The 60,948-nt window shown below is 45.0% G+C and overlaps 4 protein-coding genes across 4 annotated transcripts in view; 2 read left to right on the top strand and 2 right to left on the bottom strand.

Moving 5' to 3' along the window:
• Window positions 1-7,326: 7,326 nt before the first annotated feature.
• On the top strand, window positions 7,327-13,354 carry LOC125355436 (glutathione S-transferase Mu 1-like). Its single transcript, XM_048351809.1, has 8 exons — window positions 7,327-7,460; window positions 7,798-7,873; window positions 8,513-8,577; window positions 8,871-8,952; window positions 9,048-9,148; window positions 10,120-10,215; window positions 10,301-10,411; window positions 12,844-13,354. Exons 1-8 carry the CDS (start codon window positions 7,425-7,427, stop codon window positions 12,931-12,933), a joined length of 657 nt encoding a protein of 218 aa, XP_048207766.1. The 5' UTR covers window positions 7,327-7,424; the 3' UTR covers window positions 12,934-13,354.
• Window positions 13,355-22,929: 9,575 nt separating this feature from the next.
• Window positions 22,930-29,322, top strand: LOC125355437 (glutathione S-transferase Mu 1-like). Its single transcript, XM_048351810.1, has 8 exons — window positions 22,930-23,047; window positions 23,428-23,503; window positions 23,906-23,970; window positions 24,268-24,349; window positions 24,445-24,545; window positions 25,840-25,935; window positions 26,021-26,131; window positions 28,502-29,322. Exons 1-8 carry the CDS (start codon window positions 23,012-23,014, stop codon window positions 28,589-28,591), a joined length of 657 nt encoding a protein of 218 aa, XP_048207767.1. The 5' UTR covers window positions 22,930-23,011; the 3' UTR covers window positions 28,592-29,322.
• Window positions 29,323-42,027: 12,705 nt separating this feature from the next.
• Window positions 42,028-44,898, bottom strand: Gstm3 (glutathione S-transferase mu 3). Its single transcript, XM_048351797.1, has 8 exons — window positions 44,756-44,898; window positions 44,318-44,393; window positions 43,911-43,975; window positions 43,539-43,620; window positions 43,334-43,434; window positions 42,677-42,772; window positions 42,473-42,583; window positions 42,028-42,198 (listed from the first exon to the last, which is right to left on the bottom strand). The coding sequence occupies exons 1-8, from the start codon at window positions 44,801-44,803 to the stop codon at window positions 42,100-42,102; spliced, it is 678 nt and encodes a 225-aa protein (XP_048207754.1). The 5' UTR covers window positions 44,804-44,898; the 3' UTR covers window positions 42,028-42,099.
• A 7,497-nt stretch (window positions 44,899-52,395) lies between these two features.
• The window catches only part of Eps8l3 (EPS8 like 3), an 11,786-nt gene continuing 3,233 nt past the window's right edge, over window positions 52,396-60,948 (bottom strand). Inside the window, exons 8-18 of the mRNA XM_048349968.1 lie at window positions 60,084-60,204; window positions 59,940-60,001; window positions 59,649-59,723; window positions 59,122-59,270; window positions 55,322-55,403; window positions 55,111-55,145; window positions 54,449-54,629; window positions 54,148-54,276; window positions 53,751-53,824; window positions 52,857-52,989; window positions 52,396-52,612 (exon numbers count right to left, since the gene is read on the bottom strand). Of these exons, the coding sequence (XP_048205925.1) occupies window positions 52,601-52,612; window positions 52,857-52,989; window positions 53,751-53,824; window positions 54,148-54,276; window positions 54,449-54,629; window positions 55,111-55,145; window positions 55,322-55,403; window positions 59,122-59,270; window positions 59,649-59,723; window positions 59,940-60,001; window positions 60,084-60,204 (1,053 nt within the window). The 3' untranslated portion in view covers window positions 52,396-52,600. The remainder of the gene's footprint in view (window positions 52,613-52,856; window positions 52,990-53,750; window positions 53,825-54,147; window positions 54,277-54,448; window positions 54,630-55,110; window positions 55,146-55,321; window positions 55,404-59,121; window positions 59,271-59,648; window positions 59,724-59,939; window positions 60,002-60,083; window positions 60,205-60,948) is intronic.

The raw sequence follows: 60,948 nt of genomic DNA, 5'->3' as shown, positions 1-60,948 counted from the left end.
GCTGTGGCTCAAGTGGCAGAGTGCTAGCCTTGAGCGGGAAGAAGCCAGGGACAGTGCTCAGGCCCTGAGTCCAAGGCCCAGGACTGGCCAAAAAAAAAAAAAAAAAAAAAAAAGATGGTCTCTACTAACATAGATTCCTTCTCAAAATTATCTCCCAGAAGTTGTACAAAGAGGTTCTCATTTAACATGTCACATGTACAAGGCATCTTCATTAGTCACCTCTCCCATTGTTTCTCCTTCACCTGTGCCATCTGCACCCATCCCCTCAAGTCACCGTGTTCCATTGTCACTCCTGTACATCCAGCATTGGGACTTCAGCCATCCAACTTTCCTCTCTCCATTTGCATCCCTGACTCTCCTGAATCTCAGCTTTCTCAGCTAAGGTTTCAGATTCTTGATAATCATCTTGTTAAACTGCCATTAATTGTTCAAAGAAACTACACCATGGAAACTCACCCCTATGTATACTCTATTTTACTCAGTTTGATTGTATGTATTTGCATGTGGCCCTGTAGGTGTTTTCATATATGCTTATATTTTGAATCTAACCTCTACATATGAGAGAATACATGGACCCTTTGTCTTTCTGAATCTTCTTACTTCACTCGTTGTAACACAGCAATCTCAAACTTGATGATGTCTCAAATATTACCTGATAATTTCAAAAAGTTAATATTAAAAACAAAGCAAATATATACATACATGCAAGTATATATAACAAACTGAACACCTCATGGGGGGAAAGGGGAAAGGGGGAGCAGGGAGGGGGGTATGAGGGACAAGGTAACAAACAGTACAAGAAATGTATCCAATGCCTAACGTATGAAACTGTAACCTCTCTGTACATCAGTTTAATAATAAAAATTTGAAAAAAGTATGTATAACATACTGAAATTATATTATACATTATATAGTATGATATAGACACATATGTATATATGTGTATAGATGTACGTAGATGCATATACATATACATAATTTCACATTAAAGGAATTGTTTTGTTTTTCATTATATAATTAATTATATATATAATTATATATATGTATATATAGGCATGGACAACTCACCCCTATAATCCTAGTTACTCAGGAAACTGAGATCTGAGGATTGAGGTTCAAAGCCTGCCTGGGCATACAAATCTGAGACACTTATATTCAATTAACTAGCAAAAAGTGGGATGAAGAGGGGTGGGTCAAGTGGTAGAGCACCAACCTTGAATAAAAAAGCTAAGCAAGTCTCTGGGTTCAAGCCTCAGTACTAGTACACACAGACACACACATACACACACACATAAGAGAAAGAGAGAGAGAGAGAGAAAGAAATGAAGGGAGGAAAGAAGGGAGAGAGAGAGGGAGGAAGGAAGGATGGAAGAAAGGAAGGGAGGAAAGAATGGAGAAAGGAAGGAAGAGAGAAAGGAAAGAAGGAAGACTTCAAATCCACGACTGTTGGCCTCCTTATTTTGAGTGTATGGAGAGGCAGCACATCAGGGAAGGAGAGCATAGTAGAGATTGGAACACATGAGTCATTGTGAGTAAGCCCTAGAAGGGCTCTTGAAGAGGACTATGAGATTGAGGCAGGGTAGATCAGGGGAAATAAAATATGGCAGAGAGTGGGGGGGAGCTCTTAGGTTTCTATTTAGAGCTTGATAGCAGCTTTGTTTTAGTTCATCTCTGGAGCTGATATGGATCTATATACTGAAATAGAAATGGTTTGAGGCCTGGAATTGCACCTCAGTGGTATAGCACATGCCTAGTACATGTGAGTTCCTAGTTTAAATCCCCAGGACTCTTCACAAAGAACCAAGGGAAAAATAGTTTATCAAGGCATGTCAAAGACAAACTACATCTGTGCTAATTTTCCTTTGCTGTAACAGAATACCTGAGACAACTTAATAAGATGAAAATGATTATCGTAGCCCAATTTCAGAAATTTCAGTTCACCATGCACGGTGCCACTGCTTTTGTCTTTACAATGAGGCAATCCATCATGGTGGGAACATGTGGCAGGGAAACCTCTTGGTCTCCTGGTTGGAAACAAGGGGGAGGGAGACTAGGGTTCTGTTATTGCAACCATTGAGACTGTAAGAGAGAGGTGTCCAAAAGGGAGGAGGCATCTGCCTGGCCCTTAGGTTCTTTTTGTTTTGTTTTTTTTTTTTTTTTTGGCCAGTCGTGGGCCTTGGACTCAGGGCCTGAGCACTGTCCCTGGCTTCTTCCTGCTCAAGGCTAGCACTCTGCCACTTGAGCCACAGCGCCGCTTCTGGCCGTTTTCTGTATATGTGGTGCTGGGGAATCGAACCTAGGGCCTCGTGTATTCGAGGCAGGCACTCTTGCCACTAGGCTATATCCCCAGCCCCCTTAGGTTCTTTTTGAAGTCTCAAAAAGTTTTAGACCAGGTGTCTTGAGGGGATGGGTGGAGTTGGGAGAGATAGGGGAGTGGGGAACGACAGAAGGGGTGATAATGATCATGATACATTGCACTTACAAACTGACATGTTGAATTACAGCCCCTTTGTACAACTACCTAAAGATGATCATTTTAAGAAAGAATATTAGAGCACATCAAAGTAGAAATTAAGGAAGTTTATTCCAAAGCAAAGGGACAGTACAAGATGGTGCATACCCAAAGTGGATGTGGGTACATCTGATGAAACTACACTGAATGCTCTAACACTGGGGTGTTCATGCTGAGAAACTAGGTGGACTTGAATCTCCTTTCCTATGGACACTTGGTGTTTTCAGTTGCTCTGGCTGTTGCCTTGCTATACGTGTTGAGCCAGAGACATCAAGGTTGCTAAACACTGTTGGGATCAGAGTTACTTCCAGTTGTTTTTGTTGTTGTTCTTCCTCAGCATAAGTGTATTTGCGTGCCTGTGTGCACAAACTGGTCCTGGGGCTTCAACTCAGGGCCTGGATGCTGTCCCTGAGCTTTTTGATTTTGCTAAAGACTAACACTTGAGTCATATTCTGCTTCCAGCATTTTGTTGTTGTTGTTGTTGGTTAACTAGAGAAAAGAGTCTCACAGACTTTCCTGCCCAAACTGGCTATTGAAATCCTCAGATCTCAGCTTCCTGAGCAGCTAAGTTTATAGGCATGAGCCATTGGTGCCAGGCCCCTTCTCTCTCTCTGTACACACACACACACACTGTGTGTGTGTGTAAACTTTGGGTTGTTCAAAGGGATTTCAGTTCAGTTGTCAGCTTATGAGTACAATGCATCTTGATCAGTTTCAGCCCTTACATTCTTCTTCCTCATCTCTCCTAACCCCACCCATCCTCTCTAGTTACCTAGTTCTATTTTTACACATGTACATTGAATATTACGACTGCATTTGATGGGAAGACGCTTTGTTCTCATAACTCCAAATTGCTCCCATAGCCCACTGACCACCGTCCCCTGGGGACCTGGAACCGCTCCTGAAAATCTCCTCCCCAGAATCTTATCCCTGTCCTTGAGTTATTCTTAGCAAAACGTTGCCCCCAACATTGCCATCTGGCAAAGCTGCAAGGGCATTATGTAGCCTGCTACAGCTATAAAGACTTTAAAAAGTAACGCTCATCCTCAAATGTATAAAAAACTATCAATGCCCCCCACCCTCCTTGTTTTCTCCACTCTGTGTTCCATGGAGTCTTTCTTCAGAAACAACTAAAGCCTGTTCTGGTCTGGTAAGGTCTCTGCCTTCTTTCTCTCTTTTCATTTGCTTGATCTTTCTGTACACTCATGGCTCGTTTCCTAACAGTATTCATTCATTCACTATTCTTCTCTCCATTCATCTGCCCCTTCCTCTCGACCTTTCCCCTCACAACACACATTCCCTTTTCAGGACATCCATTCTGTTAAACTGCAAGTTATTTAAAGGAATTAATTCCAATTTGGTAGCACCTTGTAAATTACTGTTTTTATTTTCTTATTTTTAGATTGAAGAAAACATACTTTATATTCCGAATTTCTGAAGGTTACTTGGGCAACATTATAGTAACCTTGCAAAAACTACCATGAAGGAGATACTTCAAGTCTTCTATTGACATTTATATCTAGTAAGGTATAAACATGTATTATTAGTATGATTCTGGCAGTAGTAGGGTTTGAACTCAGGGCCTCCTACATGCCAGACAGGTGCTTTACCACCTGAGCCACACTCACAGACCTTCTTTTTTGCGTTATTTTTCAGATTGGGTCTTAAGTTTTTGTCTAGAGCCTGCCTCAGACTGTGATCCTCTTACCTATCTATTTGTTGTGAATAGCTAAACCCCAGGTGTACTCCATTATTGCTAGCTTATTGGTTGGGATGGCTTTACTAACATTTTGTTTGGACTGGACTTGAACTGTGATCTTCCCAATCTCTGCTTCCTGAATAGCTTGGATTACAAGCTTCATCTTGCCTGGCCTAAATTGTAGTGATATATATATATATATATATATATATATATTATACATATATATCAATTCTCCTTCTCTCTCTCTCTCTCTCTCCTCTCTCTCTCTGTGTGTGTGTGTGTGTTAGTAATGAGGCTTGGACTCAGGGCCAGGGCACTTTCACTTGGCTTTCTTTGCTCAAGACTGACATTCTACGACTTGAGCCACAGCTCCATTTCTGGTTTTTTGTGGGTTAACTGGACATAACAGTCTAATGGACTTTTCTGCTTGGGCTGTCTTGAACTTTGAGCCTCAGATCTCAATCTCTTGAGAGTAGCTAGGCTTAAACTACCAGTGCCTAACATCATTCTATTTAATTGCTATGGATATGCCTCAAGGATGTTGTTAGCATGTTAACTGTAGAGTCCAGAAGTCAATTTGTATTCAATACATTTTATCTTGCATTGTGTTCCTTTGTTTATTCTGTGCAGTTGCCGCAGAGCACACTGTGGCCAGAGAATCCAGCAACCCTGTAGTGAATTTCTGTGACTTTCACTAACTGACTACAATTTTCTGCTTCAGACCACTTTGAAGGATCCCTAATCCTGACTGCTCCCTGTTGCCTTTTTGAGACTCAGGTCACCACTGGGTGTCCCTCCTGGCTTGTGGGGACCCTGTCTTTGAGAGCCTGCTGGTCCATCCTTCCCCTCCTTCTGCAGAGCTGTTCTCCTGAAGGGCCCTGTGCCTGGGTTCCACCTTCCCATCTCTTGAGAGTCCTTGTCCTGACCAGCATGGCCTCCCTTTCCTTCACCCACCCTCCCTCCCTGTCCACTCCTCTCAGGCTGTAGAAACATGAAGATGTGCCCCATATTTCCAAAGCCTATCCCTGTAGCTTCCACCTCACTTGTGATGGTTAACAGCCAAATGACACTTGATATGGAGGACTATGAAAAATCTACTGTGTAGTAGGATCTTCAGGAAAATGAAGGACTAGATAGGTGAACACTAATATACTACGATGTTACCTAGCTTTCTAAATTAAAATTCAAATTAATGTTATAATTTTCAAAACTCATTTCTTCAATTAAATCTATAAATATCTTTTCCTTCATGGTCAAAATACATAAAGAAGAAGAGGACAAATAACTAACATATAATGAAAGCTATAATAATTCAAAGGCTCATATATTAGTGTGTGTACATGTCCACACAGGCCTGGTGGCATGGCCTTGCAAGATTATAGGACTTCCCTTGGAGGCCTGAGGCTGCCTCATGAACCCACATTCAATAGGAGCCTGAGGGCTGACCATGTCTGGAGACAGAGACAATATTTGCCATAGGCACTCTGCCAGCCCCAGTGACCTGATCTCTAAGACCCCATCTTGGCGGAGACAAACACAGCATGTGATAGCCTGACTCTACAGGCAGGAGAGGACCTCTGCATATCCTCCACCCTAGCTCAATAATGGTTTGAAGAGTTAAAACCATCATTGACACACTGGGTTCAGACGCTGCGGTCTTAACAAAGCATTAGCTTAACTAATTCCCCGGATTTATTGCCTGCAGCCATGACCTTGTAAAACTCATTTCCTTTTCAGGTTGCATTATCTGTTCTCCTAGCCATTATGTCCCTTAAGTTCTTTGAGACAAGGCAAAGTCAACTCCACGCCATTTGAGCTCACAGTTCTTGGTTTAAAAACAAGCTTCTGTTTGGAAGGAAGGAGGCTGGCAGGTGGAGCCATGTTCTTGTTAAGATAATGTGCTTGTGGAGGTTTTATCCCAGGTCTCAGGTCTCAGAGACTTGGAAAGCCATTCACACCATTCACACCCTCCCCCCATGCCCCCTGAGAGCAAGAGCTCAGAAGGGGTCAGGGGCCTGGGCCAGAGCTGGAACCCAGGGACCTAGACAGCTGAGAGTCTGGCCCTGGTCTTCCTGTGGGTCTGTGTGATACCTGCAGGGTCTTTTCTGGTTAGAGAGACATCCTGGAAGGAGAAGAGGCATCTGGCCCCTGGAGCTCTTAAAATCTTGCAGAGTAGCTCTCAGCAGGACTTGAGCTCTGCACCTAGGCCACTGTGCTGGCAGGGGAGGGGCTAGCTGACTGCAGTCCCTGGTGCTGGTGGCACCTCCCACTCCTGGCAGAACCTCAGTCTGTTTCTTTGATTTAGATCTACCAACAGGGTCCAAATACTAAGCATCTAGTTTGCATCATCCTTAGCCAGATGACCAATGGCTGGGTGCCCAAATTCTCTGCAGGAAAACAAGGAGACCCCATGTTCTTGGGTGGCCCTTGTCCAGGGTCATTAACTATTCCATGAGGTTTTCATGGATTGTAAAAAAAACATCGAGGAACTTTTGAGTTTGTAAGTCTCTTGTTCTTTCAGTAACAGATGCCAAGTTAAATTCTTGGGTTAGTGATATTCCCCTTAAAAAAAGTTATCTTCAAGTGGTTGTACGAGAGAGTTTCAGTACAACACAGCAGTTTATGATAAGTACAATATATCTTAAGTCCATATCTTCCATTCGACCTCATCCTTCCAAGCTACCCACCTCCTCAGGTTGCCTGGCATCCCCTTTTTGGCTAAACCTCAGCATCTCTGTCCAGGGAACCTCTCCAGTTTGGAGTGAAGAGTAAGCAACTCCAGAGGGTAAAGGTGAGAATGCCTTGCTTTTGTGCACCTTGCCAAGTCTGAAAGGGCTGCCAGTTCCCTGTGTGGCCAGGAGAGGCGGGGGACTTGGGTGAGTCTCTGGTAGGGTTTTGGGGAGCAGGATGGGTGACCATTACCTTTGGCTTTGGGGCACCCACATTTTTGGCTCCCTGAACCTTGGAGGGGGAGGCAGCAGTAATTCTTCCTCTTTCCAGCCTCCCCCAAACTGGCTGCTACTCCTGGCTTCCTGGCCAAAAGTCTCAGAGGCCACAAGAGGAGGGCAGGTGCATGTGGAGGGTGGGCCAGGAAGCAGAGGGGCGGGACTGACACCAGGCCCAGGCTCTGCCTTCCACTGCTCTGAGATAAAAGTCCCAGCCCTGTCCTGGGAGACCACTAGGCTCAGTCACAGTATCTGTGGGAGCACCATGGCCATGACTCTGGGTTACTGGGACATCCGTGGGGTAAGGGGGCAGGGTGGTATCTTATCTCTGTGTGGGTAGAGGACTCAGCAGGGGGCCAAGACAGTTGTGAGAAGCTGGAAGGATTCTAGACCAAGAATTTTCTGAAGTCTTTCTGGATTTTTGTGCTGTATGCCCTAGCATAGAGGTTCTTTCTCTCCCTCTCTCTCTCTCTCCCTCCCTCCCTCTCTCCCCCCCCCCTCTCTCTCTCACACACACACATACACACACACTTGAACTACAGGTGTGTAGTGTGTGCAGATGAAGGCTATGCTCACTTGAAGAAGCTGAAGTCCCACAATCTCCCTGTCTGACCTCTCTCGCCTGCCATCTCTCCCAGCTGGTTCACCCCATTCGCCTGCTCCTGGAATACACAGACTCAAGCTATAAGGAGAAGATATACTCGATGGGGGATGGTAAGGACACCTCTTGGCCAGACCTTTGTCAAATTCCTGCCCATTGGTGACCAATCATCCATTCTTCTTCTTTTTCTTTTTTTTTTTTTTTTGGCCAGTCATGGAGCTTGACTCAGGGCCTGAGCACTCCCCCTGCCTCCTTTTTGCTCAAGGCTAGCACTCTGCCACGTGAGCCACAATGCCACTTCTAGCCCTTTCTATATATGTGGTGCTGAGGAATTGAACCCATGGCTTCATGTATAGGAGGCAAGCACTCTTGCCACTAGGCCATATTCCCAGTCCCGACCAAACATCCATTATGTGGCCACTTATTGCTCATCTCTGCAGGCCTCTTCCTCCTGCACCCAGGACCTGCTCCTTCCCAACCCCATGTAGGATGCAGTTTTGTATTCCATTGCTTGGAGCTGGGAGTGGAGGGCTGGGGCCTCCTCTGTCTGAAGTGGGGTGGGGTTGCCTAGCACTGGCCTAAACCCTTTGTGAACCTGGTCCTGTAGATCCCTCAGCCCTCACAGCATGCTTCGCCCCTGTGGCTTTGGAGTATGGGACAGAGCTTCTCAGGTTGCAGATCCACTGCCTCAGTGGGGCTGGGGAAGGAGGGCTGGACTCAGGTTTGTTTACACTTGATCTTGTCCACCACAGCTCCTGACTATGACAGAAGCCAGTGGCTGAGTGAGAAGTTCAAGCTGGGCCTGGACTTCCCCAATGTAGGTTCATAGGAGGGGTGGTCTAGGGAAATATGGTCTACCTTTCTTCCTCCCTCCTCTCCTTGCCTAGCTGAGTTTTAGGGTAATGCTTCTGCTCTACTCCTCTCCTTCCTGGCTATCTGTGGTTTTCTATGATGTTCTTTGTCTCAGCTCTTGCATCCATTCTGCAGTGTGTTTATGTAAGGCTCACCATGGCCAGGCACACTGAGTGCCAGGTCCTGTGTCTGTCCTACCCCATGGAAGGGCTGCTGGGACTTGGGGCCCCTTATGACCTCCTCTGTTTCTCCATCCAGCTGCCCTACTTGATTGATGGCACTCACAAGATCACCCAGAGCAATGCCATCCTGCGCTACATCGCCCGCAAGCACAACCTGTGTGAGTGGGGTTGGCTGCTGGGTGTGTGTGGCACAATGGCCAGCCTCTGGGCTCGGCTGAGGCAGGACAGTGAGGATGTATCTGTGTGGCTGCAGGTGGGGAGACAGAGGAGGAGAAGATCCGTGTGGATGTTTTGGAGAACCAGGTTTGGGACATTCGCATGCAGCTCGTCAAGCTCTGCTACAGCCCTGACTATGTGAGTTTCCCATTTGTGTTTCACCTGGCAGAGTTTGGAGCAGGAGTTAAACTCAGTTCACATGTATGCTGATTCTGTTTGTCATTTGAACTCTTTTATCATTTGGATTCTCCATAAAACTACTTATTCCAGCCATGGCTTGGCCGTCATGATACCAAAACCGGGTCAAATAAACAGTGAATCAATTGCCCAATCTTAGAGATGGTTTAGACTCAGTAATTTTGAAATTCAGGTCTTCGACTTTAGAGTTTGTATTTAGAATCCCTTTCATCTCTGACCTTTAACCATGCAATTGGCTCTCCCATGATGTGGGTTTCCCCTCTTGCTTTTTATCTTCCGACTTCTGGAATAAGAAGACTCAAACCATTAGAAAGAGAACAAGATAGTGGAAAGTAATGTACCTTGGTCTTTCCCAGTGCCCTTAACACTACCAGTAAGAATAAAGACCATTTCTTAATGGTCATCCCAGCGCCAGCCAGAGAATCACAATCCCTTTTCTTCCTTTCCAGATCAAACCTTCTGATGGGCACTGGTGGCTCATGCCTGTAATCCTAGCTATTCAGGAGGCTGAGATCTCATGATGGTGGTTTGAAGTTAGCCTCAGCAGGAAAGTCTGTGAAGACACTTATCTCCAATTAACCCCCCAAATCCCAGATGAGCTGTGGCTCTAGTGGTAGAGCGCTAGTCCTTAGCAAAAAATTAAGAGGCAGTAGCTCAGCTCTGAGTTCCAGCCCCAGTACTGGCACACGTGTCTGGGCACACACACATACACACACAGAGTTCTAAAATTTTTTAACTTTCCTGAAATTATGTCAATGTTCACCTATTCTTCTGCCATCTACTAGGTAGAATTTCCCTCTTGGGATCTTTTAGTATTTGCTTGTTTAATTCCCCAATACTGGCATACACACAAAAGATTCCCTGCTGAGGGGCTTTTGTCTGAGGGTCCTGACAGCTGTTATCTGTCTCAGGAGAAACTGAAGCCTGAGTTCTTGGGAGGCCTCCCTGACAAGATCAAGCTCTTCTCACAGTTCCTGGGGAAAAGGCCTTGGTTTGCAGGGGACAAGGTAAGGAGGAGGGTCACAGGGAGGAGAACTTGTTTCTACTGTAGGTTATGAAATTTCAGCCCCATTCGTTTTTGGCTTTCTGCAGATCACTTTTGTGGATTTCCTGGCTTATGATATCCTTGATATACACCGAATGTTTGAACCCAAGTGCCTGGATGCATTCCCCAACCTGAAGGACTTCATTTCCCGCTTTGAGGTGACACCTCCCAGTCTTTTTTCCTCATGGATGAACTTCTTCCCTTCCCCCTTCCCATGATGCCTCCCTAGTCCTGGAGCTGAGTGAAGAATAACTAGGGTTTACTGATTGCTGGCTTTCTGGCAGTTCCTGTGCTTAGAACCTTGCATCTATTGAGCTAAGATTATCATTATAGTGTTTCTGCAGGGTGGACAGAGCAATCCATCCCATTGGATAGATTAGGAACTTTGAGAGTACAGAGGGTGAATCACACAAAGTTCCCATGCCAGGGGAGGCTGTGCTGGGGGCTTCCTGTGCGTCTCTGGACTAGCTTATAGGCTGCAGTCAGTAGCTGTCCATGCTTTGTAGTAAAAGGAAAATCCCCAGAGTTTATACAGCCTGAGTTTCCTGTGCAGGTCCCTGTGGAGAGAGGAGGAAGAGTCAGTAGAGCATAAGCAGGTGGCATTAGGAGAGTGAGATGAGATGTGATTGATGGGAAATACCAAGGCACAGACAATATTCACACCTGCTCTGCAGCAGGCTTTGCTGGGTGAAATACGACAAGGTTGGTGTTGGGTTGACTAGAATTTTGGCTGCCTTCTTGGAGGAATTTATTTTGAATTGCTTAAATTGCTTCATATCTGGTTTCCTCCTTCTCATTCTTTACCTTCTCTTTCCTACCTCATGTGTTCTGTCTTGAAATGGGCTCATGCTTCTTTCCCCTCTCTTTCCTCTCTATACTTTAGCAACTTCACCAATATGAAATGCAAATATGTCCCCATCCTGGGACTGAGTATAGTCGAAGGGGGCACAAATAGTCTGTATTGTGCATGTGAGTGTCTGTGTGCCAGTACTGGAGCTTGAACTCAGGGCCTTGAGTTGTTGCTTGGCTTTATCCCTCAAGGCTGGTACAGAGACACACCTCCATTTCTATTTTTTTTTGCTGGTTAATTGAAGAGTTTTTTTTTAGACTTATTTACTTATCTATGAGCTTTGAACTGTGATTCTTAGATAGAAGCCACTAGCGCTTAGTTTTTGCTTTGGTTCTGGGAGTGACACCTTAGGAATGGTGGAGCACATGACAGATTAGCTTGGGCCTAGCCTGTTGGCAGCGCTGGTGTCTAGGAATCCTTTAGAAATAATCCTTGTAAGGTAGACCATCATGTGTCTCATTATTATTCAGCTTGTTCTCTCTGGACTGCAGTGGGGGTAGATTAAGCCCTGGGAGGTTATACTGAGGTGTTAGGTGAGGAAGTTTCAGCTTTCTGACTCAGATTATTTGTAGCAGTGCCAGCTTTCTTTATGCCTCTGCTTCCTCCTCTGCACTGGCAATTGGACTTTGCCGAGCCACTGGGTGAGATCTGGCATCACTCAGGAGCTGCACTGGTAATTTCTCTGTCCTGCTGTTCTGCTAGATCCTTATTCCTTTTCATTATACATAAGACAAGAGCTTCAACATGAGAAAGGGATGCGCGTGTGCAGACAGGGCCTCATGTAGGAGGGAAGAAGGGAATGCACAGAGAAAACACAGAAGGGACCAATCTTGGCTGGCCTGCGTCCTAGCCATTGGAGAAGGAGGATGTTATGTAACTTCTGTCTCCCTCAGGCTCCCTTATTTTTCTTCTTCTTCTTATTAAATCATCTTTAAGTAATTGTACCAAGGGGTTTCAGTTCAGCAGATGCATCTTGATTAGTGTCACCCCTTCCATCATTATGCCCCATCTCTTCTTCTTCTTCTTTTTTTTTTTTTTGCCAGTCCTGGGCCTTGGACTCAGGGCCTGAGCACTGTCCCTGGCTTCCTTTTGCTCAAGGCTAGCACTCTGCCACTTGAGCAACAGCACCACTTCTGGCCGTTTTCCATATATGTGGTACTGGGGAATTGAACCCAGGGCTTCATGTATATGAGGCAGGCTCTCTTGCCACTAGGCCATATTCCCAGCCCATGCCCTATCTCTTCTAACCCTACCCATCTCCTTAAGTTACCTGGTTCCATTTTCACATGTGTACATTGAATGAAATGACTCTGTTCACCCTTTCTTTTGCCATTCACCAGCGCATGACCCCCCTTTGTCCTCCTCTTGATCCTGGAGAGCATGCCTCAGCTTCCTGATATTCATTTTGGGAAACTGTCATTTTGTTGTTCAGAGGAGTTACACCATTGGAATTCCTCCCCTGAGTATTTTATGTTTAGCCAATTTGTTTGTGTATGCATGCCTATGTCTCTGTATGTGTTTTTGTATATGTTTGTAATTTAGATCTCAGCTCCATATTATGAGAGAACACATGTATGGCTTTTCTCAATGAGCCTTCAGGCTCCCTTTTGATAAGTTGTGGTGGCACCAAGTTGGGTGGACTTCCTGTTTCTGGATTTTATCCTCTATGTCCTTGCATTGGGATGTTCCTGTCCAATGGGCAACAGATCTAAACTCCTGTTTTTTCTTTCCCACTTGCAGGGACTGAAGAAGATCTCTGCATACAAAAAGACCAGCTGCTTCCGCCCCAAACCCCTATTTTTAAAACTAGCCATATGGGGTAACAAATAGGACTGTGTAATAGCAACATTCAAAGGGAGGATCTGTCTACACTGTGGCCCTCTTACCTGGCTCCCCACACAGCTGCCTCCATGTTCTCAATCATTTCTTCCTCCTTCTATTCCCTTCTCTGAAAGGGCTATAATCTCCTTTTTCTACTCAGGCCCTCCTGCAACTGAGCCTCTGTAAGCTTCAGTTCTCCATTTCTTCCACAAAGTTATCCCATCCCCAATTCCTAGTCCTGGCCCTGAATCCATCCAGATAGCCTCTGGCCTGCTTGGAGGAGCTTGACTGACCCCAGTCCCCAGAATTACCTGAAAGATCATTTCTACCTGGTGTGTGTAGGCCCCAGTCTCCAGTGTGGGGGCTGTCCAGTCCTGTGTGACTCCCTTCCCCCAATACAGCCTGAGCCCCACTAGCTCTGTCTTACCTTCTTGCCTTCTGGGCTGATTGTGTTGATGAAATTTGGGGTCTTTGTTTTCATGTCCATAGCTGGGCTGGATGATGGGGAAGGGAGAGGATGCTTAGTGGCCAAGCAGGCTTACACGGTGTGCAGGTCATTGCAGTACCCAACCATATTTCTGTCTATACCCTGGGGTTCCTGCTGAAGGTGCTCCTTCTGCACCAGGGCTCCTCATTCCGAGGGAAGCATGCAGCTCCCCAGCAGCCATGAATAGAGAAGTGCCGGTGGTGGAGAAGGCCTGAGTAGTTCATGAGCTCACCGCCCCCGTCCCCCTCCTTAGATGCTCTCACTGATCTGCATCCGCTCTTCTGTATTCTCAAGATGTTTCCACATAAATGTTCCCTGCTACATTGCAATCAGTGCTATGCATGTTTTCAACCAACTCAATCAGAAATTCGTTTAGGAGAACGTGGGCATTTTATTTCTGATACATTTGACAACACCTGACATACAACTGATGTTTAGGAAACTTGGAAATTGGAAAGAATTAGTTAAAAATGAACTTAAGGCTGGGCGCTGGTGGCTCATGCCTGTAATCCTAACTATTCAAGATCTGAGGATTACGAATCAAAGCCAGCCCAGGCAGGAAAGTTTATGAGACTCATCTCTAATAAACTACTCAGAAAAGACCAGAAGTGGTGCTATGGTTCAAGTGGTAGAGCCCTAGCCTTGAGCAGAAGAAAGTTAGGGACAGCACCCAGGCTCTGAGTTCAAGCCCCAGGATCTACAAAAAAAGAAAGAAAGAAAGACACTTAAGGAAAATGAAATTATAAAAGGAGACAATGGAATTAATGTGAAAGTATGATGAAGTTATATAGATGCATAAAAATATTAAGCTAGACTAAAATACATACCAGTCTAGAAGTCAGCAAATATTTTCCATGACATGCCAATATTTCATGGTGTTGGTGCTAGTCATAGTTCCTCTTTGTACCATTGTGTAGAAACAACGATAACTCATACATACTACCTGTACGCACCTTTGTCTCATGAGGTATTATTTACAAACATCAGTGGCTATAGCAAAGAGGTCACAAATAACAGATTCAAACATTGACTAAAAATGTAGACATTTATCTGTAGAAGATATGCAAATGCCATAAGCACAGATAAAATTCCTCAAGACCACTAATCATTACAGAAATGTAAACCAAATCTCTAATGAGGATCACACATTATGGAATAGTTACTATCAAACAGCAGTGATTGTGGTTCGGTGATTGTGTGGAGTAACTGGAACTCTTTTGTCCTGCTGGTGAGGATAGAAAATGGTATAGCTACTGTGGAGATTAGGCAGCTTATCAAAAATGAAAAGCAGAGTACACTATTTCCATTTTTGGGGTATGTACTCAAAATAACTCCAAGCAAGTTCTCAAATGTAAATTTCTACCTTCAGATTCATAGTATAATTACTCACAAGAGCAGGATACAACCCACAGATCCATGTAGAAATGACTATGGTGTATAAATGCAAAAGAATAGTATTCAGTGTTAAGAAAAAAATTTCAACACACAAAAATCAGGTGCCTTATGCCAGCTGAAATAAATTGGTCACAAAAAGCAAGGCACTTGCCAGGCACTGGTGGGTCACATCTATGATCCTAGCTACTTAAGAAACTGAGGAGATCTGAGGATCATGGTTCCAAGCCAGCCTAGGAAGGAAAGACTGTGAGATTCTTAGCTTCACTAAAGTACCTTTAAAAAAAAAATCTGGAAGTGGAGATGTGGCTCAAGTGTTAGAGTGCTAGTCTTGAGCTCAAGAAGCTCAGTGACAGCACCCAGGCCCTGAGTTCAAGCTCCAGGACTGGCACGACAATAATAACACCAGACACTTTATGATTCCACTTCTATGAAGAGTCACAGACATAGAGAAAGGAAGTGTTGGCTTCAGGGACAGAAGGTAACAAGGTGGGTAGTTACTGCTTACTGTCTAGACCCTTCAGTTTTTCAGAATAAAAAGTATTACCAAACTGGATAGTGATCCTGCTGCCAACATTATGAATTCACATAAACACTGCTCGACTGCTAAAATGGTTAAGATGGTAAAATTTTACATTATGGTGGATTTTCCATAATAAACAATAAATAGTAGCAAAACAAAAAAGAACAATAGGTAGCCATACTTTCCTAACTACTGATTTATAGGCTCAAATTAAAGCAAACGATATTAAAACAAAGATGTGTTAGACTTAAAATTCAAAATGTAATTATGAAAGGAAAACTCTCACAACAAGTCCATTTTAATCTAAGAGATGAAGGCAACTGCAAAAGAGAAAAAATATTAAACTGGGTGCTGGAGGCTTATGCCAATGATCCTAGCTACTCAGGAGGCTGAGATCTGAGGATCTCTATTCAAAGCCAACCTGGTCAGTAAAGTCCATGTGACTCATATGTCCAAACAATCACCAAAAAGCACAAGTGGAGTTGTGGTGGAGTGGAGTGTTAGTGTTGACCAGAAAAAGCTAAGGGACAGTGCTCAGGCCCTGAGTTCAAGTCCCATCACTGGCACAAATTTCTGATCAAAATTAGAAGAGATAAAAATATATACTTTAGCTGGGTGCTGGTGGCTCATGCCTGTAATCCTAGCTAGTCAGGAGGCTGAGATCTGAGGATCTCATGAGACTCTTATTTCCAATTAACCACTCAAAAACCAGAAGTGGTACTGTGGCTCCAGAAGTACAGTGCTAGCCTTGAGCACAAAAAAACTCAGGGACAGCACCCAGGCCCTGAATTCAAGCCCCATAATGGACAAAAAACAATAACCAAAAGCCAAAACAACAAACGTTAAAGTACAGATAGGAATAGTATAAAGCATATGTCCTTCAAGTACAGACCACCAAAACAAATGATTGGTGTGGCCAAACCCAGCGCCCATTCTCTGTTCAGTGCATCTCTTCTTTTCTACATGGGAAGAGAATTCAAACTCTCTGGAAATGGATGTCTACATAGGAATCTGCTGTGTTCTTCTGTGACTGACGGTGTTCCTTGCACTCCTGTTCCTTTTTTTTTTTTTTTTGCCAGTCCTGGGCCTTGGACTCAGGGCCTGAGCACTGTCCCTGGCTTCTTTTTTGCTCAAGGCTAGCACTCTGCCACTTGAGCCACAGCGCCACTTCTGGCCATTTTCTGTATATGTGGTGCTGGGGAATCGAACCCAGGGCCTCATGTATATGAGGCAGGCACTCTTGCCACTAGGCCATATCCCCAGCCCTCCTGTTCCTTTTTGTACGAAAACATTGTGACAAAATCAGGTAAGATGGTCACAAAATCACCTAGAGAAGTGCCCTCTTGTGCTAAATTGCTCACAGCATCACCTGAGTGAATGGGGCCTAGCAGCAGTGGTAGGGGCCTGGGGAAGACAGTGGCCAACCTTGTGGATTAGGTGGAGTGAAGCATTGAGCCTCAGCCTCTGTTGAGTGGGCTGTGTTGGGAGATAGAGCATAAGTCTGCCATGGATGTTTTGGAGAAGAGGCTGTAGAGGTTTCCTATCAGAGTCTGCTATAGCTCAGACTTTTGGATTCATCTCATGCCCCCTGCTGGATGGGCTAGGAAGGTTTTGGGTAAAGGAATCACATCTCTTGATCTATCCCCACTGGTCCTATTTCTCATTTGAACTCATTAGAGCTACTTATACTCTAGAATTCTACCTATGCTGCCACCATTACCCACGTAACACCAAACTGTATAAGTAGAACATCATTTGTGTGTGTGTGTGTGTGTGTGCACGCGTGTGTGTGCACGAGTACTGGGGCTTCAACGCAGTGCCAGAGTGCTCCTCCTTAGCTTTTTTATTTTGCTCAAAGGTATTGCTCTATCTCTTGAGGCACAGCACCACTTCCAGTTTTTCACTGGTTAATTGAAGATAAGTGTCTTATGGAAGCCAGGTGCCAGTGGTTCATGTCCATAATCCAACCTACTCAAGAAGCAGGTATCTAAGAATTTTGGTTTGAAACCAGCCCATCCAGTAAAGTCTGTGAAACACTTATCTCCAATTAACCACCCAAAAGCTGGAGTGGAGTTGTGGGTCAAGTAGACTGCTAACTTTGAGTGAAAAAGTTAAGAGACAGTGCCCCGAGCCTGAGTTCAAGACCTAGCACCAACATACACACACACACACACACACACACACACACACACACACACACACACGACGTCTCATGGACTTTTCTGCCTGGGTTAGCTTCAAACCACAGTCCTCAGATCTCAGTCTCATGAGTAACTAGGATCACATTTAGCATATTTAGCTAACGTATTCCATTTTTGCACATGTATTCCATTTCTACCAAGCTAAGGGAGTTACTGTGCAGACTCCCCAGGGGGCACATTCAGTTCCAAAAGAAGAAATTATGTGTTCAGACTTCTCTACCTCCATCTCACTCAGACATTAGAAAGTGTGGGGCACACTGACTGGCCCCGCCTGTCCGGGCCCGGAGGTGTGTGGTTGTTGCGCCTCGGGAGTGAGGCCCTGAAGCGCCCTGCCTGCCTCAGTCCCTGGGGGTGCTTGCTTGCACCGACTCCCAGAAGAGGGATCCCGGTTAGCCCCGCCTGCCTTCTGGGTCCGGAACTGGAAAGGCGGCTCTAATTGGCCACACCTCCCAGCCTTAAGACCATGTGCAGCAAGATGGCTGCCGGCAGTAACCTGGGGGCGGTCCTGCTAGTACTTAGGCCGCCCCTTAGGGAGGTCCCATGGCCTTCTGCCCTTGACTGACAGCTTGGACCGCCAATCATCACCCCTGGCTAGGTATGTTACACCCTCCTCTTCCTGCTGCCATTGCCCATACTTAAGATCAGGTCCGCCCCACTAAAATTGAGAGCAGTCTTGAACCTCTCTCGAGTCGTCTGATTGTCCAACTGCCGACGAAAGGTTGGGTTGGGCGGGATGCGGGCGACTTGCGGCTCGTTACCTATTCTGGGTTCACACTCAGCAGGGTGCTCTTCCTTGCCTCTCCCGCTGGTTGGGAGAGCACCCGGGGTGCAGGGACCCCTGCAGAAAGAATACTACTATGTCTTCTGAAGGAAAATGGATGGACCTCGAAGAAATCATGTTAAGTGAGGTAAGCCAAACTCAGAGAGGAAAACCAGCACACGTTTTCTCTCATATGCAGAAGACAGATCTAAAATACACCGGGACATAATAAATCACACGAATCTCTAGGCTTTCACACACAGTGAGACCACAGGAGGACACTCTGAGGAGAGGAACGGAAAGGCACGATGCCTATGTGCATCTGATCATACGAAATAATATTCCTTGTATTCCTTGAAATGAACTCCAGAAAATGAAAACAAAAGATTTTTTTTCCTTTTTGCTGTTTTTCTTTTTTTTTTTTTTTGTTCTGTTTGTTCATTTATAGATCTTTGGTTGGTAAGGGTAGTCATAGAAGTGGAGGGACAAAGGGTGAACAAATGTAGAAGTGGTATTCACTAGAGACTATGTTGAAAGTGAGCTATTCAACTTGTGGGTGGGGATGGAAGGGAAGGCCTGGGAGAAAGCAAGGGAAGGGGTGACATTCTCTAAAATGAAATGTACTCTTTACCTGACTTATGTAACTGTAACTCCCCTGTATGGTACCTTTATAATAACCATAAAAATTTAAGAGAATTCTCTACCTCCAACCTTGCTCTCTGATCAGCTGATTCATTCCATCTGAGTGCGCGTTATGAACAGACTCAATCTATGAGGAAAAAGAAGTCCAAGATACAGCACTGTCATGAAAGCCTTGAGTTCTGATATGTCCCCTTCAGTTCAGGGTGAACTGAAGGCAGTTCATAGCCAGAAAACTTCTGCTCTTCTCACACTTTCCTTTCAGCACCAAGCACTCCTCAGATTCCATGAAAATGACCAAATAAGGGCCTCATTCTTCTGCTTCCCTGTTAGGCAAAACTTTCTTTTTTTGTTTGTTGGTTCTGAGGCTTGAACTCAGGGTCTGGGCATTGTCCTCAAGCTTTGTGCTCAAGACTTGTACTCTACCACTTGAGCCACAGCTCCATTTCTGGCTTTTTTGGTTGTTATTTGGAGATAAGAGTCTCACAGACTTAGCTGCCTGGGCTGGCTTCGAACCATGATCCTCATATCTCAGCCTCCTAGGTAGCTAAGATTACAAGTGTGAGCCACCAGTGTCCTGCTAGGCAAACTTGTCCAGTGTTGGAGTCCACATCTACGCATCCACATTTGATTTCCTTCCTTCTTTTTTCTTTCTGTCAGTACTGGGTTTGAACTCTGGGCCTTGTATTCTGGCTCACTTTTTTTGTTGTGCTGGGGCACAGCCCTGTCTGCTTGGCTCTCCAGCTCTGGGAAGGAAGTTCTTCTGTCCTCTAAAATTAGGGGGAGACTGCACATTGAGCAAAGTGCTTTATGCCCACTAAATAGGACCATAACTTCCACTAAAAATCCACTTGACAAAAATTCAAGGTTTTTTCCTTCATCACTACTGATCAGAAAGGAACCTGAGGTCCAGAGTAGTTATCAGTTTCCTCTTGCTCACATAGCTTGTCTGGCTCTATCATCTGGGTCTATCATTCTGTGTACTCAGTGTATTCTCCTTCAGCCTTTTCTAGGAGGTCCTTACATGCCCTGCCTTTCTTTTTCTTTTCTTTTTTTTTAAGTCCAAGATTGGGACTCAAACTGGATACCTGGTGCTTTTGCTCAGTGTCTAGTGCTCTACTGACTGAGCCACGTCTCCAATCCCCTTTTCTTTATCATTTTAATCAAAGGTCTGTATTTATTAGCACTCCACATGTGTGCATATTTCTCTTTGTGTGTGCATATGTGTGCAAGTGACAGACTGGAGCTTGAACTCAGGACTGGGGCACTGTCCCTTAGTTGTTTTGCTCAAGGGGAGTGCTCTACTACTGAACCACTGAACCACTGAGCCACAACTCCACTTCTACATCAACATAACTTCTCAGATACCTGTAAACCATTATTTTCTTGGGGAACCCAAGATGATTCCTGAAGAGACTTAGCATTTGAATTAGCTAAGGAGATAGTCATCACTAAGGTGGGTGGGTAGCATCCATTTGGAGCCCTGATAGAACAAATCCAGGAGAAAGGAGAATTTGCTTTTCTCTCTTTGACTGAAGCATCCTTCTTTTCTTCCAATGGGACATCTGCATTCTAAGTTTTCTGGCCGTCGGGTTTAATCTAGAACGTACACCAGCATCCTCTCCCCTCATTCTCAGGCATTCAGACTCAGATGGAAGTAGATCACACTTCTTTTTTTCTTCACCAACTTACTGTTGGCAGAGTATGGGATCAGAGGAGAGTAACATGTCTCCTCATGATGTAAACTAGAAGGCCGGGCTGCCCAGCCTATCCACCTGGTAGTCCCAGATCCCTGCTCTCATCTCCTTGGTTCATGCCTGTAATTCTAGGTACTCAGGAGGCTGAGATCTGTGGATTGTGATTCAAAGCCACTCTGGGCAGGAAAATCTGTGAAACTTATTTCTTACTAACCAGCAAGAAAGCTAGACATGGAGCTATAGCTCAAGTGGTCGAGCTCTAACCATTGTCCAGTGTGACCTCAGATAAAACTGCCTCCTGTTATGGGCCAATGATATAGAGAATAGAGATCATCCTTTTTGATATTTAAAAATTCTGAGTGATGGAGGCTCATGCCTATAATCCTAGCCATTTAGGAGTCTGAAATTTGAGAATCTCAGTCAGAATCATTCAGTAGGAGCTGGAGGGCTGACCATGTCTGAGGACAGAGACAATATTTGCCATAGACACCTGCCAGCCCCAGTGACCTGATCTCTAAGACCCCATCTTGGCAGAGACCAACACAGCATGTGATAGCCTGACTCTACAGGCAGGAGAGGACCTCTGCATGTCCTCCACCCGAGCCCAATAATGGTTTGAAGAGTTAAAACCATCATTGATACACTGGGTTCAGACCCTGTGGTCTTAACAAAGCATTCGCTAAACTAATTCCCCAGATTTATTGCCTGCTGATAACAACCTTGCCCTTGTGAAATCATTTCCTTTCTAAGTTCCATTATCTGTTCTCCTAGCGATCATGTCCCTTAAGTTCTTTGAGACAAGGCAAAGTCAACCCCAGGCCAAATAAGTTCACACCTCTTGGTTTGGAAACAAGCTCCTGTTTGGAAGAAAAGAGGCTGGCAGGTGGAGCCATGTTCTTGTTAAGATAATGTGTGCTCTAGGGAAGGGAAAGAAAAATGAGGGTGTAAGATATCACAAGAAATGCATTCACTGCCTTATTATGTAACTGTACCCCCTTTGCACAACACCTTGTCAATAAAATTTAATTAAAAAAAAACAGGAAAAAACCATTAAAATAAAATTTTAAAGAAAAAAAAGATAATATGCTCATGGAGGTTTTATTCCAGGTCTCACAGAGACTTGAAAGGCCATTCACACCCCCCTCCCCCCGCACCTCCCCCCCCCCCCCAGAGCAAGAGCACAGAGGGGTCAGGGGCCTGGGCTAGGGCTGGAACCCAGGGACCTAGACAGCTGAGAGTCTGGCCCGGTCTTCTTGTGGGTCTGTGTGGTACCTGTATGGTATCTTCTGGTTAGAGAGCCATCCTGGAAGGAGAAGAGGCATCTGGCCCCTGGAGCTCTTAAAATCTTGCAGAGTAGCTCTCAGCAGGACTTGAGCTCTGCACCTAGGCCACTGTGCTGGCAGGGTGAGGGGCTAGCTGACTGCAGTCCCTGGTGCTGGTGGCACCCCCCACTCCTGGCAGAACCTCAGTCTGTTTCTTTGATTTAGATCTACCAACAGGGTCCAAATACTAAGCATCTAGTTTGCATCATCCTTAGCCAGATGACCAATGGCTGGGTGCCCAAATTCTCTGCAGGAAAACAAGGAGACCCCATGTTCTTTGGTGGCCCTTGTCCAGGGTCATTAACTATTCCATGAGGTTTTCATGGATTGTAAAAAAACATCAAGGAACTTTTGAGTTTGTAAGTCTCTTGTTCTTTCAGTAATAGATGCCAAGTTAAATTCTTGGGTTAGTGATATTTCCCCTTAAAAAAAAGTTATCTTCAAGTGGTTGTACGAGAGAGTTTCAGTACAACACAGCAGTTTATGATAAGTACAATATATCTTAAGTCCATATCTTCCATTCGACCTCATCCTCCCAAGCTACCCACCTCCTCAGGTTGCCTGGCATCCCCTTTTTGGCTAAACCTCAGCATCTCTGTCCAGGGAACCTCTCCAGTTTGGAGTGAAGAGTAAGCAACTCCAGAGGGTAAAGGTGAGAATGCCTTGCTTTTGTGCACCTTGCCAATTCTGAAAGGGCTGCCAGTTCCCTGTGTGGCCAGGGGAGGTGGGGGACTTGAGGGAGTCTCTGGCAGGGTTTTGGGGAGCAGGATGGGTGACCATTACCTTTGGCTTTGGGGCACCCACATTTTTGGCTCCCTGAACCTTGGAGGGGGAGGCAGCAGTAATTCTTCCTCTTTCCAGCCTCCCCCAAACTGGCTGCCTCTCCTGGTTTCCTTGCCAAAAGTCTCAGAGGCCACAAGAGGAGGGCAGGTGCATGTGGAGGGTGGGCCAGGAAGCAGAGGGGCGGGACTGACACCAGGCCCTGCCTTCCACTGCTCTGAGATAAAAGTCCCAGCCCTGTCCTGGGGAAGCCACTAGGCTCAGTCACAGTACCTGTGGGAGCATCATGGCCATGACACTGGGTTACTGGGACATCCGTGGGGTAAGGGGGCAGGGTGGTATCTTATCTCTGTGTGGGTGGAGGACTCAGCAAGGGGCCAAGAGAGTTGTGAGCAGCTGGATGGATTCTAGACCAAGAATCCTCTGAAGTCTTTCTGGATTTCTGTGCTGTATGCCTCAGCACACAGGTGCTCTCTGTCTGTTTGTCTCTGTTCTGTTTCTCTCTCTTTCTCTCTCTCTCTATCTCTCTCTCTCTCTCTGTGTGTCTGTGTATCTCTCTCTCTCTGTCTCTCTCTCTCACATACACACTACACACCTGCACTACAGGTGTGTAGTGTGTGCAGATAAAGGCTATGCTCACTTGGAGAAGGTGAAGTCACACAGCCTCCCTGTCTGACCTCCCTCACCTGACATCTCTTCCAGCTGGCTCACGCCATTCGCCTGCTCCTGGAATACACAGGCTCAAGCTATGAAGAGAAGATATACTCGATGGGGGATGGTAAGGACACCTCTTGGCCAGACCTTTGTCCAACCCCTCCATTGGTGACCAACCACCCATTCTGTGGTCACTTGTTGCTCATCTCTGCAGGTCTCTTCCTCCTGCACCCAGGACCTGCTCCTTCCCAACCCCGTGTAGGATGCAGTTTTGTATTTCATTGCATGGAGCTGGGAGTGGAGAGCTGGGGCCTCCTCTGTCTGAAGTGGGGTGGGGTTGCCTAGCACTGGCCTAAACCCTTTGTGAACCTGGTCCTGTAGATCCCTCAGCCCTCACAGCATGCTTCACCCCTGTGGCCTTGGAGTATGGGACAGAGCTGGTCAGGTTGCAGATCCAGTACCTCAGTGGGGCTGGGGAAGGAGGGCTGGACTCAGGTTTGTTTACACTTGATCTTGTCCACCACAGCTCCTGACTATGACAGAAGCCAGTGGCTGAGTGAGAAGTTCAAGCTGGGCCTGGATTTCCCCAATGTAGGAGCATGGGAGGGGTGGTCTAGGGAAATATGGTCTACTTTTCTTCCTCCCTCCTCTCCTTGCCTAGCTGAGTTTTAGGGTAATGCTTCTGCTCTACTCCTCTCCTTCCTGGATATCTGTGGTTTTCTATGATCCTCTATGTCCCAGCTCTTGCATCCATTCTGCAGTGTGTTTGTTTATGTAGGGCTCACCATGGCTGGGCACACTGAGTGCCAGGTCCTGTGTCTGTCCTACCCCAGGGAAGGGCTGCTGGGACTTGGGGCCCCTTATGACCTTCCCTGTTTGTCTATCCAGCTGCCCTACTTGATTGATGGCACTCACAAGATCACCCAGAGCAATGCCATCCTGCGCTACATCGCCCGCAAGCACAACCTGTGTGAGTGGGGTTGGCTGCCGGGTGTGTGTGGCACAATGGCCAGCCTCTGTGCTCGGCTGAGGCAGGACAGTGAGGATGTATCTGTGTGGCTGCAGGTGGGGAGACAGAGGAGGAGAAGATCCGTGTGGATGTTTTGGAGAACCAGGTTTGGGACATTCGCATGCAGCTCGTCAAGCTCTGCTACAGCCCTGACTATGTGAGTTTCTCATTTGTGTTTCACCTGGCAGAGTTTGGAGCAGGAGTTAAACTCGGTTCACATGTATGCTGATTCTGTTTGTCATTTGAACTCTTTTATCATTTGGATTCTCCACAGGACTACTTATTCCAGCCATGGATTGGCCAAATAAACAATCATTTGCCCAGTCTTCAGGATGGTTTAGATTCAGTGGTTTTGAAATTCAGTTCTTAGACTTTAGAGTTTGTATTTAGAATCCCTTTCATCTCCGATCTTTAACCATGCAATTAGCTCTCCCAAGATGTGGGTTTCTCCCTTTGCTTTTTGTCTTTCTACTTCTTTTTTTTTTTTTTTTTTGGCCAGTCCTGGGCCTTGGACTCAGGGCCTGAGCACTGTCCCTGGCTTCTTCCCGCTCAAGGCTAGCACTCTGCCACTTGAGCCACAGCGTCGCCTCTGGCCGTTTTCTGTATATGTGGTGCTGGGGAATCGAACCTAGGGCCTCGTGTATCCGAGGCAGGCACTCTTGCCACTAGGCTATATCCCCAGCCCCTTGTCTTTCTACTTCTGAAATAAGAAGACTCAAAACATTAGAAAGAGAACAAGATAGCATAAAGTATTGGCCTTCTCCAGAGCTGTGCCCTTAACACCACCAGTAAGAATAAAGACCATTTCTTAATGGTCATCCCAGCGCCAGCCAGAGGATGGCTCCATGTAATGTAATACAAAACTGCATCCTACAGGGGGTTGGGTCAGGGCAGGTCTTGGTGCAGGAGTAAGAGGCCTGCAGAGATGAGCAACAAGCGGCCACAGAATGGATAGGTGATGACCAATGGGCAGGAATTTGCTTCCTTCCTTTCCAGATCAAACATTCGGATGGGCACTGGTGGCTCATGCCTGTAATCCTAGCTACTCAGGAGGCTGAGATCTCATGATGGTGGTTTGAAGTTAGCCCCAGCAGGAAAGTCTGTGAAGACATTTATCTCCAATTAACCCCCCAAATCCCAGATGAGCTGTGGCTCAAGTGGTAGAGTGCTAGTCCTGAGCAAAAAATTAAGAGGCAGTAGCTCAGCTCCAGCCCCAGTACTGGCACACGTGTCTGGGCACACACACATACACACACAGAGTTCTGAAATTTTTTAACTTTCCTGAAATTATGTCAATGTTCACCTATACTTCTGCCATCTACTAGGTAGAATTTCCCTCTTGGGATCTTTTAGTATTTGCTTGTTTAATTCCCCAATACTGGCATACACACAAAAGATTCCCTGCTGAGGGGCTTTTGTCTGAGGGTCCTGACAGCTGTTATCTGTCTCAGGAGAAACTGAAGCCTGAGTTCTTGGGAGGCCTCCCTGACAAGATCAAGCTCTTCTCACAGTTCCTGGGGAAAAGGCCTTGGTTTGCAGGGGACAAGGTAAGGAGGAGGGTCACAGGGAGGAGAACTTGTTTCTCCTATAGGTTATGAAATTTCAGCCCCATTCGTTTTTGGCTTTCTGCAGATCACCTTTGTGGATTTCCTGGCTTATGATATCCTTGATATACACCGAATGTTTGCACCCAAGTGCCTGGATGCATTCCCCAACCTGAAGGATTTCATTTCCCGCTTTGAGGTGACACCCCCCAGTCCTTTTTCCTCATGGATGAACTTCTTCCCTTCCCCCTTCCCATGATGCCTCCCTAGTCCTGGAGCTGAGTGAAGAATAACTAGGGTTTACTGATCGCTGGCTTTCTGGCAGTTCCTGTGCTTAGAACCTTTCATCTATTGAGCTAAGATTAGCATTATAGTGTTCCTGCAGGGTGGATAGAGCAATCCATCCCATTGGGTAGGTTAGGAACTTTAGAGAATAGAGGGTGAGTCACTCATTCCCAGTGCCATGAGAGGCTGTGTGGGCCTCAGGCTTAGTCTAAGGAGAGCAGTCAGTGGCTGTCCCTGATTTTTAGTGGAAGGAAAATCTTCAGACCTTGTGTGGCCTGGATTTCCTTCCCAGGACCCTGTTGGAGAAGGAGAAGAAAAGTGTTCACAGGTATTATTTAGCAGAGTGAGACAAGTTGAGATTAATTGAGAAGTATCAAGAAAGACAGACAATATTCACTGATTCTCTGTAGGAGGTTTTGCACATAGTTATGTCCCATACTAAGGAGAAACTAAGACCCCAGGGCTGTGGTTGGTGCTTAACTGAGTAGATAGATATGTGCGTCCTCTGTTGGAGGAGTTTATCTTCTTCAGTTGTTCTAGGGTGGGGACCTTCTGCCCCTCTTCTGTTTTCTTCTAATATTCCTAAATTACACCTTTGAGAGGCTTACAGTTACTTTTGTTGTTGTTGTTATTCATGGGGCTTGAACTCAGGGCCTGGGTGCTATCCGCTAGTGCTTCACCACTTTGAGCCACAGCTCCACTTCCAATTTTCTGGTAGTTAATTGGAGGTAAGTATCTCATGAACTTTCTTCTCAGACTGGCTTTGATTCTCAGATATCACCCTTCTGACTAGCTAGGATTACAGTCATGAGCCATCAACACTTTCCTTTCTATTTTCTGACCTTCTCCTGTGTAAGGGGCTCTAGGTTAGGCCTAGTACAATATATTAAGAGCTCCCCCATGCCTAATCTGCAAACAAGAATAGCAGAAAGTGCTAGAAACACCACCTGGGTTCTGAGAGCACAGCCTGGACCTCATGCCATAATTAACAGCGATATACCCAGAGTGCACTTGTTTATTAATACCAACAAAGCTTACTTTCATAGAGATTTGGGAGTTGGAGGCATCATTTGCAACAGTTGTTGTTTCAGCCTGTAATCCCCATCAAGTGAAGTCATTTCTCAGCGAGTTCTTAGCAGCTTTGGTTCTGTTCCAGGGTTGGCCTTGGGGTGTTTAAGAGCTAGCTTAAGCACAGAATGTGAGGAAGAGAAATGCTGAGAGCTGCAGCATGGTCTGCTGGGTCTGCCTTGTTGGATCTAGGCAGTCTTGGATCTCTGAATTCTTTTGAATTTCCTGGGAGCCGAACCTTGGTTAAGAAGTCGCACAACACATGGATTATCATTTGGCCTAGTCCCTGTATTAGGGCTGGCCACAAGTTTGGGTGGGGTCACAACGAGATTGGACTCAGGTACCAGGTAGAGAAAGTTGGACATTCTGCTCTCAGAGGATTGGTTAGGACCCTGCCCTACCTTTCCTTGTGGGTCTTCCTCCATCTGGAACACTTTCACTCAAGGTTTGCTGAGTTGCTAGCTTAGACTTTTTGTGTGTGTGTTCCATGCATTGCTGACAATGCATGACAAAAGAGCCCCTCAGCTCCTTTTTTCTTCTAGATCTTTCCTCCTATGTGCAAATTCAGGTGTACAGAAGCTTTCCTGTGAAACAGAGCTGTCCCTGTAGGAAGGGAAGAGGGGTGAGCACAGAAAGCAGAGTGACAGACAGTCTGGGATTCACTAGCTCTGTAAGCTGCAGGAAATTGTTTAATCTCTCTGGACCTCAGGTCCTCTTCTGATCAGTGGTGAAGGCAAGTTGGATCTTGCAGGATTGAGTGGATTTTTTTTTCTTTTTGTCAGTCATAGGCTTAAACTCAGGGCTTGGGTGCTGTTTCGTGAGCTTTTGTGCTCAAGCCAGTATGCTATCACTTTGAGTCACAGCTCCACTTCTGGTTTTCTTGTGGTTAATTGAGATAAGAGCCTCAGGGACTTTCCTGTCTGGGTAGCATCAAACTGTGACCCTCAAATCTCAGCCTCCTGAATAACTAGCATTACAGGTATTGAGTGTCAGGCTTGAGTGGATTTTCTGAGCCTATATGGAATGTTGGGTATAAAGCATCATGCCCAGTGTCCAGTCTCCCTCTTATTATAGGAAACTCAAGGACTCCCTGCCCAGAACTGGGGATCTGAGCAGACTGGGCTTGATTCCCATGGACAGGCTTCTCCTGGAGGGAACTTGCTTAGATCAGTGATTACCAGACTCCTGAGCTCCTGCTTTTCTTTTCCAATTGCAGGGACTGAAGAAGATCTCTGCCTACATGAAGACCAGCCGCTTCCTCCCAAAGCCTCTGTTTTTAAAACAGGCCACGTGGGGTAACAAGTAAGGGCCCTGTAGTGGCAAGACTCACAGGAAGGATCTGTCTGCACCTGTTGCCCTCTTGCCTGGCTCCCAGCACTGCTGCCTCAGTCTTCTCAATCCTTTCTCCTTTCTCCTCCCTTCCCTGCAAGGGCCTTATCTCCTTATATTCAGGCCCTCCTGCAGTTGAGCCTCTGTAAGTTTTAGATCCCTGTTTCTTCAACCAAGTTCCTCACTTTCTTGTCCTCGCCTTGAATCTAACCATGTAGTCCTGCTTGGAGGAACTTGACTGACCTCAGACCCCTGAAGCATCTGAACCACTTTTGTGTGTTCAGGTCCTGGTTCCCGGTGTGGGGGCTGCCCAGACCTATGTTACCCCCAGTAAAGCCTGAGCCACACTTGCTCTGTGTCTTGTCTTATTGCCTCTGATCCTCTGGGCCATGTTCATGAGGTTGAAGTTCTTTGTTCTGTTGTCCACAGCTGGGCTGGGTGAGGAGATATATGGTGTGTAGGTTGTTGCCATCCTGATTCCTGCAGAAGGTGCTCCTTCTGTGCCAGGCAGCCCACTGGCTCAGGAGCACGTGGTTCTTCCGGTAGGCATGCACAGCATGTGTCATGCTTCAGAGAAGCGGTGCTGATACAAAGGATCCACACATCATGGGCCAACCACCTTCTGACCACCTCTCCTGGAGCCTTCTCTGATCTAGAGATTGACCTCTCTACTCAAGATATTTACACATAACCTTTTCCTGGCAAATTATAGTTGGTGTTGTGTGTATTTTCCCGCAATTCAGTTATAAGTTTATTTAGGACGGAATCCAAGCCTTGTTGGACTTTTTATCTTTGATATGTTTGACAGTGCCTGGCATATGGCCAGTGTTCAGGAAATTTAGAAATTCGAAAGTTATCCCTAGAGAAGCCCGAACTGTCATTGTGGAGTTTAGGTCTCTGGAAATATGTATAATCTTAGCCTAAAGGGGATCAAGATTTTTCATGTAAGGGATTAAATCTGAGCCAGGAACTCTTTCTCTTACCAGCACTTAAGAAGCCCTGATCGCCCTAGCACGAGTGTGCTCTGAGATGGACAGGCCCAATGTATGGAGCCCTAGCACAGCGATGTATATGGTCAGAGATGCTGGAGCTTTACAGCAATGGGGTTCATGGCAGAAGCACGTGATGAGCGAGCTCTGAGACAGAAGCTGAGTCTTGGGCTCTGGCATTGTCCAGGTACTACCTGAGACCCTGATGTAACAGGGAGCAGTCCCAGAAGGGGCCTGATGGGTGTTTGTCCATTGTGTCACTGCAGGCTTCTGCTGCCTTGTCTCCTGAAGTGGAAAAGCAAGGAAACCTGAGCAGCGTGCTAGAGGTCACTGTGAAAAAAACAACTAGTTAAAAATACAAAACTGGCGAGAGAAAAAAAACAACTGGTGAGAGGTCATGAAGCCAAAAGTTTATAAAAACTGGTGTAATCAGAATTTATCTGTGTGCCAAGCACTGGTGGCTCAATTCTATAATCTGCGATCATGGTTCAAAGCCAGCAAGAAAGTCTGTGAGACTCTTATCTACAGCTAACCACCAGAAAACTGGAAGTAGTGCTAAGGCTTAAAGTGGTAGAGCACTAGGGTTGAGCAAAAGAGCTCAGGGACAGTGCCCAGGCCCAGAGTTTAAGCCCCATGACTGACAAAATAAAAACAACAACACTGTGTGTGTGTGTGTGTGTGTGTGTGTGTGTGTGTGTGTGTGTGTGTTTGCACACATGTGTGCTGGTTTTGGGGGTTTGAACTCACAGGACATTTCATCATTATTATTATTATTAGTAGTAGTAGTTAGTTCTCTACCAATTTGAGACACACCTCTACTTCTACTTTTTTGTTGTTGTTGTTAGTATTGGGGCTTGAGGTCAGGGCCTGGGCACTGTTCCTGAGCTTTTTCACTCAAGGCTAGTGCCATACCACTTTTAGCCACAGTGCTGTTTCTGGTTTTCTGGTGGTTATTAGAGATGAGAATCTCACTGACTTTGCTGCCCTGGCTGGCTTTGAGAGCCCCAATCCTCAGATCTCAGCCTCCTGAGTAGCTAGCATTACAGATGTGAGCTACTGGTGCCAGTCACTTCTGGATTTTTATTGCCTAACTGGAGAGGAGAGTCTCTCAGATTATTTTGCCTGGGCTGGCTCTGAACTTTCATTTTCAGATCTCCCCCTACTGAATAGCTAGGATTTTGGGCCTGAGACATGCACCCAGCGTTCTAACTTTATTAAACCCAAATAACATATGAGCCTTGATCTGACACCAAAATTATGCTGGTCTCTGAGGGCTGTGGGCTTAGGGTATGATATAGCATTGTGGCATTAGTGGCCACAGGTGCTGCATATGGGCTGTCTCATCATGGTGATTCTACCCAGGTTTAGTCCGTTAGATACTTTGCTATTTCACACTGCACAGCACACAAAATACAGATTTAGGACATATCTAGGCTTTGATCACTCTCTAGTGATCAAACAGTAATAACCTATGAGCAGTGTTCTCATGGCTGACCTGGACCTAGGTCACCATCTAGCACTGAAATGGTGGGAGTGCCCATAGTCTCAAAGTTAAACAAACAAACAAACCCCTTAAAACGAAGTAGCCTGCTTAAGTTTCTGGAAAGGCTAGCACAGACAAAGACATATTACAAAAGCTGGATTAAGTATCTAAGGCCTTTAATATACAGATGATCTCACATTCCAACAAATATTACCAATTTTTAGGAAACCATGACCTCATGTAATGGTCAAAGATAGGCACCAGAAATTGACCATATAGTGGCCAGTATAAGTGAACTTTTTGATGCAGAAATAGCTGTTTAAGGAAAGTAAATGAGCCTTATGAGAATACAGAGAAACAGTTCTCTAACATAGAAATTTAGTGGATTGATGGAAGCAATCAATCAAGCAAGCCAGCAAGCAAACATGAAGTCGTAGCAATTTTCAAGGTGAAAAATAAGCAAGTTGTAAATGCAGGCATCAAAGTAAGAATAACTAAACAGAAGAATCAGGAAACTTGAAAATAAACCATTTGAACATAAAGGAATAGAAGAAAAAATAAGAATGAAGAAACTATAAGGGGATTTAAGCCAGCAGTAAAAGAACAAATATCTGAATCTTTGAGGTTCAAGAAAGGCTTGACAATGCCTAAAGAATAGAAAGCTTCAAGAAATAATAACATGAAAGTTCCCAAACCTCAAGAAGGATACAAATATTCAGGTATGAAGGGGTCAAAGAGCACTAACCAGAGTTAACACAACTAAATCTTCAAACACATAATCAAGTTTTCAAAGCACAGCTTAAGAGATTCTTAAGGCAGTAAGAAAAACAAATCAAATAACACATGAAGGAGGGGCTCTTCATTCATAGCAGACTTCTTGGAGGAAATTTTGCCCTCCAGGAGAGTGCAGAATGATTTTCACAGTACTGAAGGAAGATGAAATCTTTGTTCATAGGTTAAAAACAAACAGGCAGGGTGCTAATGGCTCATGCCTGTAATCCTAACTACTCAGGACACTGAGATCTGAAGATGGTGGTTCAAAGCCAGCCGAGGAAAGTCCCCGTGAGATTCATTTCCAATTAACCACCAGAAAATCAGAAGTGGCTGAAAGTGGTAGAGTACTAGTCTTGAGCAAAAGAGCTCAGGGACAGTGCCTAGGCAGAGTTCAAACCTCATGGCCAACAAAACCAACAAAACCCTAAAAACAATAACAACAGCAGCAACAACAAAAACCCTGAAAGAAAATATCCATAAGACCTGTACTATAAGAAATTCTAAAGGGAGTTCTTGAAAGAAAGATGTTAATGAGAAGAAAGCATCAGGAGAATAAAAAAATAATCCTTGGTAAGAATAACTCCACAGAAAACTCAGAAGCTCTAACACTGTAAACATGGCATGGCAAACCACTCATACTTTCAGAATGAAAAATAAAATCAAAACAACTAAAATTATAACTATATTAATGTTAAGAGATAGGTAGTGAACAAAAAGAGGAGAGATGCAATGGACGTCAAAGATGGCCCATGTCTGTAATCCTAGCTACACAGAAGGCTGAAGCCTGAGGATCCAAGTTCAAAGCAACCCAGGCAGGAGACTCTTGCCTCCAATTAGCCATCAAACTGCCAGAAGGACAGTTGTGACTCAAGAGACAAAACATTAGCCCTGAGCAAAAAAGCTCAGGGACAATGCAGGAAACTTAGCCTAGGCAGAAAAGTCTCTGAGGCTTTCAATGACTTTTATTTAATCTCCACTTAATTGGCAAAAATTCAGAAGTGGGGGTGTGGCTCAAATAGTGGAGCATCGGCCTTGAGTGGGAAAATGCCCCGTTAAAGCACGAGACCCTGAGTTCAAGCCCCAGTACCACGATCTAAAACCTGGTTTCAGCTTTGGTGAGTCAATGAAAAGAATATGTGCCCTGGAAGCAGTGGCCACTGACAGCTACTTGTTGGACAGAAAGGAGAGAAGCATCTGTGTCCCTCAGCTATGGCTCTCTTCTCATCTTCCCCCTTGGGCCATCATCAGCTTTTTTTTTTTTTTTTTTTAACCACCATTTGGTGAAAGGGAGAAACAAATCAATTTGGAGGCTTTTTTGGATCCCTGGTTAAATCCTCTCCAACAGTGAATAATTGGACCTCGCTTTTCTTTTCTATTTGTTTTGGCAAGAAAATTGGATCCTGTGCTTGTAAAATCAGAGAAAAGACAAAGTCTTGAATATTAGGAGTAGGGCCAAGTATTGAAAGCAGAACTTCCTTGTAGGGAGAAACTCCAGGCCAGTCATTAAAGGGAAATTTCTGAGGAAGAGTAAATTAGGAGCTAAACACCAGGTTATTGGAATTCGGTAAATAGCAGTGAAGCTCAGGAAGAGCTGGAGACCTGAAATGTGGACCAGTAGACCCGCCCTGCAAGCCCAGAAACCTGGGATGTGGGGAAAAGGCTTAGAATGTGTTCTGGTAAGTTTCAGAAATCGAACAAAGGAAGAGTTTGGAATGCGAACTTTGCTTGGACAGAAATCATAATTGCTTTCTGTAATTACTAACTGCTAGCTCTGCTTCTGTAAATCTGCCTGTTTTCACGTGTGGTTTTTCCCTTTGAAAACCCTGCTGTAGGAAGGCTTGGCACTGTACTCTACTATCCAACTACTGCAGTATACTCCTGCAGCAACGAAGACTCCTTGCCCTGTTTTCTGAGTCAGTGGTCATACTTACAAGAATAGGAGGATACATTAGTGGTTAATGCCTCATTTCTTTTTTGTATGAGCTCTTTTGAACTATTTGGGCTTAGGCCATTTCTTTCTAGACAGGAAAACTGGAAACAATCCACAACTAATTAGTAAAATTTATTTTTCCTTTGTGACAAGGAAATTTAAACGTATGGGAAGTATGAGGACTTGGGTGTTTAGATCTCTGTTGTAATTTACTTAAGAATTAAAAGCACTAAGTCTGTCTTGCACCTTAGGGAGAAATCTAGCTGACAGGTCTACTAAAAAATGAAAACAGAAAATGGGATGATTTGTCTAAGGGTGCACTTTGAACTTATGAAATTATTATTGTGTAACAGCCACAGGGGACTGGGGGAAAAAGTAAATTAGGATTTAGTTCTGTTTTTCTTTTCTTTCCTTTTTGTTTATGCTGGGACTAGGGCTTGACCCCACGGCCTGGGTGCTGTTCCCTAGCTTTTTTGCTCAAGGCTATCAGTCTACTTGTTAGAAATGGCCCAGGCTGTTGGGACACTTAACTAGAAAGGAACTTGGCAAGGCAAAGGTGAGCCATCAGCCAAAAATCAGGCAAGCAAGCACACAGAGCAAGCAGGCTGCTCCTTTTTTAAATCCCTAAACTTTCCAGTACTGGAAAAAAGAAAAATCACCCAAACAAACAAAAAAATCCACACCTCCATTTAATTTTTTTTTCTAGATTTTGGTCCCATATTTAAGTCATTCTTGATTATTTCCATTGAAAACTTCACAAGAACATTCCTAGCCAATCTCAGCTTTCAAAAGCATTTAATTGCAATTAGACCTGAGCATGTATTCACTAAGCTACCCTAGGGCTTCAAGGTCTTCATTGGCTTCTGGGACCTCCCCGAGCTTCTGTCCCAATTTCAAACACCTCTACCTGAACTATCTCTGTGTAAGAACAGAGCATGCTTCAAACACTTCTACTCGAACTATCTCTATCTGTTTCTAGAACAGCACATTCCACTTTGAAGTATTCTGTTCCCCAACAAGAACAGAGTGAATTTTAGAAGTTCCTCAAGGGCATTAAGCACTTACCCGAAACAAATGTTTGTCTCATGTTTCTTATTGGCCTGTGGACTTCCTGCCTAGTTACCTGCTTTGAACCAGACTCCATGAAGATGTACATAGAAATATGCGCATGCTCCTTAATGTTGCTGCTCCTAGGCAACTTTAGATTTAGTGGTAGAAGCAGACATCTAAATAAGCCATCAAAGTTTATTGTGTTAAGGGCTGATCATTGAATTCAGGGGAACAGAAAATTATTTTTAAAAAGAAATGTATTTAAATCATCCTGTGAGATTGGTTGGGTGAAGTTGGTTATTGGGATAACCCAATTCTGAATGGCCTAATATGCAGGCATTTCTTATTTCTCATGTCGCCATGTGCTCTATTAGAGTCCTGCAGTTCACAGCTTGTCAGAAGCCTGAACTCCCAGAGGCTTCCATTTAGCCCAGGAGCCTAGAGCCGTTCTGCATGTGGTGGGAGGCCCATATAGCAATGCACACACTGGCTCTTTAAGGTCCATTTGCGTTTACTTGACCAAAGCATGAGGCTGCAGTTGGGAGGTGAGGAAGAGTTAGGGTTTCTCAGTTATGTAGTTAGGGATAAAAAATGGTAGACATGACACATGGCAGACAGCATGTGGCCCGTCATAGTGCCTCTTCTTCTCATAATACCCTGAGTATTAGAAATACACATTGAGGGAGCTAGGGATATGGCCTAGTGGCAAGAGTGCTTGCCTCGTATACATGAGGCCCTAGGTTCGATTCCCCAGCACCACATATACAGAAAACGGCCAGAAGTGGCGCTGTGGCTCAAGTGGCAGAGTGCTAGCCTTGAGCAAAAAGAAGCCAGGGACAGTGCTCAGGCCCTGAGTCCAAGCCCCAGGACTGGCCAAAAAAAAAAACAAAAAAAAAAACCAAATACACATTGAGGGTTGGGAAGATGGCCTAGTGGCAGGAGTACTTGCCTCATACACATGAAGCCCTAGGTTCGATTCCTCAACACCATATAAGTAGAAAAGGCCAGAAGTGGCGCTGTGGCTCAAGTGGCAAAGTGTCAGCCTTGAGCAAAAAGAAGCCAGGGACAGTGCTCAGGCCCCGAGTTTAAGCCCCAGGACTGGCAAAAAAAAAAAAAAAAAGAATCAACACAAGAGATATAAGAGAGTTCATCGAGGCAATTTTGCACAAAAGGGTACAATACTGTCACTCTACCCACAACTAGGCAGGCATACCCAGCAGAACAATTTGCTAGGTTTTTATCCCAGTCCAAACTGTTCTTCTTCTTTGTCAAGGAGTTAGACTCACATTCTAAGTATAATTGATTACCAAGGTTAGAAAGGGGGCTATTATTTAATTGTTACCAAAGGTTTACAATTCATTTTTTTTCTTTTTTTTTTTTTTTTTTGGCCAGTCCTGGGCCTTGGACTCAGGGCCTAAGCACTGTCCCTGGCTTCTTCCCGCTCAAGGCTAGCACTCTGCCACTTGACCCACAGCACCGCTTCTGGCCGTTTTCTGTATATGTGGTGCTGGGGAATCGAACCTAGGGCCTCGGGTATACCGAGGCAGGCACTCTTGCCACTAGGCTATATCCCCAGCCCCCTACAATTCATTTTTTTAAATCAGAGCTCAGGCCCTGAGTTTAAGCCCCAGGACTAGACAAAAAAAAAATTATTTCCCTAATGTGGCTAGCTGGCCACAAGCAACACAGCTGATAATTATAGTTTATTCTTTTAACTCCTTCTACACAAGGTTCATATTCCTTGCATGGCTGCTGGTCACAAACAGTACAGATAATAGTTACAGTTGAAGTAAAAAAGGAAATACTTCCAGGAAATATCATTACAAGATGAAGGTACCTTGGTTTGACAGAAAAGATTGCTTTTTCTCACATGAGTTCCCATTCAAATGCTTCTTTCCATTCCCTGTGTGGCCACTCAACCAAGGAAAAGGCTTGGGGCTTTAAAAGAAGCAACTTAAAAGATACTTTTGCTAGGTCCTGTGCTAAAAAGTCCCCAACTTTGTATCTGTGTGGGTTTTCTTCTAGGCAATGGGGCTTGAACTCAGGACCTGGATACTGTCCCTAAGCTCTTTTGCTCAAGGCTAGCACTCTACCACTTTGGGTCACAGCTCCATTTCTGTTTTTTGAGTGTTAACTGTAGATAGGAGTCTCACAGGGACAGGGTTGACTCTAAACCTTGATCCTCAGATTTCGGCCTCCTGGAGTGGCTAGGGTTACAGGCATGAGCCACTGGTACCTGGAGTGCCTGTGCCTTTTGATCTGAGCTGTTCTCTGCTGCAGTCCCTTCACAATAGCTTGTTTGCAAGAGCAAAGAGAAGATGCAGACAACCATCTTGTGGGGAAGGCGAACTGCTCCCCAAACAAGCAATGCCTTCTTCTTATCATCTTAAAGCAAACAGGCAAAACCAGGAGACTACCTTCTTCCTGTTCCATTCCACTAAGGAAATAATATCAACTTTCCAGAACTCCAAGGACAAAGACTGAGCTAATGGTCAACTAGGCCATAACTATGACTTGACACTGATGTAACTACACAAACCTTTTTCATCTCCTTCCCCAACTTCCCCTGTTTAACCTGAAGCCAATATCTGTACCTCTGAAGATGGCTAAAGATGTACTGAAGTGTTGTTTTCCCTTGGCTGCCATGTAATAAATCCCCTTCCTCTGCCCTCACCATGCCTCTTTGACAGATGGGGACAGGTGGCTGGATCTAACTTGTGACTTCTGGACTTCAATCCTGGAGATTGAAAACATGGTTCCAGGGTGGCACATGTACAAGCCCTTAAGCAATCAGCACAAAACACAAGGAAAGAGATATGGGAGGAGCCCTAGACTATAATACTTGCTCTGAAAGGACACCTTTTGACTGGATTTTTTTTTTTTTTTTTTTTTTTGTCAGTCATAGGGCTTTAACTCTGGGCCTGGGTGCTGTCTCTGAGCTCTTCAGTTCAAGGCTAGTGCTTTAGCCACAGCACCACTTCCAGTTTTCTCATGGTTATTTGGAGATAAGAGTTTCATGGACTTTCCTGCTTGGGCTTGCTTTGAACCATGATCCTCAGATCTCAGCCTCCTGAGTAGCTAGGATTACAGGTGTGAGCCACTGGTACCCGGCTAGACAGGATTTTTGAGGCACACAGACTCTATTTCACTGTTTTGTTTTTCTCCTTTCTTTTACTTAAAAAAAGAAAATTATCTTTTAGGCTGGGTGCCACTGGCTCATGCCTGTAATCCTAGCTACTTAGGAGACTGAGATCTGAGGATTGAGGTTTGAAGCCAGCCTGAGCAAGATAAGTCCCCCATGAGACTCATCTCCAATAAACTATTCAGAAAAAGCTGGAAGTAGAGTTATGACTCAAGTGGTAGACAGAGTTCAAGCCCCAAGACCAGTTGCCCCCCACCCCCCCACCACTGCCCCACTGCCAACTTGTCTTTAAATAGTTGTACAAAGAAGTTACCATTTAACAAAGCAATTTATGAATACAATGCATCTTGATTAATGTCACCTCTTTCAACATTCTTACCTATCCCTTCTAACCCACCTCTTTCCTTTTCTTAATTTTGTAGTCTATACATTGAATTTTTGGCTGTATTCTCCCTCCTTTTCCTTTTTGTCTATTCCTTTCCTCTCCTTTTACTTTTAAATAAACTTACTCTGCTTTAAACACTTTCATGCCTCTTCAATTCTTTAATTGAAGTACACAGTACAAATTCATTTGTACTGGTAGATGGCATCAAAAGAAATCAGAAATGAGCATCAATCACTAGCGACTTCAACAGGGGTTATCAGATGTGACTTTTAGGCTTGGGTTATGGGAGGATGATACTGGGCAGAACCAGGTGGGTTGATGGTTGAGAGCAAGAAGTAGTTAGAACAGTGCATACAGAAGTGTAGCAATATAAACGAGAACAAGATGTTCTGAGATAATTTCAATTTATAAATTTATGTAACATTGTATTGTCCCAAGGGTTCTAGAAACATTGACTTGTTCAAAACAACTTGTGCATGAGGTTCACTGATCAGAGAAGATTTGAGACGGCTGACTTGGGCAGATTTAGGCAGGGTGGGAGTGTAGCTGCTGGTCTCCAATCAACACTGGGATGTTCTCTAGTGAACTGAGAAAGGCTGAACCCTGCAATGGTTGTATGTGGGGTGGAGGTGGAACATATGCCAGAGAGGAAGCTGGAAAGGAAGAAAGGTAACTACAGGCAAAATTGTTTTCCAGAGGCCACAAAGAAACTAGCTGGTCAGAAGCCATGTGTTAATTTGCACATTAGAAAAAGCACTGGTTGCCTGGTACTGGTGGCTCATGTCTATAATCCTAGCTTCTCAGGAGGCTGAGATCTGAGGATCGAGTTTCAAAGCCAGCCTGGTGAAGGGAGTCTTATCTCCAGTTAATTACCAAAAAGACAAAGAAAAGAAAAAAAAAGCTGCAAATGGAGCTGTGGTTCAAAGTGGTAGAACACTAGCTTTGAGCACAAAAGCTCAGGAACAGCAATCGGGCCCTGAGTTTAAGCCCCAGAAGCAGTGCACATGTGTGCGACATACACACACACACACAATTTGAATTCCTCCCTTCTCCTGTCAATTTTCAGTAGGTAATTCTCTTTCATCAGGGTTCATTTGAGCCACCTGTCTTGAAGTTGAGAAGGAAGGAATGTGTAATTTCTATACAAAGGCCAGGTGTTCCCATAAACCCCTCTTAAGCTGGCTTTCAAGGCAGCTCCAAGTCCATAGGTATCAGTGTCCATGCCCCACCCATTGCATCCGTGAACCAACTCTGTAAGGCATTTTCTTTTTATTCCCTTAAGCTATTTCTTTCAGTCTGGGAAATGCTCTAGCTCAACTTCCCACCTTCAGCAAATACAACAGTTGCCTCCTACTTTCGGGGAACTGCTCCACTGAACTGAATGTACCTATTATAGTTTGTTACTTACTAAGATGACTTGTATACTAATAGCTAGTATACAAATTTCATGGTATTTAGATGACTATGGGGTGACAGCTTGTGCCCACTCATTCTCCCTGGAACCTGTCCCTTGCTTGAAGGTAGCCATTATGGCAGCATTTTTTTCTTGGCCTATGCTAAAGTACGGGACGAACTGAAGCCAGGTGAGCCTTCATCTTATAGGAAGGATCTGTTTCTCCCAGTGGTCATTCTTGTATCTGTAGTTCTCACATCCTTGTATAATCCCATTTCCTTGAGTAGGGACAAGATCTATGGTTTTCTTTGAAAGTATGTAGTCAGCTTTCCATTACTGTGATAAATACTTGAGATCAACTGAACAGGAGGAAAGATTTATTTTGGTTCATGATTCCAGAGGTCTCAGTCCATGGTTGTTGGGCCTATGGTATGACAATCTATCATGGCAGAAATGTGGTGGGGAGGTCTATCACCCCGTGGCATCTGAGGTGCAAAGAATGAGGTTCAGAGTTCCAATATCTCCTTCAAGGACACCCCCAAATGACCTAACTTCTTCCCACTAGGTCCCATCTCCTACTAAAGGTTCTACTACCTTGCAACGGAACCATCAACTGGGGACCAAGCTTTTAACATGAGCCTTTGGAGGATAATTAAGGTGATGGGATATCTCTGCCATGGTTATATTACAAAGGGCTGCAATGCCTCTCTCTCCAGGAGACTCTTAATGGTTTTGATGAAGCAAGTGGCAGTACTGGGAGCCCTCTTTCATAAGGACAGAAAAGTGGCCTCTAGCTGCCAGCAAGAATGGAGGCTCTCCACCCAGCATGGTATAGGAAGTGAATTCCATCCACAATCCAACTGATCCTTGAGATGGGGTTGTTTGTGGCTCTGCTGACACAATGAGTCCCGCTTCTTTTTTGCTCCCCCGCCCCTCCCCACCTCAGTGCTAGGGTTTGAGTTCAGGACCTTTGCACTTGCTTGGTAATTATTCACTTGAGCCACACTCGAGACCTCAGTTTTCAGATGAGAACTGAGCCACTGCCCAGGAAAGCTGAGCTGATCTTGGCCCACTGAAACTGAGGTGACTAGGATGTTTTAATCTGCTAAATTTGTGTCATACAAATACACAGCAGTAAATTTCCTAGTATTGTTTGCCAGTACTGGGGTTTGGACTCAGGGCATGAGCACTGTCCCTGGTTTCATTTTGCTCAATGTTTGCACTCTTCTTGAGCCACCGTGCCACTTGCGGCTTTTTCTGTTTATGTGGTGCTGAGGAATCGAACCCAGGGCTTTGTGTATGCTAGGTAAGCACTCTACTGCTAAGCCACATTTCCAGCCCTTCTTTTTGGTTTTAATATTCAATTTTTTAGTTCCTGAAAGTTGTCTATGTATTTGGTCCTATTTAAAATAACTTGATTTAAAAATTTGAAATAATCCCTTTTCTTTGGTGTGCTGATGCTGAGGCTTGAATTCAAGGGTCTCATGCTCTTGCTTGACTTTTGTGCTCAAAACTACATCTCCACTTTTGGCTTTTTGCTGGTTAATTGGCAGTGAGTTTCTGATCTGTCCATTTAGGCTTGCTTCAGACCTCAAACTGATCCCCAGACCTCAATCTTTTGAGTAGCTAAGGTTACAGGAGTGAGCCACGAGTGCTGAGCTTTTTCAATATAATCTTTATAGAGCTCCCTGGTCTCACTTGTCATTTGAGTTTGCTTACTTGAGCCTTATCATGGTAAAGTTTTAGTGTTTGATACTATTCAAATAGTAACCATTTGCTTAACAAAAAATCTTTTCCTATCTCCCTACTCACACATTCTTGCACTTTTACCAAGATTTCAACAGCTTTGTGTTTAATATTGGACCTTAAATTCCAGATAACTTGAGTAGTGAAGCACAGGGTTCTACAGCTTTTAATGAATAAGCTATTTTCTTACCTCTATGGGCTAGCCTACCCATTTGAAATATTGCCTTTCTACATACACATGGGTCTGCTGCTCAACTCCAGTTCTGTTAAGTTCATCAGTACCACACAACTTGATTTCTTCAGAAGGGTCATAGAGGCTCCTGTTCCACTTAAAACACTGTTCTGTCCAGCTGTATAGTGTCTTTCTCTCCAGTACTCACTCTTAAGACTTGGACATAAACTTCTAGTCTTTGATCTCAGTTGGGGAGAAAGGGAATGCCAACATCACAGTGAATGAATTCACCTCTCAATTGTTCTCTTCTTTGATCTTTCTACCCAAGAGAAATCCAGGTGGACACCAGTAACATAAATGGTATTTATTGAAAAGAACAGAGAAAACCAGAGTACAGAATCTGTACAAGCCTGTCACCTGCTCAGCATATACACTTGTGGCCCCATTTGGCCATCTTGTTATTGATGGGCATCTTGAAGAAGCGGTCAGACTGCATGTATGAAGCTATTTTCTCCAAAGCCTGAAAGCACACCAAACTTTTATTAGACCCTTAGCCCAGTCTGATAGCCCCACAGTGCAGGAGCAACATCACATGCTCCTGTCTCTACCTTATTCCCACTTCCTGTAGGAAGTAAGTTGGGCTGTAGAAGACCCTTTCCAGGCCTTACCCAGAGGTGTCCAATCACTGCTCTCATTAAGCGAAAAGCTGGTGTCGGGCAAGAATCTATATCACAATAGGGCTTCCTGGAGCCTATGGGAGCCCCTTTCTAAGAGAAAAGAGCAGGGAGCATTACCTCAAAGCGGCACATGAATGCCTTCAGATTTGGAAACTCATCCAGGCACTTGGGCTCAAACATCCTGTTCTGGTCTAGGACATCGTAAGTGAGAAAGTCCACAAAAGTGAGCTAGGAGGAGGAGGACACAAAGATTGTCAGGTCTGGAAAGTTCATGAGTAGTAACTGTGGAGAGGCAGAGATCTTCTTTTCCTTTCCTCTTACCTTTTCCCCTGCAAACCAGCTGCATTTCCCCAAGAACAAAGAGAACTGTTTCAGTTGTTCAGGTAACTGCTCCAAGTACTGAGGCTTCAATTTCTCCTGAAAAGCAAAAAAAAAAAAAAAAAAAAAAAAAAGAGTGAGAGTAGATGGTCAGGGCACAGTTGAGTGAGGATACTTCTCTTCGCCTTCAACTGCGAGTAGCAAGATGGGAAGAAGAAAGAACACATGCCAGAATGACATGACCAAACGTTCAAACAAACTAGCTTTGTTTTCTAATCTGATAGTTTGTGGGAGGTTGGCAGTGGCAGAAGGGAACAGAAATAACCTTCAGGTTTCTAAATGTTCAGCTCTCCTCTCCTCCCTTCACCCCCTCTCCTTTTTTCTTTTTTTTTTTTGTGCTATACTGGGGCTTGAACTCAGGGCCTTGTGCTCTGACTTGGCTTTTTTGCTCAAGGATGGCATTCTATCACTTGAGCTCTTCTTTCACTTCTAGCTTTTTGCTGGCTAATTAGAGATGTAAGACTCTTGGATTTGTCTACCAGGGCTGGCTTCAAATTCTCAGATCTCCTGAGTAGCTAGGATTATCGGTGAGCTACAGGAACATGGTATTTACCAATTCTTGATTGTTCCACTTAGTTAATGCCTGCTAAGGAAACTTACATGGTCGGAGTTGTAGCAGATCCGCACCAGCTGCATGCGGAAGTCCATTATTTGGTTCTCCATGATGTCCACTCGAATCTTTTCTTCTTCAGTATCACCACCTGAACTCCAAATAATGACAAATTACCCTGGGAATCATCATTGTTGTTTACTCCAGTTGGGCAGTCACACTAGACTCCCTCATCAACTCCACCCTTTTACTCACACATGTTGTGCTTGCGTGCAATGTAGCGCAAGATGGCATTGCTCTGGGTGATCTTATTCTCCCCATCTAGGAGATAAGGCAGCTGCAAGGAAAAGGATAGGTCAAATGAAAGCCCTCTCTTGCCTCCTTCTGTCTCCTAGGAAAGAAGAGACTGGCAAGCACTAAGCAAGAGGGAAGATGCAGAAGATAAAGAAAAAAATAAGTGGAATGTCCTTTGTCCTCACCTAATAAAATGTGATATTTCCCCCTTCCATTTCTATATATTCTGTCCATGCCAAGATTCTCCCCAAACAGAGGAGGGAAGAAGCAAAATTAGGTATACGTGAAGGCCTTCCCACTTGCTTACTCCTCTCATCTCCTAGAGCCACTTACATTAGGAAAATCCAGGTCGAGTTTGAATTTCACATCCAGCCATTGGCTTCGATCATAGTCAGGAGCTGCAAGAGAGAAGTGGGAAGCAATCTCCTTACTAATCCACTTGTGAAAAATACTTTAAAAAAACCCATGTTTTAGCCCCAACCCCTCAAATTCCCAGCACCCAAAGCCTAACCATTTAGATTCTGCAGTTTATTTGTCTTAAGTATTAAGATGGAGTTGGGCCATGGCCCAAGTAAAGGATCAATCCCCCGGTCCTCACACAGGACGCAGAAGGAAGGAGAGCTCCCAAGTAACTGGGAGCATATGTCCCACCCACCCTTGCTTCTAGGCACGCCATGACAGGCACTGCTAGAGCGACAGCTTGGCCAGGAAAGGGCTCGGCCACCCACAGCCTTCTTTACCTTCGCCGCACGTGTACCGTTTCTCTTCGTAGCACGTATCGGTGAACTCCAGGAGCAGGCGGATGGCGTGCGCCAGCTAGGGGGAGACAGCCGGGCTCAGCGCCTGCGCGGCCCCTGCCTCCCAACCCCCTCCCGCCAACGTCCCCCGGCGGGGCGGCCCAGGCTCCGGCATCCCGCCCGGACGGTCGTTAAGCTCTCGGGAACGTGGCCGGGCCGGCGTGCTGCCCTCCGGACCCTCCCGAAGGGGCGAGTGCCGAGGCTACGCGGACCTCTGAGGCCGCGCCGCCTTAGCTGGTGCGGGTCGCGAAGGGTCCACCCCCGTACGGTTGTTGCTCCGGGAGACCTCAGCCCCTGGGCCCCGGCCCCGGCCCCGGCCCCAGCCTCGGTGCACTGTCTGTCCGACCGGACGGCTCGGCCATCGAGAGGGCCCTCACTCACCCCACGAATATCCCAATAACCCAGAACCATCGACGACTGGGACGACATGGTGAAGCTGTTTGCAAGTCTTGCAAGAGGGGAGACCGGTGCGAGGCGCTGGCCTTATACTCCGCTGGGGGCGGGGCCTGCGCGAGCTGCTTGGCCCCGCCCTCGCTCGGTCCCTGGCCCTGCCCTCTGAGCGGCCACAGGGCCGTCAGCAAGCGCGACTTCTGCCCACGGTTGAGTTTGGGGCCAAGGATAGGGGCGTGGCGACACCTAACATGGAGGCTCTGCGTTCCCTATTGGTGGGAACCTCACTTCAGTAATACTGGCAGTCAGAATCACCTTGGTTTCTCAGGGATAATAAAATTCATTATATATATATATTATATATAAATATATAAATAAATATCATATATATCTTCCTCCCTCCCTTTGTCTCTCTCTCTCCCTCCCTCCTTCATTCATTCTTTTTCCCTCCCTCCTTCCTGCCTTCCCCTTTCCTTTTTCTTCCCCCCCCCCCATTGTTTTCTACCAGAGATCTTGTGGCAATCCCTGAGTAGGGTGAATTTTGATCACCATGAATGATGATCACTGTTTCCAATTTGGAGGAGTGGGAAAAGCTGGAACAGGAGGACATGATGATTAAAAAGGAAAACTTGCACAGGGTCAGTGGCTTAGGCTTGTAATCCTAGCTACTCAGGAGGTTGAAATCTGAGGACTGCAGTTCAAAACCAGCCTGGGTAGAAAGTTGTTGAGACTCGTTTCTCCACTTAACCACCCAAAAAGCTGGGAGTGGGGGAGTGGTTCACATGATTGAGCACCAGCCTGGAGCAAAAAAGCAAAGGGACAATGCATAAGCCCAAGTCCAAGCCCCAACACACATACACACACACACACACACACACACCATAAATTGTTTAAACCCTTAAAACTAAGGTAAGAAGTGATTTGGGGGAGGCATCATGTGAAACTTATGGGGGGGGGGTGATCACTTGGGGCCAAGCAGAGGAGGAAGGAGCTACACATTGAACAAGGTCACTGGAATATAGGAAATATAAATGTGTGCAGAACTAACCATACTTAAAGTTGGGTTAGGCTGGTTTTTAAGGATGTGGGGCAGTGAGGAGAGACAGTGGGAACAACATTTGGCCACAGGTTGTAAAATACCTTGACCAGCAGAGAGAAGAGAAATGTCTAGATCACACTGTTTAATAGATATGTTAGGCAAGCCTTATATGTGATTTTAAAATGCAAAGAAAACAGGTATTGCTGGGTGCTCAGGGCTCATGCCTGTTACTCAGAAGGCTGAGGTCTGAGAATTGTAGTTTACAGCCAACACAGACAGAAAAGTTCTTGAGACTCTTATCTCCATTTAAGCACCAAAAAGCAGGAAATGAAGGCATGGCTCAAGTGGTAGAGGGCCAGATTTAGAGAAAAAAAGCTGATAGAGAGGGTGAGACCCAGATTTCAAGCCCCAATACTGGGACATACACACAAAATAAAACAGATACATTAATAATATAGCTCAATACATCAAAATACTGTTATTTCAGCATGTAATGCTTATGAAAATTACTGAGATGTTCTCCATTGTTTGCTTTTGTATTGTCTTCAAAACGTAGTGTGTATTTTACACTTACAGCACTGCCTTAGGCTCCAGGGAACTTGTTGACTAGCCGGTTGGGCAATGCAGGTTCAGATGCTTTGCTGCGATGAATTATTTTGTCAGAGTCCTCTACAGAAATGACCCTAATCGGTGCTGAGTGTATGGAAGGATACTGCCATATTTTTCATTTGCTCATTCCTCCATCTATGCATCTACACTGCAGTGTTTATTAACATGCCTATTGGAGGCAGGCACTGTTTTAGGTGTTGGGAATTCTGAATTCAACACACCAATCTCCCTCACTTCAGGAAACTTACATTCTAAGAGAAAGAGGCAGAAACAAACCAGTATATAACACATTTGTAGTAAGAAACTGGAGTTTTCTCAGGTTCTTGTTCTTTTTCATTCCCCCCTTTTAAAATGTTATGCCACAATACCCCCAACCTGTGGGTCTCAGCTCCTCTCTACTGCTGTAACTACATGGTAATCTTGAAACTAGACTTTTAGACTTCAGACCCAAACCACCAGTCCTGCCATTCCACTCTGTATTCCAAATAAAATGACATAGTAAAGGCAGAGAGAGGAGGTCATGGGAAGATAGCCCTTCAGTTCATCTTCAGCCATCTTTTCTCAACAGACATCTGTCTTAGGTTTAAATAACAGGAATGAGGGATGAGAGGTAGGCATAAACAAACTTGGTCACAGGTGTGTTCCAGTGGTTATAGGTGGCAGTGTTAGTCCCAGGAAGCTCACTGTCCAGGATTGGTCAAGTGGGACCTTGTTATAATGAGTCACTGTCACCTAGCAGGTAATCTAGTTGTTACTGGGTTCCAAGATTGATTGCAAAGTGATTGTAGGAGAGAACGACTCAGAGCAGTGGACACAGTTACAAAATGGAGGGATGCCAAGGGTTCTGCTTTCCCTTAATTCGTGGGTCCAAGTGAGGAGGCAATGCTCCTCTCAAAAGTGAATTGAAGAATGTTACAATGGAAATTTTCAAAAAATTCATTGCTGCCTTTGTTTTCTTTTCTTTTTGTTTTGTCTTTGAGAGAGTAAAGGGGGAAGGCACAGAAATGGAGGGCCAAAGGGTGAACAAATGTAGCAGTGGTACTCACTAGACACTATGTTGAAAACAAATTATACAACTTGTGGGTAGGGATGAGAGGGAAAAACCGGGAGAGAGCAGGGGAAGGGAAGACATTATCCAAAAAAGAAATGTACTCTTTACCTGACTTATGTACCTGTAACCTCTCCATACATCACCTTTATAATAACAATAAAAAATTTAAAAATGAATGTTACAATAAGTCAAAGAATTATGCACATACTATGTGGAGAAAGAAAAAAGAGAAGAGCTCTAGGGAGTGGGAATGGGGGGAAGGAGGGTGGGAGATCTGGGTTAGGAAGGAGATTTGTGTTTTTAAAGGGGTGTGTGTGTGTATGTGTATGTGTGAAGCCTCACTGAGATGTTCACTTTGATGTGTGTGTGTGTGTCCTAGAACTTGAACTCAGGGCCTGGGCACTGTCCCTGACCTTTTGCACTCAAGGTTAGTGTTCTAGCACTTGAGCCACAGCTCCACTTTTGGCTTTTTTGATGGTTAATTGGAGATGAGTCTCATGGACTTTCCTGTCCAGGCTGGCTTCTAACCAAGATTCTCAGATCTCAGCTTCCTGAGTATTTTAGGGTTACAAGCCTGAGCCACCAGTACCAGGCAGAGATGTTAACTTTTAAACAAAGCCCTGAAGCAGGTGTGGAATTGAGCCACAGTGCTGCAGAGGACTCTGGAGAAGTCTAGGCAGAGCAAACAACAAGTAGAGATAATCACTGTGCAGGTAGCATTTACAAACAGGTGAGATTGTAAAGCATCAACTCCTTACTTGGGCCCATGAATTCACCAAAAGCCTTCTGTCATTCCAACCTCAATTTTGTATGCATAGTCTTTATTTTAAGCTATTTATTTTGCAATCGCTTCAATTCTAGGAAGCACACTGAAAACATCTTTAGGATAAGGGACAGAAGCTAAGAAACAACAGATTTGGAGAACAGGAATAGACACTCCCCTCCACCCCATGAGGACAATTAGCTATAATGATAAGGCTGCACCTTGGAGCAGGCATAGTCATCTCATGGGAAGCAACTTGCTTTCCTTAAGTGGTGATGATGATTTAAAAAAAAAAGAAACTCTGTAGCCTGAGAACAGGACTGGGATAATGATCCACCAGGTCCTACCAGATCAATGCTGAGACAATGGGAATTTTAATAGCTATACTTTCCTCTTGCTCCCCAAGTTCTTTGTCTATTCAAAGCTCCTGTCTGTACTCCAAAGATGGCTCAAGGTGAACTGAAGTGCTGCTTTCCCTTGGTTGCCAATGCTATGGAATAAACATCCTTTCTCTGACTTTCATCTGGTCTCTTTATTTGGCATAGGGGGACAAATTGGCAGGATCTGATGTATGGAGTTTAGGAGTTTGCGGCTGGGGGTTTCAAACTCAGGTTTCAATATTGCTATGGAAGTGAGATCAGCAGAGAAGAGCAGAGCTCTGAAGGCTTGCATTTAGAAGTCAGGAAATGAGAATGAACAAACCAAAGTGTTCTTTATAAAAAAGTAGCCAGTGCTGTGGAAGGAAAACAAGTGCTTGGAAACCAAGAGAAGACACCTGAAAGTGGGAATGAGGGAATCCATCAAATATGGCTGAAAGATTCAGTAAGATAAGTTAGCAGCTGGATTTAGCAATGTGGGTACAATGATGACCTTGATTAAACAAGCATCTGTAGGAGTTCCCTCAGTCCTGGGAAGAACCTTGCCTTTGTGTTTATATAGAGGCCATGAGAATGGAAAATGGGGCACGGAGTTGTAACAATGTTACTGCTGGGTGATAGAGATAGTATTTGTGAGCCAACCAGGGAGGAGAGAAGAGAGGGAAGAGGGAGGTGCCCAGCCTCTATAGCATGACCCTGCAGGGCTCCTGGACCCTTTCTCTGTAGCCTAGGGGTGGGAAATTACATTTTCCCATTATTTTAACTGAGTAATCTGGAGTTTTAATTAATTAACTAATTAATTACTTTTTGGTACAGTACTGGATCTTGAATTCAAGGCCTGGGCACTATCCCTTAGTTTTATTTTATTTTATTTTTGGTACTGGGGATTAAACCCAGGATGTTGCACTTGCTAGGCAAGCACTTTGCCACTGAGCTACATCCCAGCCCTAGTTTTACTTTTTTAAGTCAAGGTTGGCACTCTACCACTTGAGCTACAACTCTACTTCTGGCTTTTTTGGTGGTTAATCAGAGATAAGAAACTCACAGACTCTCCTGCTTGAGCTGGCTTTAAACTGGGATCTCAGATCCTAGTTTCCTGAGTAGTTAAGATTACAATTATGAGCCACCAGCACCTGTCAGGGACTTCTATTATTGACATACTGAGATTAAAATTCAAGGCTTTCCACTTTCCAAGCAGGTGCTCTAATATTGAGCCATTTTGCCAGCCCTGCTTTGGTATTTGTTGTTATTATTATTGTTTTTTGTTGTTGTTGGTCATGGGACTTAAACTCAGGGCCTGGGTGCTGTCCCTGAGCTCTTTCACTCAAGGCCAGCACTCTACCACTTTGGGCCACAGCACCACTTCCGGTTTTCTGGTGGCTAATTGGAGATAAGAGTCTCATAGACTTTCCTGCCCAGGCTGGATTTGAAGCAGGATCATCAGATCTCAGCCTCCTAAGTAGCTAGGATTACAGGCGTGAGCCACCAGCTCCTAGCTTGTTGTTGTTGTTACTATTATTATTATTATTATCACTACCCTTATTACTGTTGCCTTTGCCAAAGTTCGAACTCAAGGTCTTTTACTTGCTTGGCTTATTTGTTCAGCTGATGCTCTATACTTGATCCTTGCCTCCAACCTGACTTTTTGGATGGTTATTTTAGAGGTAGAATCTCAAGGACTTTTCTGCCTGCATTAGCTTTGAACTATAATCCTCTAGACTTCAGCCTAGTGAGCAGCTAGATGTGAGTAATCAGTGTCCAGTTTATGTTGGCTATTTGTTAAGGTAGGGTTTCATTTTAAGTCCTGGCTGTTCTGGTCCTCAGTTATCCTGGGATGATGTCAGTAGCCAGCATTGGTTGAGATGAAGTCTTGTCGGCTTTCTTGACGGGGATGGCTTCAAGCAGTCATCCTCTGTCTCATCTCCCAAGTACCTTGGATTATAGGCTTGAGCCACTGTGTCCTTGACTAAAAAGAACAAAGGAAACAAATGCTAACATAGGGACATATGAATTTTAAATACCTGGGTTTTTCCTTCTAAGAAAGCAAAAAGCCAGTCACATCTTCATTTGAGGTATGAGCACCTATGATGTACTAGGCAATAATCATAATTTGGCTAATTTATTCTAATTTCAGCTTAACAAGTTTGTAAATTAGGCATTTTGCCCATTTTCTATATTTAAAAGAACAGAGGCTCAGGAAGGTTGGGTGTCAGCCAAGTTCTTATGGAGAGTCTGCATTCACACTGAGTCTGTCTGTCCAGCCCCCCTAACCTAGCCATCCTGACAGCCCCTTACTCATCTCAGTCTTTCCTGTGAAGTCTGGAGGAGATATTGGCATTAAACATTATTATTTTTTTCTTATTTTGTTGGTTTCTTTGGTTCTGGGCCCCTCCATCTCTGAAAGGCCCTGGGGGGGGGAGGGGCAGTAATGAGTTAGTGTCCTTCTTCCATTCTGAACAATTAATCTTTCTTTTGGTTGAGTTTGACTTTGTCACCTCACACCTTAAGAGTCTTACTCCTTTTCTCTTTGATGAGGGTGAAGTTTTGCTTTCTTATTGGGTGATTCTAGCTGCAAGAGATGTTTTTCTGGCAGAGTGACACAAGCAGCCTAAAAAATAGGTTAACTGCACAATGTTAGGGTCATGTAGAAATTCAACTAAAAGAGACTTAAGAGAACATTTTTAAAAACTTTTAAGGGATCCTGAAATCCATAAGTATAGCCAACATCGTAGATGAAATCAATGAAAAGCATAGATCATTTTATGTGGAGATGGGAGTTCATTCCATGACAAGTTCTGAGGTGAAAGTCAGCTATTTTCACTGAAAAAACATTAGAAACCACAGACGATCCAAAAATCTCCCCATAACCTTAGAGAGAACAGGATCACAAGGAGTTGAAACACTTATATTCCCAGAGCATTCTAACTTTCCCTTCTAATCATGATCCTTCCCCTCTTCTGCTAATTTCCACTAGGAGGAAATTCAGCTCACTGAGCTTCAGGAGACAAAAGTGTCATTGAAAGAGGAAGTTCTCAAGTACAGCTCTGTAGATCACATGTTCTTTGTTGCCCTGAAAGTATTCAGTATTCAGTATTCAGTATTCAGTATGGCAGTATTCAGCCATGCTGGGTACCTTTGACTTGACACAGAAGGATATACAGGTGGTGAGGATAGCCTTGTCTGGAGTTTGTTTAGAAAGAGAGTGGAGAGAGCTGGACACTGGTGGCTCATTCCTGTAAACCTAGCTGCTTAGGGGGCTGAGATCTGAGCATTGCTATTCAAAGCCAGTCCATGTCCCAAAGTCTATGAGACTCTTATCTCCAATTAAAAACACACACACACACACACACACACACACACACACACACACACACAGAGCCAGAAGTGGAGCTGTGGGTCAAGTGGTAGAGTGCATCACAAGAATTCAGAGGACAGTGCCCAGGTCCTGAGTTCAAGCCTCAAGATGGGCACAAAATGCAAAAAAGAAAAAAAGAAAGAGTAAGGAGAGTTTGGATCATAGGTGTCACATGCTAACTCCAGGATCTAGGTTGCAGTAGAGATTTCCTTTTCCTTTCAGACAGTCTGGCCAGCGATAGTGGTAAAGTTGATGCTGTTCAAGTGCTACATGCTTTTGTCTCAGTCCTGCTCTTCCCTTCCTTTTGCTCCCATCAGGCCCAGAAGAAGCTGCAACAGGTTTGAAGGTGCTTTTTATTCTGGAAAAGAAGGACTGAACCGATTTTTGACAAGCATGGGCATAAATGAGCCAGGCTTAGGGAAGGGGTAAAATAAATAGGTAGCAACTGGGGAGGGTTCCCAGCATAGCAAGAAGGGTACCATTTGCTGCAGTGTCTGGACGTGCTCATCTCTTTGCTGAAATGTGTGGTCTGCCATGAACTTGGAAGCCAGAAGAGAAATTCTTGGGGCTCTAAAGGGTGGTACCACATGTTCCATCTTGCATCCGAGAGCTCCTTACTTTTGGAGGTGTCTGAGCTGCTGCCTAAGGACTTATCTGAGGGAAGAAAAAGATTCCAATAGGGCTGGCGCTAATTGAAGGAACCCCAAAGCTCATGCCACCAATAAGGTGTGCTTCAAGGCACACCTGGGTATAGGAAGGAAATATGCCTTGCCAAAACACCTGCCATGCTCACTTTCACACAGGTTGGGGCCACTGGCTTGTTCATGCCACACTCTTTCTCTCATCCTGGGGGGACCAGCTCCTCCCTATGGTAGTCAGGACTCCAGGATGCACTTACTCCCAGTGTCCTTCTGACAGCCTCCAGCCGGGCCAGGATCCTTGGGGCCTCCTGTGGACACAGCATCTGCAGTTCTCCAGGCTGCATGCGAAGGAGCTGGCTTCCTATCAGGGTCCCAAGGGTCTTCACAGTGCTAGGAACAAAACTAGCTGAAACTACCAGGAGTGAGGTGAAAAGGATGCTAGCCTTGCATATTTGGGGCTTGGAAAGTAGGGATACAGAAACATTCATAGAACTGGGTATTTGAAAGTAAAGAAGCCAGTTGGTTTGGCTTCAGCCTATCTCAGAACTCCCAGGTTTGAAGACAGAAGTGCTCCAGAAGAGCTTGTTCTAGAAGGGAGAGGTGGCTGAATGGCAGCAGAGGTTCTTCCTAAGTTCCCTCCTTAGGAACTTGATCCTTGAGGATCCCTGCGGTCTTCACTCTGGCAGGGGTTCCCCACTCGATGCCCTGTCCTAGGCTTAGGCCAGTCCCCCTCTTTTTTTGTTTGGCACTAGGACCTGAACTTGGGGCCTTATATACTCTTGCTTAGCTTTTTTGTTTTGTTCAAGGCTGGCCCTCTACCACTTAAGTGATACCTTCACTTCTGTTTTTTGTTTGTTTGTTTTGCTAGTTAGAGGTAAGATTCTCAGAGACTTTTATGCCCTGTTTTTAAGTTTTTGATTTTTTTTTTTAATCTACAATCCTCAGATCTCAGCCTTCTGAGTAGCTAGGACTGCAGGTGTGAGTCACCAGTGGCTGGCATCAGCCCTTCTCTCTGTCTTCTGCAGCCTGGGATGGAGTTGTCATGTGCAATGGGGCCGGGGCTGCATGTTCTAGATCTCTGGGTGTCTGTAGTTATAGTGTGAGTCCTTCACGGGGCTCTCCCTCCACACCCTACAGGTCTGGTCACTTACACAGTGGAGAAGTTCTCTGCCTGAAGCCAGGCTGTGACCTCCTCAGGCTTTGAGCTCAGTCGAAGCATTGGAGCCTGGAATGGGAGGAAGGGCAATGAGGCTCAGAGGCTCATGTCATCTCACAGTTCCCCACTGTACATTTCTTCTCTGGGTTCCCACCAAATCACTTATTTCGTCCCCTGCTATTCTGGTCTGGCAGGTATCCTGATTTGTTCTCTTCTGTGGCTCTATAATGGACCCAGCAACCCATAAGCATGATCAATAATCAATACTGATAATAATACTGATCAATAATCAAATAAGAACTATCCCCCCCTCTTGTCATCCACTCTTCCTTGTCCATCTCCTCCCCTCCTCTCTGACTCAGGACTTCTAGACAGCCTGAGATCTGTAGTACCCGAAGGAGAGACTGGCCCTGACTCCCAGGGACCCCCATCTGTAGGGGCTCCAGGATGTTGCTGGGGATGTAGCCACGATGTCCAGCTTCATTCTTCACCAGCCACCACCGCTTGCTCTGGTCCAAGACCTGTCAAGAGTCACTACCTCAGTCACCTGAGGCTGTGTCTTGGCAGGCACCAACCAAGGCTTTGACTTTCCCAGCTCATTTCCCACTTTCCATCCTCCTCTGTAGACCACCCAGCCTGGCAACCCCCCTAGACAGACCACCCACTTCAAGCTGACTCAAGCCCTGGCCTCACCTCCAGCACCTCTCCTTGGACCACGGTCAGTTCCTGTGGGTTCCTTGCTTCAAATTCATATAGCACCTGCATCTTCAGGATGGGCTTGGTCGGTCTGGAATGGAGGTTGACTTCTCCAGGTTGAGAACCACGGCTGTTTGTCTCTTCCTGAGCAAAGTGTAAGGTGCTCCCTAACCTAGGCCTTTTATCAGGAGGGAAAGTCAGGATGGCTGGAGAAGGAGCCCTGGGAGTGGTTCCCCAGGCCCAGTCTCCACGAACTTCTGATGGATTCTGGCTGGAATCTGGTGGTAACTTTAGGGATTCCCCCAAAATTTGATGGCAGCAGTGTTAGATGGGGCTTGAGGATGGGAGATTCTGCAAGCAAGAAGGGTCTGAAATACTGTTGGTCTCTGAAGACATTTCCAGCAGAGCAGTTTTCTAGCTCTGAGCTCTGCTCTGAATACTTTATGACTGAGTTCTGGGAAACCCAAGGCAAGTGTGGGTGGTATCTATCAGAAGAGACTGGAACTTAGGTGATTAAAAAAATGCTGCTTTTGTATCCAAGGAAGGGAAAGTTATCTTTGCAGATGTCTGTGAGAGAGCACAGAGGTCTCTGAGATCTCAAAGGCACTTCCTGTCCCTTCCTCCCCTGGCCATGTAGATCCCAGTAAGCTTTGGCTTACCTAGAAAAGGAGTCTTGGTGTCTTAAGGGTGCCTGCTAGGGACAAAACAGAAGGAATGAGAGTGGGGGACAGCCGGATGGTGATAGGGAGAGAGCAATCAGATCCCAAGCCTACACAGCTACCTCCTGTCCAACCCTTTCCTCCTCCACTTAACCCTTAGTCTTGTGATTGGGATTTGGACCTGGAGGGCTCTATGCTAAGCGTCCCTTACCAGGGAGGAGGGCTCTGCAGGCTGCCAGCCATCATAGAATGTAGGTTGGTAAGGTGGGGGCTCCATGCCTGTCCAGTCATCCCTGGGGAGAGAACAAAGCTGAGGCCATCGTGTTTCTGTACTGAGCTTTGGGGACATGGAAAGGGAAGGGATAAGAAAGCCTAGGCCTGCGGATCATCTAGTTATAATGAGGACATGGGCTGTGTTCAGATGAAAGGCCACAGATCACCCATAAAGGAACAAAGGAACAGACAGTTAAACATGAATAAATATCACAGTGCAGGCATCTGTGGGCCCCTCTCAGCTTCATCCTTGCATTACACCCCAGTAAAATAGCAGATACCCTTACTGGAGATTACAATTTAAAATGTTGGGTCCCAGGATATTAGGGCCAGAGTATTAGACCCCTTGAGATATTTTTCTAACCTGTTTTAAGTCTCTGTCTTTCTAGTTAAGTAGCATATAGAGATTAGTCTCCTTTTTCTCTTAAGTGTCTAGGTGTGTTTGTACGTGTGCACTTGCACGCACAGATGTGCGTCTGTGCCAGAACTGGGGCTTGAACTCTGGGCCTGGATAAGTGTCCCTTAGTTTTTTCACTCAAGGCTGGCATTCCACCACTTACGCCATACCTCCATTTATGGCTTTCTGCTGGTTCATTAGCTCAGCCAGAGAAACATAACCAGCAAAATCTCATCCTCCTCAGCAGCTAAGATTACAGGCATGAACCACCAGCACCCAGTATGATCCATTTTTCTAAGGTCTCAAATTCTTTGTACCAGTCCTGGAGCTTTTGAACTCAGGACCTGGGCAATGTCCCTGAGCTTTTGTACTCAATGCTAGTGCCAGACCACTTTGAGCCATAGCTTCACTCCCAGCCTTTTTTTTTTTTTTTTTTTTTTGGTGTTTAATTGGAGATAAGTGGTGTCTCACATACTTTCCTGTTTTTACTGGCTTCAAACTGCCTTCTTCAGATCTCAGCCACCTGAGTAGCTAGGATATACAGGTGTAAGCCACTGGCATCTGGCTTCAGATGAGGTGTTGAGAAAAAGAAAAGATACATCTAACACAATTCTTTAATGTTAGAGTATTTAAGACTTTCTTGTTTAACCCCATCGCAAAACATCTGCTTTCCCCTCTAGCTAGTGCTGGACAGATGTTAGGGCTTGCTCCACACTGAATTCTGGGCAGTTGAACATGAGATGAGAGGTTCAGAGACCATAAATTATTTCATTGTTATAATTTAATCAAGAGACTAACATAAAATAGATCACATTAAGGTAAACAATCCATTGAGGAATAAATGGATAGAATGTGACACAACCACCCAATAATTACAAAAATGAAGGCCATGGGGATTGAAATAAGCCAATCACAAAATGATTCTACTTACATCAGGCACCTAGAACAGACAAATTTATAGAGATAGTAGAATAGAGGTAACCCTGAGAGAGGGATAAGGAATTATTATTTAATGTTAACTTTCTGCTTGGAATTATAAGAATGAGTTGGAAATACATAATGGTTGTTGACTGCAAAGCATGGTTAAGATACTGAGCATTCCTGAATTAAACACTAAAAATGGTCATTTTTTATGCTATATAGTCTACTGCCATAATAAATAGGTTGTACTCAGCTAATTCTTATCTTCAAACAAACTAGACAAACTCCTTTAAATGGACTGAACTAAATGGATTGAAAGGAATTGGTTCTTAGGCAAAAGACTCACTAGAAAGCCTAGTTTACTGGGCACTGGTGGCTCACACCTATAATCTTAGCTACATAGGAGGCTGAGATTTGAGGATCCTTGTTTGAAGCCACTTGGGCAGAAAAGTCCTTGAGATTCTTATCTCCAATAAACACCAAGTAAAGGAAAGAAAGAAAGGAAGGAAGGAAGGAAGGAAGGAAGGAAGGAAGGAAGGAGGGAAGGAAGGATGGACTAAAGAGAGGGAGAGAAAGAAAGAGAGAAAGAAGAGAGAGAGAAAGAAAGAGAGAAAGAAGGAAAGAAAGGAAGAAAGAAGGAAAGAAAGGAAGAGAGGAAGAAAGAAAGACATTCAGAGCTGTGGCTGAAATAGAAGAGCACTAGCCTTGAGGAAAATTGCTCAGGGACAGCTCCAGACCTAGAGTTCTAGCCCAGGACTGGCAAAACCAGAACACCAGAGCTGGGCCTAGTGGCTCAGGCCTGTAACCCTAGCTACTCAGGAGACTGAGATCTGAGGATTGTGGTTCAAAGACAGCTTGGAAAGGAGAGTTAGTGAGACTCTTACCTCCATTTAACCACCAGAAAACTGGAAATGGAGTTGTGGTTCAAAGTGGTAGACAACTAGCTTTGAGCAAAAAAGCTCAGGCACAGTTCCCAGGCCCTGAGTTCAAACCCCACAACTGAAAACAAAACAAAACGGAAAAAAAAAAAAAAACCACACCAGAAAGAGAAAATGTAAACCTGGCCTATGGCTTGTTTCCATGTTGTTATCTCTGTTTTTTTTTCTTCTTTATTTTCTAATTAGTTGTTTATTTATTATTATTATTATTTTTTTTGCGGGTACTCTGGGCTTGAAGTCAGGTTTTGCATTCTCACTTGACTTTTTTGCTGAAGGCTGGTATACTACCACTTGAGTCACAACTCTGTTTCCAGCTTTTTTGCTGGTTAACTGGAGATGAGTCTCCCAGACTTTTCTGCGTGGACTGGCTTTAAACCCTGATCCTCAGATCTGAGCCTCTTGAGTAGTTAGGATTACAGGCATGAGCCACCAGGTCCCAGCTTGGCTTCTCTCTTCTTCAAACCTCTTCTTTCTTGGTTTTCCTCCCTTCCCATCTTTGATTTTCTTTTTAACTCTGTGGAATTTGTTTTTCCTCTCTCTGCCTCCCTGTGACAGTTTCCTGAGTCCCCTTCCCTCTTTCCCTCCCTCCTGATCTGTGGAATGGAACACACTGTGCTGTTTTCACTAGAGCGCTCAAGGCAGCTCTGTTCCACTTTCACACTCAGTGTTCTATCACACAGCCCGTGGCCCCTAATCTCCACAGACCATTCTCTCAACCCCCAGCTCACCTTCATAGGCTCCTATCCAACTGCCATCACCCATAGCATTTCTCTGTTTTCTTTTTCTGTTTCTCTTCTCTCTCCCTCATCCTTCTTTCTCTTCCTCCTCCATTCCCCCTCTCCCTCCTCCAAGCCAATAAATAGGTTGTGAGATGTAACTTATTTGCAACAGTTCTTGCTAAATAATTCCCAATTACTGGGTGGGGTTGAAATAAAGTTTTCACTTGGTCCTTGATAAAACGTGAGAAAATAAGTACTGCAGTAGAAAAGTTGGGAAGAATTGTTCTCTTCCAGGCCTCCCTCCCAAGATAATACTTTTCTTTCAGCAAAGAGTAAAGAGGAGATATTTTTGCTTTGTTTGTTTTTGTTTTAGTCTTGGCATCACTTTGTTTTTAACAGGTCACACACTTAGCATAATAAAAAGCTAGAACAAGGTGCCAGCAGGCTCATGCCTGTAATTCTAGCTTCTTTGGAGGGTGAGAGCTGAAGGACAGTAGTTCAAAGTCAGCTTAGAAACAAAAGTCCTAGAGACATCAGCTCCAAAATAACCAGCAAAAAGCCAGGCTTAGGGGCGGGGGGGGGGGGGGGGGGGAGGGGGGCGGGATGTGGCTCACGTGGCAGAGTACCAGCTGAACAAGTAAGGCAAGCAAGGTAGGACTGAGTTAATATCCCAGTACTGAAAAAATTAAAAAGTTGGGAACTACAGGTAAAGGTAAAATGGAACACCTGGCCACATCTTCCCACACACCTCATCCTCACTCACCGGCTGATGGTCCAGGACATACCCAGCCCCTTCCAGAAATTACTCTCATTTGGGCTTAGACAGGACTGCAGAAGGTTGATGGCTTTGGTTGTGAGCAAAGGTGAGACCACTTGGGCTGTCAGGCCAGTCTCGGGGCACTGGGACAGGATCTAAGAGAAGGGTAGAGGAAGGTGTTAGGAAGGTGCCTAGGCCAGATGAGGAAAAGGCCCAGAATCTGCCATGTTGCCTCTGGCCATCTCTCCCTCAGAGTTCCAGTGTCCATGGCTCTAGTGCCAGCCCATCTAGCCTACTCAAGATCCTTTGTTGTACACTAGATATGGTCTCTTGGCCTCATGGGAAGATGTGTTAGGTTAAGCAAGGGGCAGACCTCAAAGCCTCCCCCCTCTAACTCTCTCCTCCTCTAACTCCTTTCTTTCTTCTGCTCCCTTTTTATTTTTAGTTTTTTTCTTGCCCTAAGGAGGCCCCTTCTAGTCCTTCTTGACTTCATCTTGTTCATCTTTAACACCCTGTCCTCCCCCCCCACTCACAAAGTTCAGAGTTTGGAAGATGATGTGCACGAATTCTGGGGCGGTTGTCTCTTGCATCCTGATGGACAGCTTCCCCTGGGGATGCATAAAAATGTCTGTCACACCCTTCACCTCACAATACCTTCACCAGGATCCCAGAGCCACATACTTGTTTGTCCTTTAGCTGGGAGCCTGACACTCTCCAAAACTCCCCAGGAGAGAAATTGGAGGAGGGGAAGGCTTGGGATGGCTGAGGTGGTGTGGGGGTGGGGGAGGGAAGACAGGGCTGAGGAATTGACAGGGACCACAGACCAAGAGGTTGAAGCTCAATTTGATCTTCTGGAAGCAGTCAATGAACTGTGCCTGTGTGATTCCTGTGGGATATGGACAGAAATAGGGGGTCACAGATCACCCCAAGTCACCCCCCACTTATTTCCCCAGGTGCTCAGCACTCACCACCCTGATCCTTGTTCTTTTTTTTCCCAAGCTTCTTCTTCTTGTGACTGGCCTTTCCCTGGATCTCCTTCAGCTTCCCTGTGAACAGCTCGATGTCCTTTAGGATGTGGTTCAGCAACTCCTGGGCCCCAGACAACCCATGGTCTTGAGTGGGCAGGTAGTCTGATCCTAGACCTCCCAATCCTGTCTGTAGTCCCCTCCCCACTATTATCCCCAGCCTTAGTCCCAGCTTGGGGTCTGTTGAACAAGCCTGCCTTGGTTAACCCAGGAATCTGGCCTTCTAGGGGGGAGGATGTCTCTGCAGTTTTTGACCAGGGCAATGGGTGAAGAAATACCCATGCAGTGATATCTCATATTTAATATTTTATTATTAAGTAATTAATATTTTAATACCACCATGGAGTAAGGAATGGGTTAAATGGAAGACATGGTTAAATGGAATGTCTCCTCCATCCTCTACTTTATAAATTCAGATTGATTGACCTGGAGCTTTCTTTTTTTTTTTTTTTTTTTGCCAGTCATGGGCCTTGGACTCAGAGCCTGAGCACTGTCCCTGGCTTCTTTCTGCCAGGGATAGCACTTGAGCCACAGCGCCACTTCTGGCCATTTTCTATATATGTGGTGCTGAGGAATCGAACCCAGGGTTTCATGTATGCGAGGCAAGCACTCTTGTCACTAGGCCATATTCCCAGCCCTGACCTGGAGCTTTCTTAAGGGAGTTAAGGGAAGATAAACAAAAACGCAAAGGTAGACAATAAGAAATCAGAAGTACTAATGTAAACAGTTTCATAACACATCCAGAATACCAAGTACATTCAGGGACTCCTCCTGTCTTTTGAACAGATTACTGCAGAAGGTCAGACAC

The sequence above is a fragment of the Perognathus longimembris genome, chromosome 7, assembly GCF_023159225.1.
Source record: "Perognathus longimembris pacificus isolate PPM17 chromosome 7, ASM2315922v1, whole genome shotgun sequence".
NCBI lineage: Eukaryota > Metazoa > Chordata > Mammalia > Rodentia > Heteromyidae > Perognathus > Perognathus longimembris.
The sequence above is the reverse complement of the archived record's forward strand: the minus strand, read 5'-3'. Positions and strand labels throughout refer to the sequence as shown.

Excerpts from the sequence above, each read along its gene's own strand:
- LOC125355436 (XM_048351809.1), top strand. The coding sequence starts at position 7,425 with ATGGCCATGACTCTGGGTTACTGGGACATCCGTGGG. Across the intron at positions 7,874-8,512 it reads GATATACTCGATGGGGGATG|CTCCTGACTATGACAGAAGC; the intron begins GTAAGGACACCT and ends TGTCCACCACAG. Across the intron at positions 8,578-8,870 it reads TGGGCCTGGACTTCCCCAAT|CTGCCCTACTTGATTGATGG; the intron begins GTAGGTTCATAG and ends TTCTCCATCCAG.
- LOC125355437 (XM_048351810.1), top strand. The coding sequence starts at position 23,012 with ATGGCCATGACACTGGGTTACTGGGACATCCGTGGG. Across the intron at positions 24,350-24,444 it reads CGCCCGCAAGCACAACCTGT|GTGGGGAGACAGAGGAGGAG; the intron begins GTGAGTGGGGTT and ends GTGTGGCTGCAG. Across the intron at positions 24,546-25,839 it reads TCTGCTACAGCCCTGACTAT|GAGAAACTGAAGCCTGAGTT; the intron begins GTGAGTTTCTCA and ends TATCTGTCTCAG.
- Gstm3 (XM_048351797.1), bottom strand. The coding sequence starts at position 44,803 with ATGTCGTCCCAGTCGTCGATGGTTCTGGGTTATTGGGATATTCGTGGG. Across the intron at positions 44,394-44,755 it reads GTTATTGGGATATTCGTGGG|CTGGCGCACGCCATCCGCCT; the intron begins GTGAGTGAGGGC and ends GTCTCCCCCTAG. Across the intron at positions 43,621-43,910 it reads TCGACCTGGATTTTCCTAAT|CTGCCTTATCTCCTAGATGG; the intron begins GTAAGTGGCTCT and ends TTTTCCTTGCAG.